The following is a 72,089-nucleotide window of genomic DNA, read 5'->3' on the forward strand; positions in this document are numbered from 1 at the left end:
TTAAAGTAGTTTGGAAAATTAGTCCAGTTATGAATAATATGTCAGTAAAACATCTATCTGGCTTTTGCTACATTCCTACATATGCCGATTGAAAGAAGATGCTAATTATACAGAATTTATATTACAAGATGAAAGTCTAGGGTTAAAAGCTACGGGTATATTTGAGATCTAGGCTTGTGTGTTAAAGTAAAAGACAACGTCCCAAAAAGGGAATTATAGTGTATTTTTAACATAGTTTGCATCATGATTGCAGCGTTCACTTTAACCACTTACAGACCGGACCAATTTGCTGGTTAAAGACCAGACCACTTTTTGCGATTCGGCACTGCGTCGCTTTAACTGACAATTGCACGGTCGTGCGACGTGGCTCGCAAACAAAATTGACGTCCTTTTTTTCCCAAAAATAGAGCTTTCTTTTGGTGGTATTTGATCACCCCTGCGGTTTTTATTTTTTGCGCTATAAACAAAAATTGAGTGACAATTTTGAAAAAAACGCATTATTTTTTACTTTTTGTTATAATAAATATCCCCCAAAAATATATAAAAAAACATTTTTTTCCCTCAGTTTAGGCTGATACGTATACATCTACATATTTTTGGTAAAAAAAATCGCAATAAGCGATTATTGATTGGTTTGCGCAAAAGTTATAGCGTTTACAAAATAGGGATAGTTTTATAGCATTTTTATTAATAATTTTTTATTATTTTTTTTTTACTAGTAATGGCGGCGATCAGCGATTTTTATTGTGACTGCGACATTGTGGGGGACCCATCGGACATTTTTGACACATTTTTGGGACCATTGTCATTTATACAGTAATCACTGCTATATAAATGCAGTGATTCCTGTGTAAATGACACTGGCAGTGAAGGGGTTAGCCAGTGGGTGGCAGTGTAGGGGTTAAGTGTTCCTAGGGGTGTGTTACTAACCGTGGGGGGGGGTTCGGCTTTCATTTAGTGAACACTGATCTCTGCTCCAATCACATGGAGCAGAGATCAGCGTCACTAGTTGCTAGGCAGAATGGAGAAATGCTGTTTACAACGGCATTTCTTCATTTGGCCGCTCCGTGAGACGATCACGGGCATGCCCGCGGCGATCGAGTCCGCGGGTCCGGCGCGCTCCCGATAGCAGGGCGGCAAATTTAAAGGGACGTACATATACGCCCATTTGCCTACCCGTGCCATTCTGTCGACGTACATCATCGTGCGCTGGTCGGCAAGTGGTTAAAGTAATGTGTTATATGCTTTTCAGATTTTAACAAGCTTACTCTTCTTTTTTTTCATTGTAAGTTTGTTATATAAAGAGATTTATATATTAACAACTAGAGGAATAGTTGAGAGCCTTCACTAAATTGTGGTTGTGTTGATGTTAAATACCCAATCACCAATATGCAGTTGAAAAAAAATAAACAGGAATTTGCTTCCAACAAAGTTGGGGAATGAAAATTAATGTTTTAAAATCCTTTAGTAAATCAGCTCATGGGGAGTCATTGTTCTATTAGATTGGCTGAGTCACAGGGCCTGATTTACAACAATAAAATAAAAAAGCAGGAATCAACGGTTGCAGATGTAGAAGAACAGTGTACATTCAGACTTTGCACGCCATTCCTGAACCTATCTACCTGACTGCATGCTAATGTGTATGGTGCTGTCCTAGTTGCCAGGTGCATCAGACACCAAAATAAAGTTACCTTTGTGTCATCTGCTCATATAGAGTGCACCACAGAATTTATATGTACATTTTCTTATAAAAAGCAATGGTTATGAAAAAAATATTGCCAGCTCATTAAGAAATGAAGCATGCGTGAGCCAAATTAAATGGTGTGTCCAAAAAGAAAAAAACATACAATATGCTGTCATATAAGTCAGCATTTGTAAAGGCATTTATCATTGCAACTCTATTTCAAGGACGAGCGTATGGAATATTGTCTGCTGATTGAACCATGCACATACAGTATATAACTACAAACCTTACAGGTTAAAACTAAAACCTTAGTACAAATCCATAACATTATTTATGCAGGGTTGTTCTGTTTTACCCACATATCAAAAAAAGTATTGACAAAACTATACAATCATGTTACAGTGTCAATAAATAGTATTGCTTTTATTTCATTATTATTAATTACACATTCAAATAATCAACTTTCAGCTGTTTTTTTTTCCAGGGTATGTAATTTGAACCCCTCTACTGATTATATATCTATCTCTTTAAAGCATGTTTTGGGAATTTAAAGACATTAAACAATTGCTTTAAATACAGTTATATAATGCAGTCATGTGAGGTTTTGTCTTTTGTGTACAAACATGCTTCAGAACAATGCCGTTCAGCTTTCTCCAGTTGTGCAGATTAAGTCCTTATACCAAGCATGGCCTTAACCGTGCATAAAGCAGAAATGGATCCCATTACATGTACATCAACCTCAGCATCATCTACTACGTGTCGGATACGAGTGCAGTCCCATTACCTGCATCTAATGAAATCCATTTGCTTACCTCTCTTTTTCTTTTATCCTAATTCAAGCACAATTGAGGGAATCATTTATCTGATCCACGGGATACCATTAGAAGGCAAAGCACAGCTAACAAATATATAAGATTGCCTTAAACTTCAAAATTACTTTAACTATTGTATGCTACATATTTATAAACAGTCTGAAAGCTAAGAGCATTATAACACATGATAAAAAAGTGCTAGTGGTATATGAAGAGCCTTAGGAAAGGTTCTTTAAAAAGAAATCTACAGGGCAGGGATTCATAAAGTCAACACAATGAATGGTCGTTCCGAACCATCAGATTCTCCAACAACGTTGTTCAACGCTGTGTATGCAACACAAGTTTTGGACAAAATCTGTCGTAAAAAATCAGACGGATTTTGCGGTCGGAATGTACGACCGTGTGTACAGGGCATTAATCCCTGCTGACAAAATTAATTCAATATGTTATAATAAAAGGGGTGTTTCTTGATTGCAGCACCATAAAATGGTCAAAGAAGCTCCACAATTTAGTTACAACAGAATTCATGTTTCAACTGAACAGAGACATCATCAGCACTAAAAACCCAACACATGCTCTAATCCATTGACACTCTATCCAACACAAATTAAATAGGTTTTACTGGATTTTAGCTTTAGGTAAAGTTTACATACAGTTATGTGATTGTAATATAATAGACTATTGTCTTAAAGTGCTTGCAGGGCAAAGCAAAGGGGTCACTTAATTCCCTTCTTCTCCAGCAGAATAAAAACATCTTTCTTTGCTTCAAAGCCTCTTATTATGTACTGCCAGGACTAGGGAAAAAGTTCTTATTATTGGGTATTGGTGAACATATAAATAACTCTACCTTTCCCACGTGACAACATTACATTCCTGTTGGACAAGCCAGAAAAAGAGTCAATAGTCCTGCATAAGCTCAAAATAGTCAGTTTGGATTCCACACAGGACTTTCTTTTTCTGGTCCTGTAAGCAACATGGGTATTAGCAGTAAGAAAGGTAAAACATGCTACTAGACCCAGACAGAGGTAAGTGAGTTATTTCCTTTACAACGTATTGCAAGTATTCATCAGAGAAGCAAAAGAGATTTCAATAGAACCATCTGGTCTTATGCTCTTCGGTTTTGTCACGAAGGGCAGAGATAAGGTCTTCCATTTACTCAATATCATTCACCCCTGCGAGCCATTGTGTGACTGTCGGGGCAGATTGTTGTTTCCACATACCAGGGATGCAAGCTCGAGCTGTGTTTAACAGGTGATTAAGTAAAAAATTGTGGTACCTCTTCTTTGATAGTGGTGTGAGATTAAAGAGTATTGCAGCTGGGTCATCCTGTAGGGAATGTTAGGTATCTTCTCTTGTGATCAGTCAAAACTCCAGATGTATTGAGAAGCAGACAATTTATTTCTGATGTGGCCCACAACAGAGAGACATGCTTACAGGACAAAAGCTGAAGAAAGATGTCTCCCGAAAAGAACGTGTCCCGCCTCCTCATACCCCACAAGAAAAACACCTCTATGCTTCTATTGGCTGAGGAAACATAAATAACGTTGTCATGGTACGAACTGGTACCTTTATTTTTTGGCTATTTATGTTCCTGTACATTCTTAGGCTATCATATTTAGTTAAATCTAATGATTCTACAACTTACTATGGAGTTAATTAAGACAAAACAATACAATGAGTTAATACAATAATGTGCTCAGAAGTAAGCTCTTTAAAAAATCAGTCTCAGGACTATTGTTTTTCTAATAGTCACACAATAAACATTTAAAACTTTTCTAACAGGAAATGTCAGCAAATTTGTGGATGTTGTAGCACAGGTTATAGAAAGTGCAAGGCTCAGGACACTCCCAGAAAATGTGTAAAAGAGTGCATCGGACGAGCCACATTGCCATTGATTGCTCTGTTGAGGAAACAACTTGGCAAGGGCCGATGGAGTTCTATACCAATGTGTCATTATCTTGTACAGTATCTCACAAAAGTGAGTATACCCCTCACATTTTTGTAAATATTTTATTATATCTTTTCATGTGACAACACTGAAGACATGACACTATTCTACAATGTAAAATAGTGAGTGTACAGCTTGTTTAACAGTGTACATTTGCTGTCCCCTCAAAATAACTCAACACACAGCTATTAATGTCTAAACCGCTCACAACAAAAGAGAGTACACCCCTAAGTGAAAATGTCCAAATTGGGCCCAATTAGCCATTTTCCCTCCCAAGGTCTCAGGTGTGAATGGGGAGCAGGTGTGTTAAATTTGGTATTATTGCTCTCACTCTCTCATACTGGTCACCATGGCACCGCATGACAAAGAACCCTCAGAAGATCTGAAAAAAAGACATGTTGCTCTACATAAAGATGGCCTAGGCTATAAGAGGATTGCCAAGACTCTGAAACTGAGCTGCAGCATGGTGGCCAAAACCATACAGCAATTTAACAGGACAGGTTCCACTCAGAACAGGCCTCACCATGGTCGACCAAAGAAGTTGAGTGCATGTGCTTAGTGTCATATCCAGAGGTTGTCTTTGGGAAATATGAGTGCTTCCAGCATTGCTGCAGAAGTTGAGGGGGTCAGTCTGTCAGTAGGGATGGCCGAACGGTTCGCCCGGCGGTCGTTTCGTGGTGAATTTCGGCTGTTCGCCATCCGCCCGATCGGCGGACTATTGCCGCCATTAGCCTGGCGGACTTCCGTGTTTACTGTGTAAAAGAACTTTGACCTATGATGACACATCCATCATGGGGTACAGGACAGCCAATTGAGACATTACAGCACATGGACACTTGGACATTCCCCCTAACTTATAAATAGACCCGATCCGGAGGCCATTTTACATTCTTTCTTCTGTCACTATAGGGAGAGGTTGCTGTGTGGAGCAGGGAGAGACTTCTGTGACCCAAATCGCTATTTATTAGGTCCACAAATGTTCTTTTAAGGACTGGTATCATGGTATAGGTGTTAGGTGTAGTTCAGGATATAGGTTTGAGGCAGTGCTGTGCTAGTGATTGTTGCAGCAGCCTGAGTGACTTTTGTCAGTGTAGAAAAAGGGACAGGACGCTGTGTGCTGCAGGGACAGTCAGTGTAATCATTAGCTGTTACTATTAGGTCCACAAAAGTGCAATTCAAGTTATTGTTCCAGCAGCCTCTGTTTTGTCAGTTTATATAGGGACAGGCAGGAAGCTGTGTGTGAGGCAGTGAGGGACAGTCAGTTTAATCAGTAGCTGTTACTATTAGGTCCACAAAGGTTCTTTTCAGGACACGTATGGTAATAGGTTTGTACATATTCCAAATATAGAAAGAATATTATACTTGACTGCTGCCCTTCTGCTGCAGTCTGCTAATCATTCACAACCTACTTGTTCCACAAAGGTCCTTATAAGGACTGGTAAGGTCTAGGGTGCTACAGTACATAGGGTTGAGTGAGGTACAGTCTGCTATTCCATAAGGACTGGTATAGGTCCACAATACATAGGGTTGAGGTGCACTACTGCTGACCGCTGCCCTATACTGAAGCAGCTATACTGAAGCAGTCCTTCATCAGTATAGGGACTGATGTACAGTCTGATAATCATTCACAACCTACTTGTTCCATAAAGGTCCTTATAAGGACTGGTAAGGTCTAGGGTGCTACAGTACATAGGGTTGAGTGAGGTACAGTCTGCTATTCCTTAAGGACTGGTATAGGTCCACAATACATAGGGTTGAGGTGCACTACTGCTGACCGCTGCCCTATACTGCAGCAGTCCTTAATCAGTATAGGGACTGACGTACAGTCTGCTAATCATTCACAACCTACTTGTTCCACAAAGGTCCTTATAAGGACTGGTAAGGTCTAGGGTGCTACAGTACATAGGGTTGAGTGAGGTACAGTCTGCTATTCCATAAGGACTGGTATAGGTCCACAACACATAGGGTTGAGGTGCACTACTGCTGACCGCTGCCCTATACTGCAGCAGTCCTTTATCAGTATAGGGACTGAGAGTTTTGTCACAGGGTCATTTAAAAAATGACAGGCAGAGGAAGAGGCAGGCCCTTCCGCAGGGGTGGTAGGGATAGGGCAGGAGCAACAGGCTTGAGCCAAAGTGGGAAGTTGCAGAAGGTGCGCTCAATTAATTTAAAGCACGCACCAGACTTGGTTGAGTGGCTCACTCAGCCTTACTCTTCTGCACCCTCCGCATCCACTCGATCTGCACCCTCTTCTTCACTCTCTGCTATGTGCACCCCCAAAGACACTACCACCAACAACACCACCACCACCACATACCTTCCGCTTGAGTCACAGGAATTATTTTCCGATCCATATCAAGACATTTCTGATGCGCAGGCACTCTTGGCATTGGATCAGGAAGAGGAGGTAGCAACAACCGCCACTCAGCAGTCTGACGACAGTACCCAGATCAGCCCAAGGAGGAGGTTGGTCCCCGGTGTTGCTGCCTACTCCGAGATCTCTACTTATAGCGGTGGGGAAGGTGACATCGATAAAGACATGTCTAGTGATGTCACGCGGGTGCCCACAAGAGAAGAAGAGGAGGGGAGTTCAGAGAGAGATATGGACCAGCAGATAGGGAGGAGAAGCAGGAATAACTTACATTGCACAGGAGGGACAAAGCAGACTGCAAATGTATCAGGAGCGAGTCATCGACCATGTACGGTCACATCTGGCCCTCCCAGGACACCGGCACATGGATCCGCAGTGTGGGCTTTTCTTAACGTGTCCGCTGCTGACAATAGCATTGCCATCTGCAATCTTTGCAGTCAACGCATTAGTCACTGTAAGCCCAACACTCACCTAGGGACGACCGCCTTAAAGCCGCGTACACACGGGCGGACTGTCTGGGCAACTTAGTCCGTCAGACAATCCGACGGACAGTCCGTCATACTTTCGAATGAACGTACTTGACCACACACTGATAGCCAAACAGTCCGCCGAAAGCTTGCGCGATGACGTACAGCATGTACGACGGGACTAGAAATAGGAAGTCCAAGACACAGCAAAGCACCCTTTGGGCTCCTTCTGCTGACTTTGCGTTAGTAGAAGTTTGGTTAGAGACGATTCGCGCTTTTCAGACTTCAGCTTAATTTGTCCGTTTACTGCGGCGCAGTCTACCTGTGAGGTTTGTATCTGTCTTTCGGTACGCGTGGATCAGTCGGTACCTGTTGTTAGGCGCTTCTGGTCCGCTCGTTTCTGGGTTTCAGGTCGTTCTTCATAGGTCTGGCTGTTCTTCAGTGCGTTCAGTTGAGCTTGTTTGTCCAGCCGACCGTTTCAAAGCCATGGAGAGTGGACGTACTCGGGAACAAGTTCGTGCTATATTGGGGCTTGGTGTTGGGGTTAATACTTTGACCCGAGCCCAGTCTGTGAACAGGGTGAGGAGGAGTTCATGGACAAAGAATTGGTTGCGCCAGCGTGACCAATTCTCGCATATGCCTTTACTCCGTGAGATCCGTGAGAATAATCCTGATGATTTCAGGAATTATCTCAGGATGACGGACCCCGTTTTTCACCGTCTGCTGGCTTTGCTGACCCCTTATATCAGCAGGCAGGATACCTGCATGCGGCAAGCCATCACTCCGGAGCAGAGGCTCGTCGCCACGTTGCGCTACTTGGCGACAGGGAGAAGCCTTCAGGACCTCAAGTTCTCGACAGGCATCTCCCCCCAGGCTCTGGGGATCATTATTCCAGAGACCTGTTCTGCCATTATTCGGGTCCTGCAGAAGGAATATATGAAGGTAAGTTTGTTCTTTTAATATTGCATTATATGCATTGTATGTTTGTATTGATTTCATTATGACTTTTAATATCCATGACAGGAATATGCTGTGAATGTCCCCTTTATATGAATGCATGCATTTTCTTTTTTTCTTTTTTTTTTTGATGTATTTTTTTTTTTTTTTTGTGTCATTTTTTTAGAGATTTTTACCTTTTTGTGTCCCATGTGCACATTTGCTTTCACTAACGTCCCCAGCATGCAATCCTGGGCCCCTATACACCCACAGCCGAGACTGTTTTTCTCTAATTCATATTGTCAGCTCCATTGTACTGTTTTACTGCCCCCCCACCCTTTGTATACTCTTTGTATACACCCTTTGTGTGTATGTGTGTGTGTGTATATATATATATATATATATATATATACATAGGGATTGTATACTCATTAATTAGGCCCCACCCCACTCAAATTGGTTGCAGGGATTGTATACTCATTAATTAGTCCCCCACCCCACTCAAATTGGTTGCAGGGATTGTATACTCATTAATTAGGCCCCCACCCCACTCAAATTGGTTGCAGGGATTGTATACTCATTAATTAGGCCCCCACCCCACTCAAATTGGTTGCAGGGATTGTATACTCATTAATTAGGCCCCCACCCCACTCACCCACCTAACTTATGTCCCCTGGTCCATCAGAGGGAGTAATCTGTGAATTGGGCCGTCTTTTTTTTTTGTTTGATGAAAAACTTTTTCAATATTTCTGTTTAACTGTTGTTCCAAAATGTTTTTGAGTTTTATTTGTTATGCATTGTTTGGATTTAATGACTATTTTTTTTTCCCGTGTTTGACTCCCCAGTTTCTTTCCACGCCACAGGAATGGCAGACTGTGGCTTCCCAATTCGCTGCCCGTTGGGACTTTCCCAACTGTGGAGGGGCGATCGACGGGAAACATGTGAGGATTGTGCCCCCACCCCATTCGGGGTCCTACTATTGGAATTATAAGGGGTTCCATAGTGTGGTGTTAATGGCGGTGGTGTCAGCACAATGTGACTTTCTGTACGTGGATGTGGGGAAGAACGGCCGGATGTCTGACGGAGGAGTCTTTAGGCAGACCGAGTTCTGCCACCGTCTCATCACTGGTGGCCTGGACTTGCCACCAGATGCCGAGAATGTGGAGGGTCTACCTTTTGTTTTTATTGCTGATGAAGCGTTCGGTCTGAGTGACCATCTGATGAAACCCTTCCCCCAAAGGACCCTCACCCCGGAGAGGAGTGTTTTTAATTAGAAAAAAAAAGGGGGAAACAAACTGCGCTAAGGTGAAAGATTGTGAAGTGTGTAAAATAATTGTGAATTTCTTAAATGATAAAAAATATCAAAGGTGTTCAGCTGCGGCTTCACTGTATCACATACAAGCAAAATAGATAAACGAAAAAACATAAGCCGCGCTTAAACAAAGAAAAATGTGATCAGCTACTTGTACAGTAGTATTAAGATATACACTATATAGGGTACAGTGATATTAGGATATACACCATATAGGGTACAGCAACCCTTTAAAAATATGTGCGTAATATAGAACACATATATATTATTGTTCTAGATTCAAAACTTCGCTGCTGTGATTCGCTATATATAATAAGAATGCATGACATAACTTATAAATACGAAAAATATATAAAACATCAACACCCAGTGTATAAACAATAAGTCCGTGTATAGAACGCCAAAATGATTGACGTAAGGCTGTAAATATAAGACCTCTAAAAATAAAACATAATGTTCATGTAATCCAAACTGAGAAAAATCGTGTTCAATCCACCACCAGCATGTGTTGAGATTTGCTGCTTACCAGACGAATATGACCCCCCACTACAGAGGGTCACACAGAGCTCTATGAAATTGTGCACCACTTCCAGCCACGGGGGAGGGGATTCCACGATGTCCTCCTGACCTTGCTGCTTCAGAAGCTCTTGGGAAGAAAAGCTCGCTCCCGTATACTTGGCTCAAGGTCCAAAAGAAGGACTCAAAGGCAGGGGCATCAAAATCATAAAGGGAGATAAAACTCAAAATAGTATAAAACCCTTTTATTTTGGGATAAAAAATATAAAAATACACTTACAGATGTGTAAAAGAAAATACGCCTTAAGTCCGTGGCGCCGGCCGGACGCACACGGACAGACCCGTTCTCCTGGAACCCGTCACAAACACGAGGTGATAGCGTACCGCTCAGCCCTACGCGTTTCGCAACAAAATTGCGTCATCCAGGGGCACGAGCGGCACGCTGTGTCACCTCCATTTATATGTCTCCAATCATTCAAGCCTCACTCTGGGCGCCTGGCTTTTCCCGCCAAAACCAAGCCTCAAAATGAAGTCAGCACCCGATTCGTCAGGCACTTGATGTCAAAGGTCAATCTCACCCAAATAACCGCCCCCATAGGTAGCCTATCATGTCAGATCAACTGAGTCATGCTAGACAAGTAATAATGGTGTCTTACTACAATACATAGACCAAGTTTATAGATATATACCTCTATTCCAGCAGGAAAATAAGGAAGGAGGAAGGGAAATGCACGTAAATTGCCAAAAGCAATCTCTGACCCCACTTCCGGTTCATGACCAAGCCTCATTATCATCCCTATATAACTTCCTGTCCTGCATGAACTGGCCTATCAACCGTTGTTATTCGACAGAAGGCTGCCCAAATATATCCCCCCTCAGTGCATATACATAACACCCACCTTTTTAAATGACAAAAAACAGATGAGCATCCAGTACAGACCTGGGACACCCTGTCCGGACCGCCTATGCCCCACTTCCGGTTCCTGGTACTCGGACGTATGCCCCACTTCCTGTCCTCACTACCTCCGCCTATGCCCCACTTCCGGTGTGTGGCATCCAAGAGTGTGCCCCACTTCCTGTCATGGTAAGCTTCCGGTCTCAGGTACCCAATGAGACCATGCGTCCGAAGTGACCAATCCTCACTCGCATCTAGTGAGGTCACTTCCGGTGCGCGGCCATGGCGATCCCGCCCCCACAGCCTCGCATCACATCCGACATATAGCCAGACGGGGCAAGATCCTCCGTATACCGGTACCGTCGGCCCATACTTTTGCAGTGCGCAGCCTCCAGTGATCTCCCGCCTGCCGCGCACGTGCAGCACCGCCGCCGACAGTGGCAATACGTGCCTTCAATCCCAATATTGGCAGCTATGACTGCGCCCCCCAGTGTCCAAATGTTACAATTACATCACAAACAACATACATATATTTTCAATCCATGTAGGTGACATCCAGAACATCCTACTGCAAACCAGTACACCAGGTCCAATGCTCTTAGAGGGTACATTCAAAAATAAAAGATAAGTCCCTACAGCCCAGCATCATACATCTCTCACATTGCAACCATGAACTCGGGGTACATTAAAAATCACCCACACTCCCAACCCCAGGTGCACCATCAAAAATGTCCCCAGAGTTATTTTGGAGCCGCCGGCCCAGAGCGGGGGTCTGATGAAAGGAGCTCACAGTGTCATGTGAGGAATAAAAACAATAAGACGGAATACCTATTCTTTAGCCATACTAAACCAATGATGGAAATTCCGTCCATCATTTTTGAAATCATATCCATCAGAAAATAATATAACAGAATTACTAATAGACACATTGTAGTAGATGACCAAGATGAATCTAATATAGACTCCGATATTAACCCCACACTATGTGGCACCCAACCCCCCAAGGGGGCCCATGGGGTGACCAAAAGCCGGAAGAATGTAGCAAGGATGGGAGCGCCCTCACGAATTATTAGTGAAGGCGTTCACATCCGTGTCAACATTCAAACCAAAGGGAACGTAGGTTTTAAGTCTATAAATCCAGGCCATTTCCTGTCTGGAAATCTCCCTGACCAATAACCCACCCCTCCAATGGGGTCTGTACTTGTCAATACCCACAAATAGTGAGTTAGAGGGGTCTCTGTTGTGTACTTGGTCAAAATGACGTGATACCGGATGTTTGTCGAAACCTCTCCTAATATTGCCAATATGTTCATTGAGCCTCGTCTTTAGTGCCCTTTTGGTCCTCCCTACATATTGGAGGCCGCAAGGGCACTGTATCAGGTACACAACCCCCTCAGATGAGCAGGTGATGAATGATTCAATATCGTAGGATCTTGATGTACTTGTAGATGAAAACTTATAAATCCTCCTATCTTTGCAACCATTCAAAGTACAAATTTGGCAATTCCTGCACTTATAATAGCCTTTCATATCCTGAAAGAAGGATCTAATCGCCCTTGGTGGGTCATGTACGCTTGGTGCCACACGGCTCCCCAAGGACGATGCTCCCTTAAAAATCACCTGTGGTTTGGGTGGTAAAATAGTGCCCAGAACTGAATCACTTGTTAGTAGGTGCCAGTGTTTTTGTATCAATTGTTTGATGTTACGGTGCTGCACTGAAAAAGTGGTGATGAATGGAACCCCATTTGTTGCCACCGTGTTGGCAGATCTGCTCTCCCCTAACAATGCTGCCCTATCTTTGGCTCGAACCGTTTGGAGGGCTTTTGACAGGTCCTCACTGCTATATCCCTTTTCCAAAAATCTATTCGAAAGAAGAGCTGCCTGGTCCTCAAAAACGTTTATTTCAGTACAATTGCGTCTCAGGCGAGTAAACTGTCCCTTGGGTACAGCCCTCAACCAGGGTTCATGATGACAGCTGTCTAAGGGGATGTAGGAATTCCGATCAGTTGTTTTAAAAAAAGTTGATGTTATAAAGCGGTCATCCTCTATCTTAATTCTGAGATCCAAAAAACAGATCTCAGTTTGACTGGCCTCAAAATTGAACCTAATGCCCCTATCGTTAACATTAAGGTTGGCCATGAAGGATTTCAGTTCAATCTCTGTTCCGTCCCACAGGAGGAGGACGTCATCAATATACCGTGCCCATAGGGCCACTTCCGGTCTCCTAGGGGCATCGATGACGTCCTCCTCCCACTTGGCCATGAACAGATTGGCCAGGCTGGGGGCATATTTGGCCCCCATGGCCACTCCCCTATCTTGCCGATAGAATTGGTTATCGAACCAAAAATAGTTGTGACTTGCTGCATATTCCAAAAGTTCCATAATTAATTTGATCTGTGTGGGTACAAGGCCCGATCCCCTCTCTAAGTACAGTTTAACCGCTTCCAGGCCCAATTGGTGAGGGATAATGGTGTAAAGTGACGTTACATCAGCTGTTACCAGCCATAAACCCCTCTTGGGGGTTAGGTCGGCCAAGATATTAATGACTTGTTTCGTGTCCTTAATATAGGACGGCATGGTGTGAACCAATGGCTGTAAAAAATGATCAATGTACTTGCCCACCCGGGACGTGACGGAATCGATACCGCTCACTATCGGGCGTCCCGGGGGGCAAGTAACACTCTTGTGTATCTTGGGAAGATAGTAGATAATGGGCGTACGAGGGGCCCGTGGTACCAAAAACAGCCTCTCCTTATCATTAAGAATGCCCTTACGGAAACCCTGGGCCACAATGTTTTCAAGAGTCTTTTTATACTGCAGAACAGGGTTTCTGTTCAAAATGGTATATGTATCTCTATCCTCCAAGATACGGTACATCTCCTTTAGATAATCCTCACGGTCCAACACAACAATCCCCCCCCCCCCTTATCTGCCGGCCGAATGACCAAAGCCTTGTTAGTACACAGTGAATCCAGCCCAGCCTCAAGGTCCCTCTGCATCCTGACCTTCCTCACTTTAAGGGACTCCAGGTCGCGCAGCAACACATCCCTAAAGACCTTGATATTAGGTGGTATAGGGCCGGGGGGGTTGAAAAGAGATGCGTTGGAAAGGTTAGAGTGTTGAAACTCAGACCTGGTTCTCCCTCCATCAGAGATTGGATTATTGAGCATATATCTTTTGATATTAAGTTTACGGACATATTTGTGAATATCCATATAAGTCTGAAACTTACTTATGTTCCTAGGTGGGGCAAATTTTAAACCTTTGTCCAATAATTTTTTCTCAGAGTCTGACAGAATCTGTTTGCTCAAATTAAAAATCCCTGACCCTATGGTCTCCTTCTTTTTAGCTGACTGTACAAGTAGCTGATCACATTTTTCTTTGTTTAAGCGCGGCTTATGTTTTTTCGTTTATCTATTTTGCTTGTATGTGATACAGTGAAGCCGCAGCTGAACACCTTTGATATTTTTTATCATTTAAGAAATTCACAATTATTTTACACACTTCACAATCTTTCACCTTAGCGCAGTTTGTTTCCCCCTTTTTTTTCTATACGTATTTTCACATCTACTAATTGCAGCTTTGGTTGTGGGCAATTTTGCCCCGTTTTTGTCACTATGGATATTTTTGAGTTCCGTGCCAAGAGGGTGGTTAACACCTCCGAGGTTTTCAGTACCACTCCTATTATTTCAGAAACGGATGTGGGGGGTTTGTTTGTCAGACTAAAAAACCTCACCACGTCTGAAATACATGCACAATGGGACATCGCATTCCTGGAGACATACATAAGGGAAGCCATGGTACCCAGGAGTTTAAGATGGGAGGTCAGTCCCCCCAGGGGTGACCCCGATGTAGAAAGCTGGTTTAAGTTTTTCAACGATGCCGGGATCGATCTTTTGCGATTCCTGGTTCGTAGAAAAACTGAGAAACTAACTAGGCTTGATGAGGACATTAAAATTATTAAAGAAAAACTAACACCTTTTACAAGTGGAGAGGAATACAAAGAGTGTTCCAAAAATCTACAGAAAGTCTTGGAGAAGGAGGAAAGGGATCAAAAACTCAAAAAGAAAAAGAAGTATGGTAGAGATAGGGAGGATTACCAGGCAGGTTACATTTTCATGTGGCAGAAAAAACTTGCCCTAGAAAACGAGGAGAACATGATAATGGATACCTTGCCACAAGGAACAGCTCCCAATGGCTTAATAAATAACCCCACATTGGCTCGAACGCAACAAGGCCCCCAACAGTCACCTAGAAGGGGTAACACATACAATAGACCAAATTTAGCATCAAGGCCACCTAATAGAGGGATGGGACAACGCCATTCCGGTGTTCCACCCCATGGTTGGAGAAGGGATACGACCTATGGTCCCGACGTATACCAACATCCAAACATGAGGTGGACACAAAGTGGCCCTCAAAATAGACGTCCCCCACGTAATCCGGTACAGGGACCGGATTGGACTCAGGTGCCATCTCAAAATAGGGTGAGAGACAATTACGATGTTGGGATTAATACCCAAAATCGTTTTTTCCCCCTGTCCGATTTAGAAACATCTGACTATGTCAGACAGACCGATGATCCTAACAGAGGGGGGTACAGCGATAACCCTAGAATTCACCATCTTTCGGGTCACACACAGGATGTAGGAGGCAGGAGACCTCCTCACTATCCAGATTTTTCGGGAAGGGGAGGATCTCGTTGGAGACAGGATGACAGTAGGCCCCCGCAATTTCCAGATTCTCCCAGGATGAGAGGTGGTCACAGTCTGGATTTTCCCAGGGACAACAGGGGCATAAAAAGGCCCGTAGAATGAAGAGAGGAAGCAGAGGGGGGAGGAGAATCCAGTCAGCTAAAAAGAAGGAGACCATAGGGTCAGGGATTTTTAATTTGAGCAAACAGATTCTGTCAGACTCTGAGAAAAAATTATTGGACAAAGGTTTAAAATTTGCCCCACCTAGGAACATAAGTAAGTTTCAGACTTATATGGATATTCACAAATATGTCCGTAAACTTAATATCAAAAGATATATGCTCAATAATCCAATCTCTGATGGAGGGAGAACCAGGTCTGAGTTTCAACACTCTAACCTTTCCAACGCATCTCTTTTCAACCCCCCCGGCCCTATACCACCTAATATCAAGGTCTTTAGGGATGTGTTGCTGCGCGACCTGGAGTCCCTTAAAGTGAGGAAGGTCAGGATGCAGAGGGACCTTGAGGCTGGGCTGGATTCACTGTGTACTAACAAGGCTTTGGTCATTCGGCCGGCAGATAAGGGGGGGGGGGGATTGTTGTGTTGGACCGTGAGGATTATCTAAAGGAGATGTACCGTATCTTGGAGGATAGAGATACATATACCATTTTGAACAGAAACCCTGTTCTGCAGTATAAAAAGACTCTTGAAAACATTGTGGCCCAGGGTTTCCGTAAGGGCATTCTTAATGATAAGGAGAGGCTGTTTTTGGTACCACGGGCCCCTCGTACGCCCATTATCTACTATCTTCCCAAGATACACAAGAGTGTTACTTGCCCCCCGGGACGCCCGATAGTGAGCGGTATCGATTCCGTCACGTCCCGGGTGGGCAAGTACATTGATCATTTTTTACAGCCATTGGTTCACACCATGCCGTCCTATATTAAGGACACGAAACAAGTCATTAATATCTTGGCCGACCTAACCCCCAAGAGGGGTTTATGGCTGGTAACAGCTGATGTAACGTCACTTTACACCATTATCCCTCACCAATTGGGCCTGGAAGCGGTTAAACTGTACTTAGAGAGGGGATCGGGCCTTGTACCCACACAGATCAAATTAATTATGGAACTTTTGGAATATGCAGCAAGTCACAACTATTTTTGGTTCGATAACCAATTCTATCGGCAAGATAGGGGAGTGGCCATGGGGGCCAAATATGCCCCCAGCCTGGCCAATCTGTTCATGGCCAAGTGGGAGGAGGACGTCATCGATGCCCCTAGGAGACCGGAAGTGGCCCTATGGGCACGGTATATTGATGACGTCCTCCTCCTGTGGGACGGAACAGAGATTGAACTGAAATCCTTCATGGCCAACCTTAATGTTAACGATAGGGGCATTAGGTTCAATTTTGAGGCCAGTCAAACTGAGATCTGTTTTTTGGATCTCAGAATTAAGATAGAGGATGACCGCTTTATAACATCAACTTTTTTTAAAACAACTGATCGGAATTCCTACATCCCCTTAGACAGCTGTCATCATGAACCCTGGTTGAGGGCTGTACCCAAGGGACAGTTTACTCGCCTGAGACGCAATTGTACTGAAATAAACGTTTTTGAGGACCAGGCAGCTCTTCTTTCGAATAGATTTTTGGAAAAGGGATATAGCAGTGAGGACCTGTCAAAAGCCCTCCAAACGGTTCGAGCCAAAGATAGGGCAGCATTGTTAGGGGAGAGCAGATCTGCCAACACGGTGGCAACAAATGGGGTTCCATTCATCACCACTTTTTCAGTGCAGCACCGTAACATCAAACAATTGATACAAAAACACTGGCACCTACTAACAAGTGATTCAGTTCTGGGCACTATTTTACCACCCAAACCACAGGTGATTTTTAAGGGAGCATCGTCCTTGGGGAGCCGTGTGGCACCAAGCGTACATGACCCACCAAGGGCGATTAGATCCTTCTTTCAGGATATGAAAGGCTATTATAAGTGCAGGAATTGCCAAATTTGTACTTTGAATGGTTGCAAAGATAGGAGGATTTATAAGTTTTCATCTACAAGTACATCAAGATCCTACGATATTGAATCATTCATCACCTGCTCATCTGAGGGGGTTGTGTACCTGATACAGTGCCCTTGCGGCCTCCAATATGTAGGGAGGACCAAAAGGGCACTAAAGACGAGGCTCAATGAACATATTGGCAATATTAGGAGAGGTTTCGACAAACATCCGGTATCACGTCATTTTGACCAAGTACACAACAGAGACCCCTCTAACTCACTATTTGTGGGTATTGACAAGTACAGACCCCATTGGAGGGGTGGGTTATTGGTCAGGGAGATTTCCAGACAGGAAATGGCCTGGATTTATAGACTTAAAACCTACGTTCCCTTTGGTTTGAATGTTGACACGGATGTGAACGCCTTCACTAATAATTCGTGAGGGCGCTCCCATCCTTGCTACATTCTTCCGGCTTTTGGTCACCCCATGGGCCCCCTTGGGGGGTTGGGTGCCACATAGTGTGGGGTTAATATCGGAGTCTATATTAGATTCATCTTGGTCATCTACTACAATGTGTCTATTAGTAATTCTGTTATATTATTTTCTGATGGATATGATTTCAAAAATGATGGACGGAATTTCCATCATTGGTTTAGTATGGCTAAAGAATAGGTATTCCGTCTTATTGTTTTTATTCCTCACATGACACTGTGAGCTCCTTTCATCAGACCCCCGCTCTGGGCCGGCGGCTCCAAAATAACTCTGGGGACATTTTTGATGGTGCACCTGGGGTTGGGAGTGTGGGTGATTTTTAATGTACCCCGAGTTCATGGTTGCAATGTGAGAGATGTATGATGCTGGGCTGTAGGGACTTATCTTTTATTTTTGAATGTACCCTCTAAGAGCATTGGACCTGGTGTACTGGTTTGCAGTAGGATGTTCTGGATGTCACCTACATGGATTGAAAATATATGTATGTTGTTTGTGATGTAATTGTAACATTTGGACACTGGGGGGCGCAGTCATAGCTGCCAATATTGGGATTGAAGGCACGTATTGCCACTGTCGGCGGCGGTGCTGCACGTGCGCGGCAGGCGGGAGATCACTGGAGGCTGCGCACTGCAAAAGTATGGGCCGACGGTACCGGTATACGGAGGATCTTGCCCCGTCTGGCTATATGTCGGATGTGATGCGAGGCTGTGGGGGCGGGATCGCCATGGCCGCGCACCGGAAGTGACCTCACTAGATGCGAGTGAGGATTGGTCACTTCGGACGCATGGTCTCATTGGGTACCTGAGACCGGAAGCTTACCATGACAGGAAGTGGGGCACACTCTTGGATGCCACACACCGGAAGTGGGGCATAGGCGGAGGTAGTGAGGACAGGAAGTGGGGCATACGTCCGAGTACCAGGAACCGGAAGTGGGGCATAGGCGGTCCGGACAGGGTGTCCCAGGTCTGTACTGGATGCTCATCTGTTTTTTGTCATTTAAAAAGGTGGGTGTTATGTATATGCACTGAGGGGGGATATATTTGGGCAGCCTTCTGTCGAATAACAACGGTTGATAGGCCAGTTCATGCAGGACAGGAAGTTATATAGGGATGATAATGAGGCTTGGTCATGAACCGGAAGTGGGGTCAGAGATTGCTTTTGGCAATTTACGTGCATTTCCCTTCCTCCTTCCTTATTTTCCTGCTGGAATAGAGGTATATATCTATAAACTTGGTCTATGTATTGTAGTAAGACACCATTATTACTTGTCTAGCATGACTCAGTTGATCTGACATGATAGGCTACCTATGGGGGCGGTTATTTGGGTGAGATTGACCTTTGACATCAAGTGCCTGACGAATCGGGTGCTGACTTCATTTTGAGGCTTGGTTTTGGCGGGAAAAGCCAGGCGCCCAGAGTGAGGCTTGAATGATTGGAGACATATAAATGGAGGTGACACAGCGTGCCGCTCGTGCCCCTGGATGACGCAATTTTGTTGCGAAACGCGTAGGGCTGAGCGGTACGCTATCACCTCGTGTTTGTGACGGGTTCCAGGAGAACGGGTCTGTCCGTGTGCGTCCGGCCGGCGCCACGGACTTAAGGCGTATTTTCTTTTACACATCTGTAAGTGTATTTTTATATTTTTTATCCCAAAATAAAAGGGTTTTATACTATTTTGAGTTTTATCTCCCTTTATGATTTTGATGCCCCTGCCTTTGAGTCCTTCTTTTGGACCTTGAGCCAAGTATACGGGAGCGAGCTTTTCTTCCCAAGAGCTTCTGAAGCAGCAAGGTCAGGAGGACATCGTGGAATCCCCTCCCCCGTGGCTGGAAGTGGTGCACAATTTCATAGAGCTCTGTGTGACCCTCTGTAGTGGGGGGTCATATTCGTCTGGTAAGCAGCAAATCTCAACACATGCTGGTGGTGGATTGAACACGATTTTTCTCAGTTTGGATTACATGAACATTATGTTTTATTTTTAGAGGTCTTATATTTACAGCCTTACGTCAATCATTTTGGCGTTCTATACACGGACTTATTGTTTATACACTGGGTGTTGATGTTTTATATATTTTTCGTATTTATAAGTTATGTCATGCATTCTTATTATATATAGCGAATCACAGCAGCGAAGTTTTGAATCTAGAACAATAATATATATGTGTTCTATATTACGCACATATTTTTAAAGGGTTGCTGTACCCTATATGGTGTATATCCTAATATCACTGTACCCTATATAGTGTATATCTTAATACTACTGTACAAGTAGCTGATCACATTTTTCTTTGTTTAAGCGCGGCTTATGTTTTTTCGTTTATCTATTTTGAGTGTTTTTAATTACCGGCTGGCCAGAGCAAGAAGGGTTGTGGAGAATGCCTTTGGTATTATGGCCAGCCGGTTCCATCTGTTTATGACAGCAATCAACTTAGCAGAGTATAAACTGAACTATGTAATTCTTTGCTGCTGCATTTTGCACAATTTTTTACGCAAACTTTCGGGAAACCAGTACCTGCAACCAATTGGGCCTGAGGCCGGACTAATATTACCTGAACTCACAGGGCTGGATCATGCCCATCCTGGCTTAGCCCCCCAAACAGCACGTGAGGTGCGTGACCGGTATGTCAGCTATTTTAATGGTAGGGGGGCTATTCCAATGCCAGCTGACCAATAAAAATGTATTTTTCTTGAAATATGTATTGTCTGTTCAAATTTTTAAGTTTGGTTCTTGTTTGCTTTTCACGGTGCTTGTTTCCTACATTCTCCTAATTCAGGGATATGCAATTGGCCAACCTCTAGCTGGTGCAAAACTACAAGTCAATCATGCCTCTGGGTCTCATGCTTGTGGCTGTCAGTCTTGCTATGCTTCATGGGACTTGTAGTTCTGCAACAGCTGGATTTCCACTAATTGCATATTCCTGTCCTAGTGCATTTGTATTGCAAAGTGGTTTTTGCCAATAGTAAATAAGGCCCTTTGTGACAGAAAACACAAAATTACTTCCCAAACTGGTATTGAGTATTGAAAGAAGTAGACACACACACATCTTTTTTTTTTATTTTTAATAGTGCACATTCCAACCAGTGCCTCTTTTTTATTAGATATTTTTCTTTTTGTTTTTTTTGTTTTGTAAAAATTTTTGTTTTTGTAGACATATATATATATATATATATATATATATATCTATATATATATATCTATATATATAAAATAAAATTATAAAAAAAATACATAAAATCTAATTTTTAACTATTTACAGAAAACAAGGGGTAAAGCCAAATTTTGAAGATGCACACCAAAAATTGGTAATGTCAACATGTGCTATCTACCATCATGAGTGATCAATGGACGTGTTTGGTGGGTGCAATCCCTTCCTCTCACAGGAAGGGTTTGCAAACACCAAATGCTTACATTGCGATCCTCTGATGGCACATAGCACATGTTGACACACCGTGTGCATCTTCAAAATTTGGCTTCTAAAAACATTAAAAACTTTTTGACAAGGAAATGAAGAACATGATCTTTCGTTTTAGGGAAAAGGGGCTTAGATTCTCCCTAAAACATCGATCATGTTCTTCATTTCCTGCCTCATAGTGTCCAGTTCTCGTTGCATGGTAATCATGTTGTTCTGCATCTGATCGATCTTGCCATTCCAGGCCATGATCTGACCAATCAGTCTCTGGGCACTGTCAGAGGTAAATGGCTCCGCGGCTTGTCCCTCCACAACCAGATCATCACCTAAAAACATGTGTAGATAAAAAATTGGTTAAAATATACAGCCATTAATTGTTTACCTTAAGCTGGGTTGTCAGACACTCACTTTGTGGGGTGCATATCTCCACCACCTCTTCCTCCTCCACATCTAGCCCTGGGCTGGGCTGATCCAGCTCTGACACTGGGCTGGGCTGCTCCATCTCGGACACTGGGCTGGGCAGCTCCATCTCGGACACTGGGCTTGGGCTAACTGCCCAATCAGGCTGGTGAGGTCAGGGGGTCCTGGGCTGCTCCACCTCTTGTCTGAGTCTTTGTTCCCCTATGAGAACGAAAAAAAACAAAAAAAAAGGTATACTTTTAAGCATAGTGATATTTGAGTTCAGAAATTGGAATATGAAACATTGGTTTGAAGTGGTGTACAATTATTAGCTGGTTATTACAAGATCCTAGTTTAATACATCATTAAAATTACATTTTTTTAGTTAGGCTGTGTTCAGACTGCTGCGATGTGCGAAAGCTGCAAATCTACTGTGGTTTCACGCATCGCATGCCTCCCGGAGGCAGTTCACACTGCCCTATGTGACCTGCTGGGAGTGTCAGTGTAAAGTTTTATTGACACCTCCAAATTATTTCTCATATCACAGTGCAATCTTTAAACTTGGACAGGAATCGGACCACATGGTGTGAACACCCATGTGATCCGATTCTGCTGTGGACTAAAAAAAGGGCCATGTACAAGTTTGGGCCCGATTGCGATGCGAATTCAGCCATACTATATGTATGGCTGAAATCGCATCAAACAGAGATCACATGTGATTTGCACTGCAGTGCGGTGCAAATCACATTCGATCTCGTACATTGCAGCAATGTGAACCTAGCCTTTAACCAAACTGCGATACTTTATATCTTTTGTCCAAGTTTCACAGACGGACACACTCGAATCATCCCCTGGAGTACCTGTGTGTGATTATGTCAAAAAATGTTCTATGATGTCCCAAACTACACTAAATGATTCCCAGTCCAGATGTTGAACCAGCATTTTATCTACCTATCTATCTATCTATCTATCTATCTATCTATCTATCTATCTATCTATCTATCTATCTATCTATCTATCTATCTATCTCTTTTTTTTTATTTAGACTACATTGCACTGAATAAATTTATGAAACAGCTGCAGCTATAAAGACATGTACACAAAGATATCCTAAACTGAGTGTGACAATTCAGTTTATCATGAACAATACAAAAAAATTAATAACTAATTAAAATCTAATCTAACACCAGATAAATTTACACCATATACAAATTCATGCTATTTACGTCCACATATATGAACGAGCATATTGGCTCATTACATGGACTACTAACCACACGAACGATCAAATTCGCCAGATTTACAAATATATCGTATACCTATACGAACGATTATGTCCGACCGTCACGATAAGCGCAGAGTACTCACTTTTTTTCAGGGCCTTTTTGATTCTATGGTATTGGTCCGGCTCCCTGGATTTGATGTCGGACCATCGTTTCCGGAGCTGATCTTTGGCTCTTCGGACCCCAAATTTGCTTTGCAAAGCTTCGACAACTATATTCATGATGCCGTTTTTGCGGATATTGGGTTTGGGATACGGGCCATTTTCCCCATCGTAATCCTCCCTTCGGAGTATATCCACCATCTCCACCATCCCTTCAAAGGCCATGTTTGTGGCCTTATACCTCTTCCTTGCTCCGGAAGCATGGGGTTCAGGGCTTTCCTCCGCGCTGCTCACTGAAATTCTGTCCGCCATTTTCATCTATCAATCTCCCACAGCGGAACGAGGGTAAAAGGGGCGGGGAAATACGGTCACACGGAACGTCAGGGGTGGGCAACGTGGGCGACGCAGGCGGAGCTTGAACGCATGCGCTGTATATAAAGCGTTACCGCGAGGCCGTACGTTTGTCCGAACGGAAGCAGCGAGTGCTACACGCGACGGTAAGATGGCTATCTTTTTATTTTATTTTAATTTTAAGCCTGCGTTAGGAATGTATATAGTGAGATTTCACCTTGTGGATGGTTAATTGATTTTTATGTGGGTTGGTGGTTGAGTGGGGTTGGTGTTTTGTGTGGTAGTGTGGGGGTGGGGGTGGGTGTATGGGGGGGGTAGTGTGTGTGTGTGTGTGGGGGTGGGGGTGGGTGTATGGGGGGGGGTAGTGTGTGTGTGTGTGGGGGGGTAGTGTGTGTGGGGGTGGGTGTATGGGGGGGTAGTGTGTGGGGGGGTAGTGTGTGTGGTAGTGTGTGTGGGGGGGTAGTGTGTGTGTGGGGGGGTAGTGTGTGTGGTAGTGTGTGTGTGGGGGTAGTGTGGGTGTAGTGTGTGTCTCGCCTACATTGTCACAATATAAATAGTGTGCATTTGGTCTGACATTAGTATTTATGTTTTTTTTTTGTTTTTATTTTTTTTTTCAGAAATCAAAATGCAAAAGTACACTCCAGACCCCTTTAAGGAGGAGGCCTTCCTCTCCACATTTATCGATATGTTGGAGATGCACAGGAGCCTGTGGGATTCCAAGCACCCACAATATTCAAACCGTCCTGGCCGGAGGAAGACACTGGGGACAATTTTGCAGTTTGTGAAAACCCGACTCCCCCAGGCAGACCTTAACTTTGTGAGCTCCAAAATTCAGAACCTGCGTAACGTGTATAGGCGGGAGCGCAAAAAGGTCCTAGACTCCCAAACATCAGGAGCAGCAGCAGATCAGATCTATGTACCTAAGCTGTGGTATTACGACAGGCTGCGTTTTCTGGATGACACGTCAGAAGCCAGGCAGTCACTTTCCACTCTTCCGTCTACCCTTCCCTCCACCCTTCCCTCCACCTCAGGTGAGCCATCCCAGGAAGATCCAGACCCTTCCTTGCTGGACGAAGTTGATGCGCCCAGCTGGAGCCAGGTATATTTTAGTTTCTAAAGTTAGGATTGCTCAAATATTAATGATGTAAAGTTCAATGTTTGAATTGCTTCCAAATCTAGGATTTCATCACAAATTAAATTAGATATAAGGATACAGTAGTTTCCACAAATGTGGCTCAAATCTTGGTGAACTGATGGAAAAATGATGGTGTCAAAATGATAGCCTTTTGTATTTCAAGACAAATGTATTTGCAAGTGAGAACTGTAAAATTGTTAGTGATTGATGATTTAAAAATATAGACATATTTTATTTATTGATTTCTTTGTTTTTTACACAGGATGAGCTCACCCAGGAGGAGGCCGGGACCAGTGGTATGGAGGAGGAGGCCGGGACCAGCCACACGCAGGAGCTAGCTGGGCCCAGCAGGAGTCGGACCGAAAGTCAGGTCCCTCCCCTCCGCCTAGCCAGCAAAAGGCCCAGGAGGATGACGCAGACAGAGGAGGGGTCATTGGCGCTTATACGCCAAGCCACCCAAGTGCTGAGTAAACCCCCCAATCCCGAGGAGGCCTACGGTACATATTTGGCAAGCAAGTTGCTAGAAATGGAGAAGGCACAGCGCAACTTGTGCGAAGCCATTTTTTTTGACACGATTCAACGGGGTCTGAAGGGTGAGCTAACACCAACCACCAGACTGTACAACACAGACCCTACTGCTCCTCCTCCTCCTCCTCCTCCTCCTACCACAAGTCCACCACCAGAGGCACAGCCTCCAGCGAAGCGTGGAGGGAAGGCTAGACGGAAGAGTCGGAAGTGTCTGCCTGGCTTAGTCTGCTCTGACAGAAGACGCAGGCTGTTGTAGTACCACAGTCTGGGGACATAGATCTCATCTGCTGCTGTTCCTGGTCTGTGGGATTCTAGGACCATGTTGTGCTCCCTATTTTCATGTTACACAGGTTCTGAATTTTGGTGGCCACTCACTTGATGTGTGCCTGGGGGACAAAAGGCTTCACAAACTTCAAAATTGTCTCCAGTGTTGCCTCCCTCTTGATTTTGTTTTGTACAGACGAAAAATATATATTTATTATTTACAAAAATATTGTATGTTTTTTTTTGTTATTTTGGCTTAAAAAAACAGAGTTTATTTGTGAGTAGGCAGGTACATGTGAAAAGACTCTGGGGGTTATTTACAAAACACACGTTCATGTTAATATAAATATGCTAACTTCAAGTGCAATTTTTAAAGCACTGCAAGTGCACTTGGAAGTGCAGTCGCTGTAAATTTGAGGATTAACATTTGAAATGAGGGGAAGCTCTGCTGATTTTGAACATTCAATCATGTGTAAGCTAAAATGCTGGTTTGGGTATCTATCTATCTATCTATCTATCTATCTCTACTTACATAGTCCTGCTTGGCCAAAAAAAACGCAAGTCCATCTTGTTTAAACCCCCCCCCCCCACAAAAAAAAAAAAAAAAAAAAAAATAGATAATTTTAAACTGACAATAGTAGTTCCAAAAATATATAGTAATAGATAAATTATAAAAAAAAAAAAATATATATATATATATATATATATATATATATATATATTTTTTTTTTTTTTTTTTTTTACTATTTTTCTCAAATTGGAATATTAATCATAGGATGAGGATGAATAAAAACATTTGGGATAACTCTGTGTGAATATAAGCAGCAAAGCTACTTCACTTTTCTTGCATTATGAAGAAGAAAAGAATGGGCTATATTAAAAAAACACAAAATTAGCAGCATGACGAATATGCTAGCTTCAATACGAACACTAGTTTTACAAGACCGAGCGCTTCCGCCCTGTAAATCCTTTCTGGGCATGCGTCATACTTAGTCCGTCCGACTAGCCTACTCACGAGCGGACTGTCCGCTGAAACCAAAGTTGGACGGACAATATTACGGAAATTCTGAAATACTTAGTCCGCCAGACTGCACGCTGAAAAAGTCCGCTGAAGCCCACACACGAGCGGACTGTCCGCTGAAATGTGTTTCGACGGACTAAGTTGGCCAGACAGTCCGCCCGTGTGTACGCGGCTTAAGAAGGCACATGAGCAGCCATCACCGAGCCCAGTGGGAGCAACGGAACACACAAAGCCACACTCCAGGCTCTCACCGTCCAGCCTCTTCTTCTACTTCTCCTTCTCCTCTCTCCTCACAATTGTCCTCCACTCCACCTTCCATCACGCCAAGCTCACGTTTTTCTGCAAAAAGGCAGGCTTCCGTGGGCCTAATGTTCGAGCGTAAAAAATGATGACGCCGGATAACCCTCTTGCCCAACGGTTGACGGATGGCTTGTCAGAACTCATAGCCCGCCAACTACTGCCATATAAACTGGTGGACTCGGAGGCCTTTCGCAAATTTGTGGCCATTGGAACACCACAATGGAAGGTCCCAGGAAGGAAGTATTTCTCAGAGAAGGCATTCCAGGGCTATGTGACCATGTTCAGCGGCAAGTGAATGTATCTCTGGCACACAGTGTCGGTGCCAAGATACATTTGACCATAGACACGTGGTCTAGCAAACACGGGCAGGGAAGGTATATCACTTTTACTGTCCACTGGGTGAACCTTCTGACGGCCGTCAAGCATGTAACCCGTGGCACCTGTGTAGATTTGGTTTTACCGCCACGGATTGCATGTAGGCCTGGCTCTTCTTCTCCTCCTCCTCCTACTCCATCCTCCTCCCTCTCCTCCTCGGCTGACTCCTCCTTTTTCGCTGCTAGCATCCCTTCCGCTGCACCGCCCAAGCTCCCCAGAACCTATTCGACATGCCAGGTGAGACGTTGCCATGCCGTGCTGCGTCTGTTGTGCCTGGAAGCCAAGAGCCACACTGGCCCGGCACTCCTTTCAGCTTTGCGTTCACAGGCAGATCAGTGGCTAACACCGCTCAATTTGACAGTTGGTAAAGTGGTGTGTGACAATGGTGCCAATCTGCTTAGCGCATTGAAACAGGGCAAAATCACGCACGTGCCATGCATGGCACATGTCTTAAACTTGGCCGTGCAGCGATTCGTTGTCAAATACCCTGGGGTCCAGGACATCTTGCGGCAGGCAAGGAAAATCTCGGCCAATTTCAGAAGATCTTACACGGCCATGGCTCGCCTTGCTGACATTCAGCGGCGACACAATCTGCCGGTCAGACGTCTTATTTGCGATTGCCCTACGCGATGGAACTCAACCTTCTATATGCTTGATAGGCTGCTCCAGCAGAAACGTGCAGTTAACGTCTACCTGTATGAACTGTGCAGCAGAACAGGTTCTGGGGAGCTGGGTTTTTTTTCACCGTGCCAGTGGCTGCTCATGCGCGACGCATGCAGACTTCTGCGGCCATTTGAGGAGATCACCAAACTGGTCAGTCGCAGCCATGGCGCCATCAGTGACATGGTACCTTATGCCTTCTTTATGGAGCATGCATTGCGTCGTGTCACTGATCAAGCTGTGGAGGAGCAGGAGTGGGAAGATGAGGAAGTCGCAATGCTGGATGAATTCCCAGGGGGGGCTACTCTATCTGAGACAAGTCTACAACAAGAGTCTGAAGAGGAGTCAGAGGAGGATGGTGCCGGGGCGGATGAGGAGGAGCAAGAAGAGCATGCTTTAAACCTTTCTGGGATCCCTGTTGTTGTGCGTGGATGGGGAGAGGAGAATGAAGAGGACGACATTATCCTGGATGATGAGCAGAAGCCAGGCCACCACACCGCTTCCAGTTTAGTGCAAATGGGGGCCTTCATGCTCCAGTGTTTTAATAGGGACCCCCGTATAAAAAGCATAAGGGTCAAGGACCAGTACTGGGTGGCAACGTACTTAGACCCCCGGTACAAACACAAAATGGCGGAAATGTTACCGCCGTCACAGAGGGCTGTCAGAATGGAGCACTTCCAGGCCTTGCTTCGAGAAATGCTGCATTCTGCTTTTGCGTGCGCTGGCAGAGGAGCAATTCCCACTCCCAGAGAAGGAGTTGCGGGTACCAATTCAACAGCGCCTGCAAGAAGAGGCCGAATTCAACACATGTGACCAGTAGACCATGTATATGTCTAGAAACATTTTTTTTAATCAAGCACACAGACCTTCTTTCTTCATTTGGCTCACTTCCTTGTCCAAAAAAAGCACACCGTACTATATGCCCGTACCCTCCTGTTTGAAGAGGTTGAGTGATGTCATATTTCTACTGGGGCTGCTTATTATGAGGGGCTCCCACCATCCCTGTGCTGTGCTTACATCCTCCTGGGGCTGCTTATTATGAGGGGCTCCCACCATCCCTGTGCTGTGCTGACTTCCTCCTGGGGCTGTACCTCTGCTGTGCATATTATGAGGGTCTCCCACCATCCCTGTGCTATGCTCATTATGAGGGGCTCCCACCATCCCTGTGTTATGCTCATTATGAGGGGCTCCCACCATCCCTGTGCTATGCTGACATCCTCCTGGGGCTGCTTATTATGAGGGGCTCCCACCATCCCTGTGCTGTGCTGACTTCCTCCTGGGGCTGTACCTCTGCTGTGCATATTATGAGGGGCTCCCACCATCCCTGTGCTATGCTCATTATGAGGAGCTCCCACCATCCCTGTGCTATGCTGACTTCCTCCTGGGGCTGCTTACGGTGCAGGCGTCAGTGCTATATATCACGGTGCTGGTGTCAGATAGCTCTATCACGGTGCAGGTGTCATTGCTGTATGTCACGCTGCTGATGTCAGTGCTGTATATCACGGTGCTGGTGTCAGTGCTGTATATCACGATGCTGGTGTCAGATCACTCTATCACGGTGCAGGTGTCATTGCTGTATGTCACGCTGCTGATGTCAGTGCTGTATATCACGGTGCTGGTGTCAGTGCTGTATATCACGGTGCTGGTGTCAGTGCTTTATGTCACGCTGCTGATTTCAGTGCTCTATATCACGGTGCTGGTGTCAGATCTATGAGTAAGCGCTGTTTGTAGCGTGAATAGCGTTAGCTATTTTATTCAAAAATCCTTTTTTGTTCCCTTTTTGCTGTGACGTTTTGTTCAATGGAGTTTTGCACTTGCATTTTGAAGAAATAAAGGCATCTAATTTTTACACAATCCGGAGTGCGGCTATCCAGAGTTTCGTTCTGTTTCTACACAGCTGGTGTCAGATCACTCTATCACGGTGCAGGTGTCATTGCTGTATGTCACGCTGCTGATGTCAGTGCTCTCTATTACGGTGCTGGTGTCAGATGACTCTATCACGGTGCAGGTGTCATTGCTGTATGTCACGCTGCTGGTGATCATCTCCTGCACCCTCTTCTTTGCCTACCCTTACCTTCCCTCTCCTCCATTGCCTTCATGCGCTCCACAGTCCTGAATTGTCACAACAATTTCACATATAAAAAAGAATGCTTGTAGTTGTCGATCCCAGATTCACCTCATACATGTGTTATGTCATTGGCCATGTGGTGGGACTATGTTTGCACAGCTAGGAATTATTTTGTGGCTGCAAATTTGACCGGTTTGTAGGTTTGCAAAGTTCGCCTCCCATTGAAGTCAATGGGGCCCGCCGCGAACGTTACGGTTCGCAAACTATCGGCCACGTTCGCGGTCCGCGTTCGCGGAACATCCCGTCGGAAATTCGTCCATCACTAATCACCCTCACTCCTACCCTATCCCTACTACTGCACCCATCATCTCCTACATTTGCTGCACCCACAAGCTGGCATAAACACTAGGGCCACTAGACATGTGCGCTCATGCACATCCCACTCCCATCTTGCCTTTCCTTGCCCCCCTCCTTTTCCTAGTCTCAGGTGACATTTTTCCTAATCCTGGTCCTGCATTTTCCAACTACAAGCCACATATCCAATACCCCTCCTCCTCTGGCAACCACCGCAATATACTCAGTTTAATTTCCTCAAAGAAGCCCACCTATCTCATGTGCCCTTTGGAATGTCTGCTCCATTTGTAACAAGATAACATCTGTACATGATCTCTTCATATCTCATGGCTTTAACATATTCGCCATAACCGAAACCTGGCTTCAAAATTTGGACTCAGCTTCTCCTGCTGCCTTCTCCCATGGTGGCCTCCATTGGAATCACTCCCCTAGACCCAACAGACAGAAAGGAGGTGGAGTTGGATTCCTTTTATCCCCACAAAGCACCTACCAAGTCCTTTCTATCCCTCCCCCTCCATCCCTCTCTTCTTTCAAGATGCACTGTATTTGTCTGTTTTCTCCTATTTCTCTGAGGATTGCAGGAACCTCCTGGACCGGTATCGTGCTTTCTTGATGACTTTGCTGCCTGGCTACCCTACTTTCTCTCCTCTAAAATACCCATGATTATTCTTGGTGACTTCAACATTTCTGTCAATGTTAACATCCCAACCACAGCTAAACTTCTCAACTTAACCTCATATTTTGACCTAACACAATGAACACATCCACTCCCTGGTAACCTCACAAACACTCCCTTTCCTCTCTCTGATCACAACCTCATTTGTTTCACTGGATCCTTGCCTTCAAACACCCATCCCTCCAAGCAGCAAACAATTACTTGTAGGAACCTTTGCCACCTTAAAGTGGAAGTAAGCCCATCGATTTAAACCGTTAAGAAAAAAAGGCATGCCGGGAATGCTAACTGCACATTGTCTGTGCTCACAGCCAAACTATCAAACCATCCAATGGCTGGTGTCATAACGCATCACATGTGCAGCACCATAGCAGTTGAAGATTAAACAGAGGCAAAGATGGCATCTTCCTTGGCTGAAAATGATAGGGGAGTTTACTTCCACTTTAACCCCTCTCTTCTCTATTCTGCTACTGACCACCTATATGACATAATCTTTCCCCTATCCTGTCCTGACCTGGCCACCTCTGTCTACAACAGTTCGCTCTCATCATCACTTGATGCAATTGCTCCTCTAACCACACACAGAATCAGTCCCCGACTGTTATAGCCCTCACAAACTGACAACACTAGAAATCTCAAGAGACATTGTCGTGCTCTTGAAAGACTGTGGCGTAAAACCAAATGCCTGCAAGACTTCACCCTATCTAAATCTGCCCTTCTAAAATACAATTCCTGCCTCCATGCTGCCAAACCCTACTTTGTTTCTCTTATTAATACTTTGTCATCCAGTCCCCGTCGGCTCTTCTCAACCTTTACCTCTCTGCTTCGTCCCCCACCCCCTCTACCCACTAACTCACTCCCTGCCCAGGAGATTTCCAATCACTTCAAAGACAAGATTGATGCAATTCATGAGGACACCTCCACTGTGCGTACTTCTTCCCCACCCAACATACCTTGCCTAACAGCACATTCAACACTCTCCTCTTTTGAATTGGCTACTACTGAAGAGGTTACAAAACTTTTCTCAGATGCCCACCTAACCAATTGTCCCTTGGATCCTGTTGCCTCACAACTGACACGGTCACCCTCTTCTTCTATACTATGCTCCTTCACTCACATCTTCAATCTCTCGCTCTCTAGTGACACCTTTCCCTCCCCTCTAAAACATGCGCAGATCACTCCCATACTTAAAAAGACCTCACTGGACCCCACCAATCTAAACAACTTAAAACCAACAGCCAATACTCCTACTACATAGTTAGTAAGGTTGAATAAAGACACCAGTCCATCCAGTACAACCTGAGTGAGTGTCTACAATTGTCCCTATCCCTGTACATTGCACACATTGTACATTGGTTCCTACCCTCAAGGAGCCCACAATCCTAGGTCCCCATCCATACACTAGGGCCAATTTTGGACAGAAGCCAATTAACCTAACTGCATGTCTTTGGAGTGTGGGAGGAAACTGGAGTACCTGGAGGAGACCCACACAGGCACAGGGAGAACATGCAAACTCCAGGCAGGTGGTGTTGTGGTTGGGATTCGAACCAGCAACCATTTTTACTGCTAGGTGAGAGTGCTAACCACTATACCACTGTGCCACCCTACTACTTGACCTCTCTGTGGCCTTTAATACTGTTGACCATCCACTTCTTCTTAATAAACTACATTCCCTTGACCTCCGAGATTCTGCTATATCCTGGCACTCTTTCAGTGTCACCTACAACTCTGTCTACTACTCTCCATTGCCTCTTTCTGTGAGGGTCCCCCAAGGCTCTGTTCTTGGACCCCTTCTCTTCTCTATCTACACCTCCTCCCTTGGTCACTTGATAACCGCCTACGGCTTCCAATACCACTTATACGCAGATGACACCCAAATCTATCACCTCATTCGTTCAGTCTCCTCTCACATTACTAACTTACTAACTGGCATAGTAGACTTGTAATTTCAGCCCCAAGTCCAATCTTTGTCAAAAGTTTGTTGAATTCACCTCCGTAACATCTCTAAAATTCACCCCTTTTTAACATATGAAACCACCAAGCTCCTCATTCACTTTCTTGTTATCTCTTGCCTTGACTATTGCAATTGCCTCTCATTGGCCTGCCTCTCCATAGTCTATCCACTCTTCAGTCTATCATGAATGCTGCTGCCAGACTTATCCACCTTACCAACCGCTCAGTGTATGCAAACCCTCTCCTCTAATCCCTACACGGGCTCCCATTCAACCAGCAAATTAAATTCAAAATACTAACCACAATATACAAAGCCATTCACAACTTTGCCCTGAGCTACATCACCAATCTTGTCTCCAAATATCAAATATCTGCTCTTCTCAAGACCTCCTACTTTCAAGCTTTCTCGTCTCCTCCCATGCTCATCTCCAGGATTTCTCCAGAGCCTCTCCTATCCTCTGGAACTCACTACCTCCACTGGTCTGGCTATCCCCTACTCTTGATACCTTCAGGCTATCCCTGAAAACTCTTAAGGAAAGCCTATCGCATCTCAGAATAGTCTCCTACCACTTCCATCAGCTCATTCCCCACAGTTACAACCTTTTGTACCACCTACCCCACCCTATTAGATTGTAAGCTCTTCTGAGCAGGGCCCTCTTAATCCTCTTGTATCTTATTTTATTGTAACTGTATTGTCTCCTTTTATATTGTAAAGTGCTGCATAAACTGTTGGTGCTATATAAATCCAGTATAATAATATTAATATCAATAATAATACCTCGAAAAAATAGCTTTGTATAAAGAGTTGATGTACTTGATGGGCCACGCTCATCGTGATAGAATTCAGGGATTCATGGAATGGGGTCCTCGTCAGTGTCTTAAAACTCAATATCCAGTGGGAGCAATCCTGCTCAATGGGCTAAGATAATAGCTTTTTATGCAGGTTTGCTCCTGGGTATTGAGTTTTGTAAAAAAAATCCTTCATAAGAAGGATGCAGCAGGCCAAAAACATGTTGCCAACTTTTTCAGGGCTATAGCACAGAAAACCACCAGATAGTGAGATACAGCAGAACCTGCTTTAAGAACCTCAAAGGTCTGCTCAATGACACATCTTGTCCTAGTAATTGCTGCATTTAGCAAAATTCTGCAGATGCTCAGCACCTCAAGAGTGGCGTTAGCAGCCAGAACAGACAAGGATAGCCAGAAGCACCTAGATTACAGTTTGAAAATGTCATTTTTAAAACATCAATCATGACTGTATATCATGATGAGTGGGTAATAACATTTCTTCCCTACATTTTGATTTTCATTGCTGAATGTGATTGTAATGTGAAGGCCTTAGGCCATATGTAAAGTGGCTTAAGTTGGAAATGGTTAAACTAGGTTGAGGATCTGGTTTAGCCATTTCTTTAGCAGCTAGGGATAAAAATCTGCTGCATATATTCTGCGTGCAATGTGTAAAGAGTGAACACAGGAGTGTAACATATGAATATATACAGCCATGTATGATGTGTGTGGCATGCATTGAGACATTATTTGTTATGGTAGATGTGTTCTTTCCCTGGAGGGGGGGGGGCAAAAAGGGAAATAGGTAAAGTCTATGACACCCATGACATTGGAAATCCCAGCTACTGTATGGAAATTATTCTTAATCTGATCCCACTCCTGATGTGTGTTAGCCAGGTAGATATATTTGGGGGCAATTTGCCTGAAATCCTACAGGGCCTTAGCAAGAAATCTGCAGAAAGATGGCTGTGATACCACCTCCATCTCTCCCTCTACCATCAGATAAGAGGCCTTACCCAGAAAGTGCAGGATAGCCAGCAAACTTGGTCAGGGTGGTAAGGCATGACTACACAGTGTGGTGGACTGCAGAAAAGGTCTCAATTCCCCAGAGGGAAGCCAAAATTTACAGAGCATGTCTGCTTCAGGGAAATTATCTAGCAAGGTGTGCTGCTTTAAGGAACGTGGACGCATGACAACCACCCTTCATCTTTTCCTCGCCCTCCTTAGATTGGCCTGCAACTGCAAAAAATTGACCTCAAATAGCTCAGCTAGGGATGTAAATGAAAGACATAAGAAATGAACCATAAGATTCTGCAACATCACAGTAGACAAATAATGACACTGGTACAATAATGTATACAGAGGTTGACCTACAAGACCACTGCACTCACACAAGGTGGTGCACCTGACAGTAAAGCAAAAAACACTGCCGTGTAGTAGATCATAAGAGACAAGGCAATATATGAGACAACATATAGGGGGTTATTTACGAAAAGGCAAATACATTTTGTACTGTAAGTGCACTTGGAAGTAAAGTTGCTCTAAATCTAAGGGGTAGATCTGAAATGAGGGGAAGCTCTGCTGATTTTATCCTCCAATCGTGTGCAAGCTGAAATGCTGTTTTTTATTTTCCTTGCATGTCCCCCTCGGATCTACAGCGACTTTACTTCCAAGTGCACTTGCAGTGCAAAGTGGATTTTCCTTTAGTAAATAACCCCCATAGACAGAGCATGTCAGCTGACCTATGGCACATCTATATTAGGGTTGGGAATTTTGAGGCTCATCCACATGTGTCAGAAGATTGCAGCCACTTATCCCAAGTTTTATTCTACTTGGATCAGCAGCCCCTGTGGACATAAACTTTTCTTTTAGGGTGGAGTAGAATTCATTTCTTGGATCCAAGCATTAACTGTAAGGAGTATGGCCTGCATCAAACCATATGCAATCAGTTTCTGTACAGTAAACAGAGTTTCATGAAGAAACTGCTCAGTGAATTTATCTATCTCAGGGTTAAAGTAGTGGTCTAATAGGCTTGACCTGGATTGCAGTGTAATAAGGAAACCCATAGTAATATGGAGGAATCGCACCATCTGGGTTCAAAAACCCTGAATAAAAAGGCAAGCCCATAGCAGATGAAAGGCACATGGGGCATGATCAGTTGCATTCAGGCCAAAATTTGGCTAAATTGATGGGGGTCAGGTAGGCCCTGTGTAATATATAAAATTGTGTTAGGTAATCAAACACACAGTTACAGTTATGAAGAACCTTTTCCCAATCATCATCATTTAAATCAGCAATATCTGCATCCCAGCTCATCTTATCCTAGGAAGCCGTCTTAGGAGCAGGAGAGAGGAGTAACATATTGTAAAATGTGGAAATTCCTTTTCGAGGTTCATCACCCAGGATTACTTCTGAAAAGGGAATGGACACAAAGGGAGGGTATGTATTAGAGAACTGGTTCCATAAGGCATGTCATAGTTGTAAATAGCGTAAAACATGCTATTGGGTAGGGAGAATTCCTCCTTTAGCTGGTCAGAAGATTTAAGGCTGCCAGCAGATAGTAAATGGTGTAAGTAGTAAACCCCCCTAGAGGCTCATAACTTGGTGCTGGGGCTAGAGAGAAGTCCAAGTGGATACTTATTTTGTCATAGGGGTTGAGGTCATGAAGCATAGGGAGGTTGAGTTTGGTCAAGGCCAAGTCCCAGTCAGTTCTTTTGAGAGAGATTGCTAAAGGCCCTGCTGCTGACTGAGGTTTTGGTTGAAATATTCCATCCTCTGCTACCCCCCCTAACCTCGCAGCCATCATTTTCTGGTGTCAGTTAATATGAGCTGAGGTACCTGTCATATGCAGTTATCAAATATGTCAACTACGTTCGCCCTTTCTGCCTTCTTCCTACATTCAAAGAAACCGTGCTATAGCTTTCATAAGTGAAACACAAGCTATGAATGGAATACATTCAATACAGTTACTATGAAAGGAGGAGGGAGCGCAAAAGGACAGGAATAGATGGCACTCTTGATGAGTGCATATGACAGGTACCTCGATTTATGTTAACCTCCATGTCACCAGAACGTATTGGCTGCAGGGGTTGGGGATGAAATTGGAGAACTAAACTAACTTTCAACAAAAACCTGAGCCAGCAACACAAGGGAAACTTCACAATGACTGTAAGCAAAGTCCCATGTGCTGTTTTTTTTTGTTTGTTTTTTGTTTTTTAACTTAGGCTTTACCTACAAAGAGACTTTGGCCCCTCTCAACAACTCCAACCCCAGTTCTGCTGTGAAAGTTACCCTCAAGTGTACAGGAGAATCCAGGCAAGTCAATAAATAAAAATGAAAAATATACTTATGTGACGCCTTATTATATCTTTTATTTTGCTACCTGTGGTCCCCTATTGTGATTAATGGTCTTTTAGCCAAACATTGCCCTATTCACTATTTTATACCATGTAATAAAAAAATGTTAATTTTAAGAGTTGCTGGAGATAATTTTTATGGAAAAGTAACCGAAAAACAAAGGTGAACTATCTAAAGATGCAATTAGATTAAAATAAGGGTTATTTATATGTTGATGAGAATTCCCCTTTAAGGCAAAGGCCTATAACTCAATTCCAGAAGATAATGAAGTACTCTGCCCCCTACCTCTTCAGATGCAATATAATTAAGCCTCATACACCTGGAGGTACAGATTGGAATTCACTGAGAATGCACACCAGCTCTGCAGCAAATAAACAGCTCCCATTACCATTAACCCTGTCATGCCAAAACAATCTAAAATACATTGCTGAACTAAACACTGCAAACATGTTAAGGAAAGCTGGTTTATCTGTTTAAATTTGCAGGGTTAACAATAGATTGTGACGAATAAACCAAAAATAATACAATGAAAATAATATTGTTTATAGTTCCTACTAAAACTCTCTATTAGTCTTTTATTAGTCTTGTTCATTCAGCCTGGATTTCTCTTTAATAGAAGTAAACTGGATTGACTTCACCAGAGCAAATGAAAATGTTTAAAAGAATAAATTAAGCATTTTTCCAAATTAAGCATTTTTCAAAGTAATGCATTTTAATACAAGCCTTTTCAAACTAAAACAGCGTAAGTTAAGGATTTTTAATGCAGGTGCACGCCTTGAAAAGCTGCAAGTTGTCCATTCAGAATCTTTTCCATGTTTCATTTCACAGCAGACATCTCCTCATTACTGTTTTATGACTAAAGGACTCTAACATCAGGCATTTAAGATAGCAGTCAGGCAGGCAGGACGTCAGGCAGTTGAGAAAGCCAATGACAAAAACCACAAGTTGGCAATTTGTCATTTTCCTTGCTAAAACTACTATCATATAATTGTTTATGCCTGTGTCCAGAGAAGACAAATGTGTTGGTTTGAAAATCAAATGCAAAAAAAAGTTGCAACTAGACAATCTGGAAGAAATACACTATACTACATTTTTTTAATAGGGGCAAAACAATAGAACCGCTGTTTTGGAAATTACTGCACAATATTAATCTGACTAGGTCGGTGGTTTGTTATTCTGCTTTACAGTCAGCTGTTGGTTTATTGGTGAATTGGGTGTTGACTGGCCTGCTTCAGCTAAAAAGAAAACATAAATTACATAAAAAGCTTTGTTTCCACATGACTATTAGCCTAAGATAGATTCAGAGAAAGGCAGAAACCCCTAATACAATGGTCCAGATTATTCTAAAACAGTGGTTCTCAACTCCTGTTCTCAGGACCCACTAACAGGCCAGGTTTGCAAGATAACTGAAATACTGTACATCACAAGTGATATCATTTGCTGCTCAGTGATTGCAGTAGTGATTGCAAAAAAAAGATTCATGATCCAATTGGCAATCGGATATCTCTGCTCATTCTGTTCACAGTTTACATATTGGTTATTTTTTTTTAGACCCTTCTGCTTTCTGCCTCCCTTCCAACACCCTTGATTTCTTTGTGTATACACATGGGTTCAGCAGTAGGCATCCTTTAGAAATGGAGATGAGATAGATGAGAACACCTAGGTATCGGAAGGCATTGACTCATTACCTAACTAGCTAAAAGTGTATGCAAACTCTAATCAAGGTCTAAAAAATAAAAATTTAAAGACTGTTTTATATCTGTTCTATAAGTGCAAAAAAAAAAAACCTGTTTATTCTGTGAAAAATCCAGTAACCTCCTATTCACTCTGCCTGTGCACACTAAACTCTATACCAAACCCAGTGTACTTAATCTGACTCTGTCATCCTCCAAGACGGGTCAAATATTGGCTCTATATGCCTCCCTGATACAACACTCATCTAACACTATGTCACTAAAGTGTAGATGGGAATACAAGGTGGGTTCCATTACTGACGAGGAATGGTTTACCATGCTTACTAATATCCTACAAGTGTCCCTCTCTGAGATCCAGAAGTAGGGATGAGCCCGATGTTCGAGTCGAATGTAAGTTCGGCTCGAACATCGGATGTTCGCTTGTTCGCCGAATAGCAAACAATTTGGGGTGTTTGCGGCAAATTCGAAAGCCGCGGAACACCCTTTAAAAGTCTATGGGAGAAATCAGAAGTGTTAGTTTTTAAGGCTTATATGCATGGTATTGTCATAAAAAGTGTCCTGCCCCAGGGGACATGTATCAATGCAAAACAAAGTTTTAAAAATGGCTGTTTTTTCAGGAGCAGTGATTTTATTAATGCTTAAAGTGAAACAATAAAAGTGAAATATTCCTTTAAATTTTGTACCTGGGGGGTGTCTATAGTATGTCTGTAAAGTGGCGCACGTTTCCCATGTTTAGAACAGTCCCTGCACAAAATTACATTTCTAAAGCAAAAAAGTCATTTAAAACTACTCGAGGCTATAATGAATTGTCGGTCCCAACAATACAGATGAAAGAAGTCATTGAAAAAAATGGCATGGGATCCCCCCAGCCCTTCAGGTCTGGTATGGATATAAAGGGGAACCCTGCACCAAAATAAAGAAAAATGATGTGGTCCCCCCAAAAATCCATACCAGACCCTTATCTGAGCATGCAACCTGACAGGCCGCAGGAAAAGAGGTGGGGACGAGAGAGCCTCCCCATCCTGAACCATACCAGGCCACATGCCCTCAACATGGGGAGGGTGCTTTGGGGTAGCCCCCCAAAGCACCATGTCCCCATGTTGATGGGGACATGGGCCTCATCCCCGCAACCCTTGCCCGGTGGTTGTGGGGGTAGGCAGGCAGGGGGCTTATCGGAATCTGGAAGCCCCCATTAACCCCCAGATCCCGGCCTTCCCCCTTTGTGAAATGGTAATGGGGTAGCCCTATCATTTCACAAAAAAAGTGTGAAAATGGTAAAAATGACATGACACGCCTTGGGACAAGTCCTTTATTTAAAAAAAAAGTCCCACAAAGTCTTCTTCTTTTCTTGCACCGCCGATGGACCAAAAAAAAAACGTTACCGACCCACCTCCATGAGAGGCTCCCAATGTATGGCGCTTCTTCGCTTTGCCAGTTCTTTTATATCTGAGGGCAGGGCCACACCGTGACGTTGCCAGGTGACCCCGTCCCTTTGAAGCACAGGGACTTCCCTATGGCTTTCCCAGGGCATCAGAGGGGGCGGGGTCACACTACGACCATAGGGAAGCCATACGGCCATACGGTGGTGTCACCCGGGAACATAACGGTGTGCTTCCACTCTCAGTTAAGGGGGTCTACCCCAAAACACCCTCCCCATGTTGAGGGCATGTGGCCTGATACGGTCCAGGAGGGGGGGGGCGCTCTCTCATCTTATCTTTTCCTGCGGCCTGCTAGGTTGTGTGCTCGGATAAGAGTCTGGTATGGATTTTTGGGGAGACCCTCGCACCATTTAAAAAAAAAAAATTGGCATGTGGTTTCCCTTAATATCCATACCAGACCTGAAGTGCTTGGTATGGAATTTGGGGGGACCCCCACACAATTTATTTATTTTTTGGTTCGGGGTTCCCCTTAATATTCATAGCAGACCCAAAGGGCCTGGTAATGGACTGCGGGGGAATCCCATGCCATTTTTTTCAATGACTTTTATGTGTATTGCCGGGACCGACAATTCATTATAGCTACAAGTACTTTTAAATGACTTTTTTTCCTTTAGAAGTGTCATTTTGTGCAGGGACTGTTGTAAACACGGGAAACATGCGCCACTTTACAGGGATACTATAGACATCCCCCAGGTGCGAAATATAAAGGAATATTTCACTTTTATTGTTTCACTTTAAGCATTATTAAAATCACTGCTACTGAAAAAAAACTGCCATTTTTAAAACTTTTTTTGCATTGATACATGTCCCCTGGGGCAAGACCCAGGACTCCAAACACTTTTTATGACAATAACTTGCATATAAGCCTTTAAAATTAGCACTTTTGATTATTCGTGTTCATGTCCCATAGACTTTAACTGTGTTCGCGTGTTCGAACAAATTTTTTGCCTGTTCGCATGTCCTGCATCGAACCGAACCGAACCGAGGGGTGTTCGGCTCATCCCTACCCAGAAGCTTACGCAGTTTTTTATTACTCACTGTTCATAACATATCGCCCAGAAATTCTATGCATGGCATGGGAGAGACACCCCATTATGTCTAAGATGTAATATGGCACTCTCATACGCATGCTAAAGAAACATCCTAAACTTGTCAGGAATTGAACATTAGTCCTAGAAACTATTAATAAAGTCTATGATGTTAGTGTTACATTAGACCCTAAAACGTGTCTCCTGGGGTGGTTAGATGGGGAACTTTACACTCTTCACAATTATGTTGCCATTAATCGTCTCTTGTTTATCGCTAGGAAGCTTATTGCACAGAGGTGGATCTCCCCATCCTCTCCTTCATACACCTTCTGGATGAAAGCTGTCAATTATACTCTACTGTGAGAAAAAATGTTTTACAAACATTTAGGACAATTGGCAAAGCACTTTAGGCTTGCCCCCTTTTAACTGGTCAGAGATAGGCTGTTGAGTGGTGGTGTCTCCTCTTGATTGGTATGAGGTTACCCCCTTTTTTTTTAACTGTGACTCTCCTCTCTGGGTACAAATAGCTGCGCAGACAAGAGATTGTTTATTAGTTTTTTTTATTTCTTGCTGATACATGGATCTTGATGCGCATAGGTTCAATATGCTGATGCCATGTACAGTTTCAGCTGAGGTATACCTATTAATTGATTATCATATGACCAGATTTTACTCAACATCATCAAATGACCCACACTTTGGAATACCTATCTCCTAATTTAGCTCTGACTAGACTTGTCTGTCTGTGCTGTACACTTTATATAAACTAGAGGTAATGTGTTTGATGTTTGCTTTCTCTTTTCTTTTTTGTACATCATGCAACTTCTTTTTTTTGTACACCTGTTCTAAGTTTTTGTATTTGAACCATGCCCATTCTTGGTGCTTGTTCTTGCTTTTTTGTGCAAAATGTATGGACATTTTTCTAATAAAAAGTATAGGATTAAAAGAAAGAAATCATGTAAAGGCAACTTGAGGTTTGATGCCACTTGATTTGATGTTTTCCAGTTGGTCTTAACAACTCCAACTTTTAGACTATGCTTTTGCTCCATGCTAAACCATCATAAACAGAAACTCAAAGCATGAGTACAAAATGCTTGTTCGTAGAATCAAATGTATTAGGCAATTACACCATATATTTTGTAATTAAGTCTGCTTCCAACTGCCAGGTGGCGAATTTATTTTTTGCAGTTGTGAATCTTTCATTAAAAATGGCTCATTCAAATTAAACTTTCCAACCCTTGTACAATTCAGACTAGATTTTCTGTATTTTTAGTCCTACTGACAAGCACCAGTATTGTCATTGCCAGCATGGGCCTGTTTCTGAGTAGCTTTGTGGAAGATGCCAATCACATTTCCATCTGCTATGCTATAGCAAAGGAAGTCAGACATAATTTTTGTTGCTAAGTAAAACCAACCGCATTGTTCATTTAGAGCTGTAGGATGACTAGATGATTCCATCTAATATGCAACATTTATGCAAACAGCTTGCTAAAGGGCTGAGCTAGCTATAGAGGAACCCTAGAAAATATAATTTTTATTAGCATCTGCATTATCAGTGAAGGCCAACCAGGTCAACTAAGTATCCAAACCTGACATATATATTCATGAGACTTTACCGCTTAAGGCAAATTTTGCTTTTCTATCCAATCTCATGTGGTGCACAAACAAGAGGGTATCCAGTTGCACAAATACTTCATGAAAAACATCTATGCCAAGATTATTTCACTTTTAAGTGACAGTATACTTAAAAAAAAGCTAAAATGAAACACATGCTATAGAAACACACTGCATTTAGAGTTGAATCAATACCCTTTTTTTTATCTGTGAGTGCAAGTACCAATACTTTTGGTCAAATACTCACTGAAACTGAGTACCGATCAATTTAAATGCAACTAGGCATGTACCGATACAGGCATCAGTGCCAAACCAAGCATTTGAGCAAGTATCGCTACTCTTCCAAATGCTCCCGATACCGAAACCAATACTTCGCGATTTGTGTCAATACAAAAGAATTGTCCCAAATCACACTTCAAAGAATTGCATGTGATTTGTACAGGAATGCAGTGTGATTCCTGTCTGAATCGCATTTGATTTCTCCCACTGCTCCTGTATGTGTGTATGTAAAGGGATTAAAGCACCATCTAGTCAGGTTAAACAAAGTTAGAACTCACAGTACATATCTAATAGCAAATCAGGGCTGAGGGAAGTGCTCACACACACACACACACACACACAGGAGCGGTGGCGGAAAACACATGTGATGCAGACAGGAAACGCACAGCATTCCTATTAAAATTGCATGTGATTCTTTGCAGTGCAATTTGTGTGCATTTGTGTTGTATTGACGCAAATTGCACCGCAAGTATTATTTCAGTATCAGAAGCATTTGGGTGAGTAGAGATACTGGCTTAAATGCTTGATATCAGCACTGGTACAGGAATCAATATTGATATTAAAAAGTAAGGGTCCCAGCACTGAACCTTGGGGTATACCACTGACCTAACCATAGACCATTCAGAGTAAGAGTCATTAACCACTACTTTCTGAATCTGGTCTTTTAGCCAGTTATCTATCCATTTACAAATTGATCTTTCAAAGCCTGTAGACTTTACCTTACCCATTTCTCTTTATTTTTTGATCTCTTTTATTCATATTACAAGGATTGTAAACACCCCTTGTAATAGGAATAGGGCACGACAGGTCCTCTTTACAGAGAGATCTGGGGTCTATAAGTCCCCACATCTCTCCTCTATGCTGGAAAGCCTGAGAAAATAATAATAATAATAAATAATCAATCTCTGGCTTTCCAGCAAAAAAAAAGGTCAGTGTTTACATCTGCTGGCATCCAAGGGTCACAGAGATGGTCCATCTATGACCAGCTCTATGGTAAACCGGCACCAGCAGATTCATTCTCCAGCTCCCCGACTGCACTGGAGAGAACAGAGAAGCACCAGAGGGCAGCAGGGGGGGGGGGGGTGAAATGTCCCCTTCTGCCCCCTGTAAAAAGTAAGTGGCTAAACACCGGCTATGAGGGCTTTTACATGAGAGGGAATCGCCGGCTCCAAAAAAAGATATCTGGATGATGCCTGTAGCTACACCCATCATTTAGATATCTCCACTCAAAATCCAGGATGTCATATGACATCCACCTAAGGATAAGTGTTTAAACAACATCTCACATATTATCAATTACATACATGTGTAACATAAAAAAAAAATATACAAGTGTGACCTTAAAATAAAGATGTGAATACTTGACCTTTAAATGTATAATACACACCACATGCCTATTTCAAACACAAATGACTTAAATAAAAAAGTAAAATCAAAGTCCCAAAAACTGTCCATATAAAAGTGCAAAGTAACAAAAAAGTGCCAAAACTGTGAGCCATTTCAGTTACCACCACCAAACAAGACAGTGAATATGCTACCCTATGTAATGTTAGTGGAAGTCAAAAAGGCATTTATTATAATACAACCACACCATGACCAATGGATCCCAAAAATCACATGGACAACCCGAGTTGGGAGACTTCCACGATGGTACACAGAAAACTCCTGGACGCCTACTGGAACCCACAGGAAAACACTCTGGTCTGGCCTCTCTAACTAACACACCACATCCAATATGGATCATATAATCGAAAAGGAAGCACACTTCACAATCTCATTTAAAATGTTCCAAATTTATTAATAAGTATGCTAATAAAACAAAGTTCATGTGCATAAATGGCATTTATACTTCCAATTGACAAAATGATGTAATCAGGATCAGTAACTTTCGCTCATGTGCGAAGACGTGATGATGTCAGAAAACGTGTCCTCGTCTGACACATTTCATTACAATTAATGTCTTTGGCGGGTCACACATGTATTTTATTGATATGTGAAATGTTTTTTATGTCACGTGAAATATTTTTTACACCCGAGTTAAGCGTTTATGAACACTAAGGATTAGCGCCATACATGTACAGTTTATTTGTTGTTTTGAGATATCTGTATGTGTGAATTTGTGTTGGCAGCTGTTCCTTTTTCTAAACACTATTCATTTGTATTGCTGTGTGCGACACTGATACCTTTGTAAAGTTTGACTTTTTTTTTCATTAGGGTAGAATTTTTTTGCTTACAAGTTACAACCTCATATATTCTGATCCTTCTTTTAATGTTTAAGCCACTATTTAACCCAGTTTGGCCATGTTTGGAATAGCATTTATTTTGGAGAACAGAGACATATAGTATACAAGACATAATTATCTTAAAATTACAATATACAGCATATATACACTATATTGCCAAAAGTCTTTACACGCACATTAATGGCATCCCAGTATTAGTCCATAGGGTTCAATATTGAGTTGGCCCACCCTTTGCAGCTATAACAGCTTTAACTCTTTAGGTTTATGGATGAGAGAGTTTTGAGTGGAGGAACTTGACTGGCCTGCACAGAGTCCTGACCTCAACCCAATAGAACACCTTTTGGATGAATTAGAATAGAGACTGCGAGCCTCTCATCCACATTAGTGCCTGACCTAACAAATGTGCTTCTGGAAGAATGGTCAAACATTCCCATAGACACACTACTAAACCTTGTGGACAGCCTTCCCAGAGGGTTTGAAGCTGTTAGAGCTGCAAAGAGTGGGCCAACTCAATATTGAACCCTACAGACTAAGACTGGGATGCCATTAAAGTTCATGTGCGTATAAGCACCTCAATACAGTGCACTTACACCCCCTTCCTGCCCAGACCAATTTTCAGCTTTCAGTGCTCACAGTTTGAATGACAATTACTCAGTCATGCAACACTGTACCCATATGAAACTTGCATCCTTTTTGTCATACAAATAGAGCTTTCTTTTGGTGGTATTTAATCACTAGTTTATTTTTTATTTTTTGTGCTATAAATAAAAAAAGACAGTCAATTTTGTGAAAAAATATATTTTTTTCTTTGTTTCTGTCATAAAATTTTGCTAATTAGTCATGTTTCTTCATAAATTTTGGCCAAAATTTATACTGCTACATATCTTTGGTAAAAATAACCCAGATTAGAGTATGTTATTTGGTCTTTGTTAAAGTTATAGAGTCTATGAACTATGGTGCCAATCGCTGAAAACTGATCACATCTGATCAGGCCTTCAGTACATCAGGTGTATATCATTTCTTGAGACACTAACAAGTCAGGAAAGTGCAAAAGAATCCCTTTTTAGAAAGTAGACATTCCAAGGTATTAAGTAAGTAGCATGGTGAGTTTTTTTAAGTTATAATTTTTTCCCACAATCCTTTGCAATATGAAGATTTTTTTATTAATTTCTTATTTTTTTTTACAAAATTGTCATATTATAAGGTTATTTCTCACACACTGCATATGCATACAACAAATTACACCCCAAACTACATTCTGCTACTCTTCCCGAGTATGACAATACCACATGTGTGAGACTTTTACACATCCTGGCCGCATACAAAGGCCCAACATTGACGTGGCACTTTCAGATGTTCTAGAAGCATAAATGACACATCTCATTTCACTGCCACCTATTACACTTTTGAAGGCCCTGGAGCACCAGGACAATGGAATTGCCCACAAAATGACCCAATTTTGGAAAGCAAACGCTACAACGTATAATCTATGAGGCAGAATGAGTCTTTTAAACGGTTAATTTTTTTCCAGAAGTTTTTGGAAAACATGGAAAAAAAATGAAAACACATTTTTTTTTTTTTTTTTTACACAAAGTTGTCAATTTATAATATATCTCCAACACATAGCATGCATATAGCAAAAATGACACCCCAAAACACATTCTGCTACTCTTCCTGAGTATGGCGATACCACATGTGTGAGGCTTTTACACAGCCTGGCCACATACAGAGGACCAATACTGAAGTAGTACTTTCAGGCATTCTAGGAGCATAAATTACACATCTCATTTCATTCCTACCTATCACACTTTTGAAGGTCCTTGAGCACCAGCCCAATGGAATTACCCAAAAAATTACCCCATTTTGTAAAGCAAACACCCCAACGTATATTCTATGAGGCATGGGCTGCAGATAGATACTCGGGTACTCTGATGGGCAGGAGACAGGTACTCGGGTAACTTGATGAGCTGCAGACAGGTACTCGGGTACTCTGATGGGCTGGTGACAGGTATTCGGGTACTCTGATGGCCTGGTGACAGGTACTCAGGTACTCTGATGGGCTACAGATAGGTACTCTGATGGGCTGGTACTCGGGTACTCTGATGGGCTACAGACAGGTACTCGGGTACTCTGATGGGCTACAGATAGGTACTTGGGTACTCTGATGGACTATGACAGGTACTCGGATACTCAGATAGACTGACAGGTACTCGGGTGCTCAGATGGACTGTGACAGGTACTCGGATACTCAGATGGACTGTGACAGGTACTGGGGTACTCTGATGGATTGTGACAGGTACTTGGGTACTTAGATGGACTATGACAAGTACTTTGATGGGTGGGGACAGGTCCTCTTTATTGGGAGGGCAATCAGTGTGTGTTGGTGTGCACTGTAGACGGTAACAAGATGTTACCACATCTCGTTACCATGGTTTGTTTACATTTAGTGATCGGCTGTGAAAGGATTACAGCTGATCACGTGGTAAACAGCCGCCAGCCAATGGCTGTTTACCACCATCGGTGATGAGCAGTGTCCCCAGGAACACGCGCAGCTTGCTTCCGATTGCGCACATGCGCCGTGCAAAGTGGGGTGGTACCACCTGTGATTGGCCGTGACTTCATCACGGTTGATCACGTGGTAAACAGTCATGCCCAAAGGCTGTTCACCCCCTTCGATGGCGAGCGGGGTCTCCGTGACATGCGGCCACCGAAGGAACAGAGATGCACACGCACGATCGCGTGCAATCCCTGTTTAAATGGGAGGTCATCATATGACACCCTCCCAGAATGAGAGCCGCGCTGCCTGGCTATCATATGACAGCCAGCGGGCGGCAAGCGGTTAAAGACACCCATCCCAATACTTATGGTAATATAATGTATATACAGTATATCCTTCATGCCATAGCTTCAGAGAGGCATGTGAATGGCCCCAAATTTATTCTGCAGCACAAAAACAACCCCAAACATATAACCAATGTCAATAAGGACTATCTTCAGCTTAAAAAAGAACAAGGAGTCCTGGAAGAGATGGTTTGCCCCCACGGAGCCCTGGATGTGATGGAGCCCTGATCACAACATCATGGAGTCTGTTTGGGATTACATGAAGCAATAGAAGGATTTGAGGCAGCCTACATCCACAGAAAATCTGTGGTTAGTTCTCCAAGATATTTGAAAAAACCTACCTGGCAAGTTGCTTCAAAAAACAAGCAAGCGTACCTAGAATTGCCTTAAAAAATGTGCAAGCGTACCTAGAAGAATTGAAGAATTTCTGTTTTGAAGGCAAAGGGTGGTCTCACCAAATATTGATTGAATTTGGATTTTTTTCTGTTTGTTTACTTTGCATTTTGTAAATCGATAAAAAAACTATTAAAATATACCTGTGTATTTGTCAGGGTATTTATAATGCAATATTAAACAGTTTGACATTTATGAAAATAAGCAAAAATCTATGATTTAGGAGACTTCCACATATTTCTACGAATCACCCAAATGACTCAAACTTGTTAATCTGTGCTAAATTGAGGATGGAGGAATACAATACTGTGCAAAATATATATATTTTATTACTAAAATCAGTGAAAAATAATATCAAAATATAACACAGAATATAATTTCAAATATCAACATGGGTAGTACAAGTAATGAAACAAATAACCACCAGCTCTAGCTTTAAAATGCCAATGTCTTAAAACTGCTTGATAACTGCTTCGTAAATGGTTAACATTTTCACAATGACACCACAACTTAAGAAAACAAACAAGTGTTGAAATCTACACATGATCTCTCTCAAACAAACAGATCTTGTAAGCTCAACTTTAAAAATACATGGACAGAATGTTATACTGTATATCAACTTGGTACTTAACCAAGACTATATTTAAGGTAAAAACAATTCACTGATGAATTATACGTTTAAAACATACATCACAACTAAACCATTGATAAGACTTTGAACTCAGCTTTATTGAGATACACAAAATATATATTTATCTTTATTTGGAACCAAAGAATCTCATACTGCAGTTAGAAAAAAACAATTGCAATAACTATGCTACCAAGATTCTATGGTTTAGCTATGTATATGCTCAAATAATTCAATTACCAATAGGCAGAAGAAAATTATACTTTACCAGAAATATACGTTCGACTCGAACATCGGCTGTTCGCCCGTTCGGTGCATTCCGAACATTATGGGCAGTTCGCGCCAAATTCGTGTGGCGCTCACGGCCCGCAATGCACTGCGTCATCGCAGTGCATTGCTGGCTCATGATTGGCCAAGCATGCACTGTGACCCCGCATGCTTGGCCAATCACAGCGCCAGCAGCGAGGAGAGCCATGATTGGCCACAGGCAGGATGCCTGTGGCCAATCATAGCTCAGGCTGTGTAGTACACGCCCCACACTATATAAGGCCGCCAGCGCGGCGGCCTTGTGTAGTGTGTTGGCGTCTGAAGCAGTTAGTGGGTGTTCTGTGTACCTTCAACACAGTATACACCGATCGTTATCGGCCAATTTTCGATCTTGCTCTTCTGTAGTGGTTGTTGTCTGCGTGCCCTGACCGCAGTATACACCGCTATATTCACCTCACCTATATAGCTAGTGATCTATCTTTTATAATAGAGCTTGCAGTCAGTAGTGTTAGGAGCTTGTGCGTGCTGTCTGCGTGCTCTGTACCCAGTACACGCCGCTATATCCACCTACATAGCTCTTCTCTATTTTAGCCCACTTGCCATCTGCAGGAGTTATTGGAAGTTGTGTGTGCCTCCAGCACAGCACAGTATACATCTGTATATACCCCTTTATCTCTGGTGTTCTATAATAAAGGCATCTGCAGGAGTTAGTGGGTGTTTTGTGCCTCCAGCACAATATACACCTGTATCTACCCTTTATTGCTGTTCTCTAATAGAGCCATCTGCAGGGCTTAGTGGGTGTTGTGTGACTCCATTACAGTATACCCCTTTATCTCTGGTGTTCTATAATAAAGGCATCTGCAGGAGTTAGTGGGTGTTGTGTGCCTCCAGCACAATATACACCTGTATCTACCCTTTATTGCTGTTCTCTAATAGAGCCATCTGCAGGGCTTAGTGGGTGTTGTGTGACTCCATTACAGTATACCCCTTTATCTCTGGTGTTCTATAATAAAGGCATCTGCAGGAGTTAGTGGGTGTTGTGTGCCTCCAGCACAATATACACTACCCAACTGCTGTTTTACCCAACTCCCTTCAGGCCATTACCATGTCTGGAAGGCCAGCAAGGAGAGGTAGACAGGTGCGAGCCAATAAAAGAGGGCAAGCAGGCTCTGTGTCTAGAGACAACAGTGCTGGTCGTGGACGCGGTGCATTGTCATCAGCACGTGGCCATGGGACACGCTTGTCCTTCTTTTCGGCAGCTGGACATGTTGAACCGCAACATGCCAACGACTTGGTAGAGTGGATGACCAAGCCCTCTTCATCCTCCTCATCATCTCTCACCCAGTCTCAGGGTACTAGCAAAGCAGCTGCCAACGCATCGTCTTCCCTCGTCTCAATGTCATCATCAGTGACTCCTTCCCAAAACCCACCACGTCCTCCTGAGGAGTCTCCTGAACTCTTTGAGCACAGTGTTGGGTACATGCTCCAGGAGGATGCCCAGTGTTTTGTAGGCTCTGATGATGACACTCAGCTAGAGGAAGGCAGTAGCATGAATGCAGAGAGAGGGGATGCTCAAGAAGGACAGCAATCTGGCAGTCATGTTCCACAAGCTGCAGCATATTGCCAGGTTTGCTACAGCGATGAAGAGGGAGGGGATGATGAGGGCACTGACTCCACGTGGGTGCCTGGTAGGAGAGAGGAGGAGGAGGAGGAGGAGGAGGAGGAGGCACATGTCCAACGAGGCAGGATGCCCTCCGGGGGCCAGCTTAGGGGCAACACACCGACTGAATCACACCGCAGAGCTCCGCCTGTGCAGGGCGCTGCCTCTGCGCGTTATTCTAAAAGTTCTTTGGTGTGGGTCTTTTTTGAGATGAGTGCATCAGATCGCACCGCTGCTATTTGCAACATATGTCTCAAGCGTATCTCGCGTGGCCAAATCAGCCGCTTGGGCACCACATGCTTGACCAGACATATGTTGACCTGCCATGCAGCTCGTTGGCCAGCGTACCTCAAAGACCCACACCAAAGAACAAAGCGGACCTCTCCTTGCTCCTCATCAGCTGGCATCTCCAACCCCACTAGACCTTCAGTCCTCTCTGAAACCTGCTCTGAGAGGAATGAAGGTGTAGAATTAGGTGCGTCACAGCCAAGTGCTTCCGGGCACTCTGCTAGCAGTACACCCACGTCCGATTATAGCAGGCAAATGTCCCTGCCCCAGCTGCTGGACTGGCGAAAGAAGTTCACTCCCAGCCATCCACATGCCCAGCGGTTGAATGCTAGCTTGGCTAAATTGCTAGCACTTCAACTGCTGCCTTTTCAGTTGGTAGACTCGGCCCCCTACCGTGAGTTTTACAATGTGCGGTTCCTCAGTGGCAGGTCCCCAAACGCCACTTTTTCTCACGGAAGGCGATTCCGGCTCTCTACCGGCATGTGGAAGGCAATGTCCTTGCCTCGCTGGACAGGGCGGTCAGGAGTAAGGTGCATATTTCCGCTGACTCATGGTCCAGCAGGCATTGACAGGGACGTTACCTGTCTTTCACGGCCCATTGGGTCACTCTTCTGGCAGCTGGGAAGGATGCAGGACAAGGTGCAGTAGTGTTGGAGGTTGTTCCGCCACCACGCCTCCAAAATGCTACTATTGGTTGTGACACACCTCTCTCCTCCACCCCCTCCTCTTCTTCTTCCTCCATGGCCTCTTCCAGTGCTCTGTCCTCAGAACCAGCGGTGCTCCGTAGGCGTTCCAGGGGCTACGCAAGTACGCAGGCAAAACTATGCCATGCCGTGCTTGCGCTGGTTTGTTTGGGGGACAGGAGCCACACTGGGGCGGATGTTTTGTCAGCTCTGCAGGGGCAGGCTGAGAGGTGGTTGATGCCACGCCAGCTTAAGCCACGAATGGTGGTTTGCGACAATGGCACCAACCTCCTCTCCGCCCTCCGACTATGGCACCAGGACAGGGTCAGGGGAGCTCGGTTTTTTCTCACCACGCTAGTGGGGCATGATCAGGGATGCATGCACTGTCCTGTCACCGTTTGAGGAGGCCACAAGGATGGTGAGCAGTGACAGTGCATGCATCAGTGACACTGTACCTCTTGTCCACCTCTTGGAGCATACGCTGCGTGGAATAATGGACAGGGCACTTGAGGCAGAACAGAGGCAGGAAGAGGAGGACTTCCTTGCCTCTCAAGGCCCCCTTTATCCAGACAGTGTTCCTGCTGTGCCACCCATCACACAGGAAGAGGATGAGGAGGAGGAAGAGGAGGAGGAGGATGATTGTGTCAGCATGGAGGTGGAGGCTGGCACTCAGCATCAGCAGCAGCAGTCTTGTAGGGATGATTTACAGTCCCAAGAAACACGTGGACTTGTACGTGGCTGGGAGGAGGTAGCTGCGGATCATGTTGTCCTTAGTGACCCAGAGGACTCCGGACCGAATGCCTCAGCTAACCTACGCTGCATGGCCTCCCTGATCCTGCAAAGCCTGCGGAAGGATCCTCGTATTCTTCGGATCAAGGAGAGGGACCATTACTGGCTGGCCACTCTCCTTGATCCACGGTACAAGGGTAAGGTTGCTGACCTTATCTTGCCATCGCAGAGGGAGCAGAGGATGAGACATCTCCGGGAGGCCTTGCAGAAAGGTCTGTGCAACGCGTTCCCAGAGATGGGGAGATTACAAACTCCTGGTCCTGGACAATGTGTTGCTGAGGCATCGGTCAGAAGGAGCGGTGGAGAAGGTGGCCATCTGACTGATGCTTTCAGACAATTTTTTAGTCCGCAGCCCCAAGGTATGATCGGTTCCAGCAACCATCGCCAGCGTCTGATTTACATGGTGCAGGAATACCTAGGGGCAAGGTCAGACTTGGACACCTTTCCCACCGAAATTCCTCTGGCTTACTGGGTCTTGAGGATGGATCACTGGCCAGAGCTTGCACAGTATGCAATTGAGCTACTGGCCTGTCCTGCATCCAGCGTTCTTTCGGAACGCACCTTCAGTGCTGCTGGTGGCTTTGTTACCGATCACAGGGTGCGCCTGTCCACCGAATCAGTTGATCGACTGACCTTCATCAAGATGAATCAGTCTTGGATCACCCACAGCTACCAAGCACCTGAAGCTGATGTAACCGAATATTTTTTTTTTTAAATATCACATCCCTTCAAGACTGCTTATGCTGTTGCTGAGTGACTGTCCTGTTATGTTGATTGTCTATCCTCTTCCTCCTCCGCTGATATGTTGGAAGAGCATTTCTGGTTCTGGGTGATGCCATCAGCCCAATTTTTCTGCCCCTGTTTAACAGGGGCGTTTAATTACAATTTTTGAGGCAATGCTTTGCAGCAGGGCTAATTCCTGCAATAAAAATTGAGTATATGGGAGAGGTTGCAGTGTGGTGGCACCAGCACCAGTGCCTAAGGCCCAATTTTTCTGCCCCTGTTTAACAGGGGCGTTTAAGTACAATTTTTGATGCAATGCTTTGCAGCAGGGCTAATTCCTGCAATAAAACAAGAGTATATGGGAGAGGTTGCAGTGTCGTGGCACCAGCACCAGTGCCTAAGGCCCAATTTTTCTGCCCCTGTTTAACAGGGACATGTAATTACAATTCTTGATATAATATTTCACAGGAGGGCCCGTTCCTGTGCCCACCCAGAATAACTGTGAGGACTTATAGTGTTGTGGCACCAGCACCACAACCACCAAAGGTCAATTTTTCTACCACTGTTCAACAATGACATGTAATTACAATTCTTGATATAATCGTTCACAGCAGGGCGCTCCAGCGCCCACCAAGAGTCACTTTCAGGGCTTACAATGTTGTGGCAAAACCAACACCTTGTTCCGCCATTTCTGCAGAGCATATAGGGCAGGCCCCTACTTTCAAACATCCAATTTACAAACATCTCCTACTTGCAAACGGAAGGAGACAACAGCAAGTGAGATGAAAAAAGATGTACGACAAAACAAATTATACAGGGGTGATAACCCTTCCCTATGTTTTCCAAAAAGCTTAAAAATCGTTTTTTTGACTGGAGCTACACTTTAAAAATGTACCAGTTGAAAATTACAAACAGATTCAACTTAACACAACAAACCTACACAGTCCCTGTCTTGTTTGCACCGCCTGTATACTGCTGTTCTGAGTATATAGGGCCTGGGGGCCACAGGCATTTCCTTTTTTTAATATGGGTACTGGGTTCCCCTTAATATGCGTACAAGACCCAAAGGGGCTGGTAATGGGCAGGGAGGGCTACCCATGCCATTGTTCTCAATGATTTTTAACCATATTGCAGGAACCAGATATAACATTAAAACCGCAAGCAGTTTTAAATGATTTTATTTCCGTTTAATGTCATTTTGTGCAGGGACTGTTCTAAACACGGGAAACACGTGGTACTTCACAGGCATACTACAGACATCCCCCAGGCACCATATTTAAAGGAATATTTCACTTTTTTTTTTCACTTTAATCATCATTAAAATCAGTGCTCCCTCCAAAACGGCCATTTTTAAAAACATTTTAGGCATTGACCCATGTCCCCTGGGGCAGGAGCCAGCTCCCCAAACCCTTTTTAGGACAGTATCTTGCATATTAGCCGTTAAAATTAGCACTTTTAATTTCGAACTTTCGAGTCCCATAGACTTCAATGGGGTTCTAAAGTTCGTACGAATTTGGGGTCCGTTCGAAAGTTCTGGTGCGAACCGAACCGGTGGGTGTTCGGCTCATCCCTACACGTAACTAATTACGTCAATTGACGTGTTATTTACCATGTAACCATGACAACACTATCTAGGAGGCCATTTTAGACTTTTCACATCATTATCAACAGGGGACAGTGTTGTATTAAAACAAATTTGGAATGTTATTTGAAATGTCAAAATATTCCTATGAATAACCTTTTGACTTTAGCTTTAACCACTTCAATACAGGGCACTTTCACCCCCTTCCTTCCCAGCCCAATTTTCAGCTTTCAGCGCTCTAGCGCTTTCAGTGACAATTGCGCGGTCATGCTACACTGTACCCAAATGAAATTGTTATCATTTTGTTCGCACAAATAGAGCTTTATTTTGGTGTTATTTATTCACGACTCCGTTTTTTTTTTTTTGCGATATAAGCGCAAAAAAAGCGGAAATTTGGGAAAAAAACTATATTTTCTTTTTTCTATTTGAAAAGAAATCCAATAAAATCAAATTTTGTCATAAATTTAAGCCAAAATGTATTCTGCTACATGTTTTTGGTAAAAAAAATTCCGTTAAGTGTATAATAATTGGTTTGTGTGATCACGGACATATGTACGCAAATGATCATGTACATATGTGTGCAGGTGATCACGTACATATGTGTGCAGATAATCATTGGGACATGTGATTTTAGTGGGACATATGTGGGGGACATGTTTTTATTATTAGGGACATGTGTTTTTATTATTTGGGGACATGTATGTTTTGGGGACATGTGTGTTTTGGGGACATATGTGGGGACTGTGTTTTCACTGTGTGGTGTGTTGTGTGTTTACACTACACTGATGATCAGTGAGTAAAAAGCTGTGAAAAGCAGCCCATACTCACTGATCATCAGCCGGCTGCAGCGTTCTGCTCTCCTCTTCTCAGCGGTGACTTCCGTGTGAGGAGAGGAGAGCCGATTGCCTAGCAACCGGCTGTTTGTTTACATCACATGACGGCCGTGATTGGACACGGCCGTCATGTGATCAGGAGGGCCAATCACAGAGCCCTCCTGCCGATCTGAGATGTGCCGTGTCCGGGTGACACGAGCACATCGGGATCGCGCCGCTGCGCGGGCGCGCGCGCGCGCGATCCCGCTGCTCCTGAATGACGTTCCCGAACGTCCTATCAGGAGCAGGCGGCTCCCACCCGGCCGTATATATACATTGGCCGGGTGGGAAGTGGTTAAGGAACACAATAAACTATGATAAGATGTAATTTATATGTCATATATGTCAGACTTCTCCAGACTTGTGTCTCTTCATGGGACATATGGCCTTTGAGAAAATTTGGATAAGGCCATTAACTTCTCACATACCTTGAAAGTTATGTTAGTTCACTCTTATTCATAGTGTTTTAAACCTATTATGATAATTTTTCAATAATATATTTACTAATATGTATCATTTAGTAATATAAACCACTCTATCCTGAATATATGTATGAATTTTGTAAAAATACATAAACAATATATGCGTAAAATTATTCAATTAAGTGGCTATATAATTGCTCCAATATAATGTAATAATAATGTAATAGGAATTATTGCTAATATAATTATTTGCAGTGAATAATACAAGGCGTTTTAAGCTTGTGAATACGTCCCTATTTTCATTCCTCATTCAAAGAGAAATCCTCTTTTCATTGTTACTGAGATTTGAGTCAACATTATAACTAAACATTGGTCTCCTGGCCTTATCTCTTCTGGCTGTCTAAGTGTCAAAGACTCTTTATTTACGATCTGGCATAATGTGCAAGGGGCCCTTAAAGTGGTTGTAAAGTATTTTTTTTTTTTAAATAACAAAAATGTTATACTTACCTCTACTGTGCAGCCCGTTTTGCACAGAGTGGCCCCAAACCTGGTCTTCTGGGGTCACTCGGCGGCTGTCTTGCCCCCCCGCAAGGACTTCTCACATTCATGGGAGCTCCCTTGCATGGTGAGGAGTGCTTGCGGGTGAACTCCCGTGATACAGCCGGCTACCATAGCCACTCACTGTATCACTCGGCCCCGCACCGTGTCACTGGATGTGATTGACAGTAGTGTAAGCCAATGGCTGCGCTGCTTTCAATCCATCCGCTGTAACCAATCAACGGCCAGGCTGAGTGGCAAAAAGGATGTCGGGGGCAAGCGCGGGACATTCGAGGGGTCAGGTAAGTAAAACGGGGGGGGCTGGGGTGCCAGCATTGTTGGATGTTTTTTCACCTTAATGCATAGAATGCATTAAGGTGAACATTTTTTTACCTTTACAACCCATTTAACTACTCTTTTACTTCTTTTAACTTCAATAGTTCTGACATATTTTTGAAGCATTCTTACTTTACAGAAAATGTGCCTAACAATCCTTGCTTCTAGTCTTAGCTTTTTCCTCCTCTCAGTCATTGCTTTATGCAGGTTGAGCAACTACAGGTGTTTGCTTAAACCAGTGATCTTTGCCACTGGAATCCTCTAGGGATGGGCTATCAAGTCGAACATGATTTTAAAGGTTAACACGCAAGTTATTGTCATAAAAAGTGTTAGGGGACCTGGGCCCTGGCCCAGGGGACATGCGACTCCTGTTGCATTAGATTCCCATGGTATCAGAGGGGGGCGGGGTCACCTGCACACGTCACTGGGAAACCCTGGTGTTTCCCCTTGTCAGAGGGGGTCGGGATCACGTGACGGTGGCCCGCTGTCATCTACATAAGAAGTGTCAAGCTGGCGCCACGTCATTGGCTGGGTGCATCCGGTACAGGCAGGACCTCTGCGAGTTCCTCGATGGAGTCGCTGAAGATCATCCATTGGTGGAGATCGAAAATTGGATTACATTGCTGGAGTAGGAGCATGGATTTATTGGATTACATTCCTGGAATGTCTTTATTTTTTTATTTTTAATAAAGGACTTCTCAAACGGTGTGTGTTGTTTTTTTTGTGAAATGGTAGGGGTACAATGTAACCGTTACCATTTCAAACAGGGGTGGGGCTGGGATCTGGGGGTCCCCTTGTTAAAGGGGGCTTCAAGATTCCGATAAGCCCCCTGCTTGCAGATCCCCACAACCACCGGGCAAGGGTTGTGGGGATGAGGCCCTTGTCCCCATCAACATGGGGACATCCTCCCCATGTTGAGGTCATGTGGCCTGATACGGTTCAGGAGAGGGGGCGGTCTCTCGTCTTTTCCCGCAGCCTGCCAGGTTGCGTGCTTGGATAAGGGTCTGGTGTGGATTTTTGGGGGAACCTCACACCATTTTTTTTTACATTTTGGCACGGAGTTCCCCTTAAAATCCATACCAGACCTGAAGGGCCTGACAATGGAATTTTGGGGGACCCCAATGCATTTTTATTTTTCATTTTTCAATTACTTTCAATGACTTTTATCGGGACCAACAATTCATTAATAGCCAGCACTAGCGCTAGTACTATAAATTACTTTTTTTCCTTTAGAAATGTAATTTTGCGCTTGGACTGTTATAAACATGGGAAACATGCGCCACTTTACAGGCATACTATAGACACCCCCCAGGTACGAAATTTTAAGGAATATTTAACTTTTATTGTTTCACTTTAATCATTATTAAAATCACGTTTTTAAAATATTGTTTTGCATTGATACATGTCCCCTGGGGCAGGACCCCAAACACTTTTTATGAAAATAACTTGCATAATAACCTTTAAAATTATCACTTTAGATTTTTAATGTTCGTGTCCCATAGACTTTAACTGTGTTTGCGTGTTCGAACAAATTTTTTGCATGTTCTGGATGCGAACCGAACAGGGGGGTGTTTGGCTCATCCCTAGAATCCTCTGTACACATGTAATTATGTGAATGTGGCTCAATAATAATGAATAGTACCAGGGACGGCCCATCCATTAAAGGAACATGGGCACCGCCCTCGCCTATCCACCACCCCCTCCCCTACCCAATGCATCTGGCACCTTGCAGAATGCCGGATGCATGCATTACAATGGTGGGGATGTTTTTATTAAGCACCTGATTAGAGCCAGAGGCTTCAAAATATGGGGGGGGGGGGGAGACTAAGGGCGAAGGGAATGTGAACAGAGCCCATCCAGGTGTGTTACAACAGCGAATGAATATTTGCTATTGTAACATTGATCCTCCTCCCAGCAAATCAGAAAGCAGGTTTTGTGCCAGACCAACCAGCAGACAGCAGGGGGGAGGTCGGGGAAGTGCAGCCAGCTGCTCGAGGGGTGGCTACCACTGAATTGTGCCATCCTTAGTAATAACTAAAATGTGTAAGGATGCCGGGTCTAACTCACCTGCTCTGCTTTATTAAGATATTAAGATCACAAGTCTGACTGCATTAACCATAATAAAGTGATAGCTGAACTCTGGGTAAAAACAAAACAAAAAAAACCTTATCCTTATATCTTATCCTTTGCTTCCACAGACTCCTCCTTTTTTGTGACTGGTCTCCTGCAGCCTTTTATCTTTGGTGCTCTGAATGGCAGTCACCACTGTGAAGTCATCAAATACAATGCAGGACCATAAATCCTGAATTGTAAGTGAGGATAACAAGGGTCCCCTTACAAGGCAGAGCATAAGCAGAGGCTGCCAGGATGGATAAGGTAACAAAAAAGCGTTTTTTTTCCTAGGATTCTTGGCAAAAACAAAAACAAGCCCTTGAAGTGTGGCAGTAGCCCCATTGTGAGAGGAGTCTGTCCATATTCCCAGAGTTCAGCTGTAACATAACATCTGCGGGATCTGCTTTAAAATTATTATTTTCTGAGTCTAAAATTACAGCTGAATCTATATTTAAAACTAACAGCTGTTCCATATTTCCACATAAAACCAAATTATCCTTCTGCACTAGGTTTTTCTTTTTTGAAGGACAAGTGTTAAATCTTGCAAATTTTACAATGTTTTCCTGGATGCTAATGAGATTTTATACATTTTGCACAAGAATGCTTAAACAGAAGTCAAACGCTTTTTTCTTTTCCATATCAATTTTTATTGTATACAAAAGATGGGATACATAAAGAGAACAGGTCATATGATGTATAAACTCCAATACAATGTATTAGTAGAAGATATTAGAATTAATACCAGCAAGTGTACAATATATCTGAACAGGGTATAACAAAAACATTTGAACTTTATGGACGACTATGCCCAGATGAACTGGGTTAGTAACATGGACTGCTTGGGTACTGTATTTAAACAGCGGGCTGTAGTGACCCAATGGATGTACCACAGGCAGCCTACTAGTTAGAGCAACTTTGACCCTCTAGGCCTTGTGTAGAACATCTGTGCTATTGGTTTAGGTGGAGGGTATAGGTCATGTAGGATGCTGCAAATAGGAGTAGTCTTGTGTGGGCTCTCTATGTGGGGGTGTTGTTATGGGCTGATTGTCTGATGTCATTTATTGGTCACACAGTGTTTTGTTCAGTGGTTCGCAGCCTAGTATCTCCAGATGTGTTATTTCCATGTAGGGTTGCGGTCACCGGACGACTAGCAACCCCCGCGGAAAAAGGCGATTCTAGCAGGCTCAGTCAGTAGTCAACTCGCATAAGTAAGATGGTGGAGAGATTTTGTTATGTGAATCGGGAAATAGGGGAGGTAACAGAAGGAGAAACTCCTTGTGGGGGAGGCATAAGATAATGGAAGTAATTAGCGGGGAAAGGTAGTACACGTAGAGAGGGGGAGTTGGGCAAACTATCTATTGCTTGTGAAGGTCGATGTTAAGGTCTGTAATATAGTAAGATAAGGGGGAAGAAATGGAAGAAGGGGTAAATATGAGAGGGGAAAAGAGTGTGCCATTCCTTCTCCTCTGACCTGTCCACATACAACCTCTGATATCACTGAGAAAGCAATTGGGAATATTCAGCAGTCGTCTGGAAGTGATGCCAGCAAGACCAAGTTTTCCAGAATTTGGTGGGTGTGTCTTTGGCTTGATGCACAAGGTCTTACATTTGTTTTATGCTTCTGATCCAATTCCCAGTGGTTGGGGGGTTGGCCAATTTCATTGGACTGGAATGCACATTTATTCAAGAGGTGTAAAGCTAGGAAGCGGTTATAAGTGGTTCTTGGGGGATGTAGGAATAGTGTAAAAGCATTTGGGCAGTGGAGAAGTCTATTGGATAGGTGGTAATTTGAGTAGTGGGGCAATGGACGTCTTTCCAAAAGCTTGGAGCACCCCCCGGTTAAGTTCACCCCCCAAACACCCCCCGGTTAAACTTTTGAATGGATGGAAAATTTGTGTGAACTTTAGAACCCCATTGAAGTCTATGGGACTCGAACGTTCAAAATAAAAAGTGCTAATTTTAATGGCTAATAAGCAAGATATTGTCCAAAAAAGGGTTTGGGGACCCGGCTCCTGCCCCAGGGACATGGGTCAATGCCAATTTTTTTTTTAAAAACTGATGTTTTTTCAGGAGCACTGATTTTAATGACGATTAAAGTGAAAAAAAGAAAGTGAAATATTCCTTTAAATATCGTGCCTGGGGGCGTCTATAGTATGCCTGTGAAGTGGCATGTGTTTCCGTGTTTAGAACAGTCCCTGCACAAAATGACATTTAACTGAAAAAAAAGTCATTTAAAACTGCTTGCAGTTTTAATGTCATATCTGGTTCCGGCAATACGGATGAAAATCATTGATAAAAAATTGCATGGGTAGCCCCCCTGCCCATTACCAGCCCCTTTGGGTCTTGTGCGGATATTAAGGGTTACCCCATACCTAAAAAAAAAAAAAAAAAAAAAGGCGTGGGACCCCCAGGCCCTATATACAAGACAGGGATTGTGTAGGTTTGTTGTGTTAAGTAAAATCTGTTTGTAATTTTGAACTGGTACATTTTTAAAGTGTAGCTCCAGTCAAAAAAATTATATTTAAGCTTTTTGGAAAACATAGGGAAGGGTTATCACCCCTGTATATTTTTTTGGGCCGTCCGTCTTTTTTCATCTCACTTCCTGTTGTCTCCTTCCATTTGCAAGTAGGAGACGTTTGTAAGTTGGATGTTTGAAAGTAGGGGCCTGCCCTATATGCTCTGCAGAAACGTGGGCCTAAGGTGTTGGCGTTGCCACAACACTGTAAGCCCTCAAAGTGACTCTTGGTGGGTGCTGGAGCGCCCTGCTGTGAAGGATTATATCAAGAATTGTAATTACATGCATTGTTGAACAGTGGTAGAAAAAGAAGTTCTCACAGTTACTCTCGGTGGGCGCAGGAATGGGCCCTGCTGTGAAATATTATATTAAGAATTACATACCCCTGTTAAACAGGAGCTGAAAAATTGGGCCTTAGGCATGGCTTGTTGGTGCCATGACACTGCAACCTCTCCCAGATACTCTAGTTGGAGTGCAGGAATGAGCCCTGCTGCAAAGCATTGCATCACAAATTGTATTACATGCCCCTGTTAAACAGGGGCTGAAAAATTGGGCCTTAGGCACTGGTGCTGGTGCCACGACATTGCAACCTCTCCCATATACTCTAGTTGGAGTGCAGGAATGAGCCCTGCTGCAAAGCATTGCATCCAAAATTTTAATTACACGCCCCTGTTAAACAGGGGCTGAAAAATTGGGCTGGTGGTGTCACCCAGAACCAAAAATGTTCTTCCAAGCTATCAACAGGATCATTGAGGAGGAAGAGGATAGTCAGTCAACATAACAGGACAGTCACTCAGCATCAGCATAGGCAGTCTTGAAGGGATGTGACATTTCAAAAAAAAATATTCGGTTACATAAGCTTCAGGTGCTTGGTAGCTGGTGATGATCCAAGACTGATTCATCTTTATGAAGGTCAGTCGATCAGCCGAATCGGTGGACAGGTGCACCCTGTGATCGGTTACAAAGCCTCCAGCAGCACTAAAGGTGCATTCCAAAAGAGCGCTGGATGCAGGACAGGCCAGTAGCTCAATTGCATACTGTGCAAGCTCTGGCCAGTGATCCATCCTCAAGACCCAGTAACGCTGGCGATGGTTGCCGGAACTGATCATACCTTGGGGCTGCGGACTAAAAAATTCTCTGAACGCATCGGCCACCTTCTCCACCGCAGGATCAGGGCGGTCATGCAGCATAGGTTAGCTGAGGTATTCGGTCCGGAGTCCTCTGGGTCACTAAGGACAACATGATCCGCAGCCACCTCCTCCCAGCCACGTAGAAGTCCATGGGTTTCTTGGGACTGTAAATCATCCCTAAAAGACTGTTGCTGCTGATGCTGAGTGCCAGGCTCCACCTCCATGCTGACACAAGCCTCCTCCTCCTCCTCATCCCTGATCATGCCCCACTGGCGTGGTGAAAAAAAACAAACTCCTCTGACCCTGTCCTGGTGCCGTAGTCGCACACTTACTCATTTATTGCCCTCTGCTGTGTGTGAAGCCACTGCAGCATGGCCAACGTTGAGTTCCATCTAGTGGGCATGTCAGATATAAGGCGGTTTTTGGGCAGGTTCAACTCCTTTTGGAGCTCAGCCAGCCGAGCACTGGCATGAAATGATTGGCCTAAATGCACACAGACTTTCCTGGCCTGCCTCAGGACATCCTGTAAGCCTGAGTACCTACCCAAGAACGGCTGCACCACGAGGTTAAGGCATATGGGTCAGTTGTCCCTGTTGGAGGGCAGAGAGGAAGTTGGTGCCATTGTCGCAAACCACCATTCCTGACTTATGTTGACGTGGCGTCAACCACCTCTCAGCCTGCCCCTGAAGAGCTGACAAAATATCTGCCCCAGTGTGGCTCCTGTCCCCCAAACAAACCAGCGCAAGCACGGCATGGCATATTTTTGCCTGCGTACCTGCGTAGCCTTTTGAACGCCTACGGAGCAGGAATCGCCTTCCATGAGAAACAGTGGCATTGGGAGACCTGCCACTGAGGAACTGCACATTGCACAAACTCACGGAAGGGGGCCGAGTCTACCAACTGAAAAGGCAGCAGTTGAAGTGCTAGCAATTTAGTCAAGCTAGCATACAACCGCTGGGCATGTGGATGGCTGGGAGTGAACTTCTTTTGACAGTCCAGCAGCTGGGGCAGGGAAATTTGCCTGCTACAATCGGACGTGGGTGTACTGCTAGCAGAATGCCTGCAAGTACTTGGCTGTGACACACCTAATTCTACACCTTCATTCCTCTCAGTGCAGGTTTCAGAGAGGACTGAATGTCTAGTGGGGTTGGAAATCCCAGCTGATGAGGAGCAAGGAGAGTTCCGCTTTGTTCTTTGGTGTGGGTCTTTCAGGTACACTTGCCAACTAGCTGCATGGCAGGTCAACATATGTCTGGTCAAGCATGTGGTGCCCAAGCGGCTGATGTTTTGGCCACGCGAGATACATATGTTGCAAATAGCAGCAGTGCGATCTAATGCACTCATCTCAAAAAAGGCCCACACCAAAGAACTTTTGGAATAACGTGCAGAAGCAGCGCCCTGCACAGGCGGATCTCTGCGATGTGATTCAATTGGTGTGCTGCCCCTAAGCTGGCCCCCGGAGGGCATCCTGCCTCTTTGGAGATGTGCCTCCTCCTCCTCCTCTCTCCTATCAGGCACCCACGTGGAGTCAGTGACCTCATCATCTCCTCCCTCTTCCTCATTGGAGCAAACCTGGCAGTATGCTGCAGCTGGTGGAACATCACTGCCAGATTGCTGTCCTTCTTGAGCATCCCCTCTCTCTGCGCTCACGCTACTGCCTTCCTCTAGCTGGGTATCATCATCAGAGCATTTAAAACGCTGGGTGTCCTCCTGGAGCATTTACCCAACACCGTGCTCAAACAGTTCGGGGGACTCCTCAGGAGGACATGGTGGGTCTAGGGAAGGAGTGACTGGTGATGACATTGAGACAAGGGAAGAGGACGCGTTGGCAGCTGCTTTGCTAGTATTCCCGAGCATGGGTGAGAAAGGATGAGGAGGATGAGGAGGGCTTGGTCCTCCACTCTACTAAGTCTTCGGCATGATGTGGATCAACGCGTCCAGCTGCCGAAAATGAGGACAAACATGTCCCATCGCCACGTGCTGATGACGATGCACCGCATCCATGACCAGCACTGTTGTCTCAAGACACAGAGCCTGCTTGCCCTCTTTTATTGGCATCCTGCCTGTGGCCAATTATGGCTCTCCTCGCTGCCGGCGCTGTGATTGGCCAAGCATGCGGGGTCACAGTGCATTCTTGGCCAATCATAAGCCAGCAATGCACTGCGATGGTGCAGTGCATTGTGAGCCGCGAGCGCCACACACATTTTGCGCGAATGCCCCATAACGTTCGGTATTTGCCAAACAGCGAACAGCCGGTGTTCAAGTCAAACATGCGTTCGACTCGAACACCAAGCTCATCCCTAGACACAACCAGTATAAATGGAGGTGTGATCCATCTTCGTCAGAGCATCTCTAACAGTTGGGGGTATGGTGGGAAAATTTTGTTTAATTGAATGGGGGTCATGTACCATCTAGAAAAGATCTTAAAGCTATTTTCCTGTGCAGAAACATTGATCGATCCATTATGGATATGAGTATATATTTTCACACTCTTCATCTGAAAGGTTGATGGAGAGTTCCCTTTCCCAACTAAGGCTTGCCATGTTGGATTTTGGGCTGTGGTCAGAAAACAGTATGGAATACATGTCTGAGATCAGGTGTCTCTGCGGTTCTTTTCTTGTACAGAGAACTTCAAAAGGCATGTGTTGTCTAGGGTAATCGGAACGTATTTGGGGGTTATTCAGGAAGTGTCGTAGTTGAGCATATGCCCAAAAAGCAAAGGAATGTCCTGGAATCTGTGTGGATAATGCGGTTAGGGTTAGAAAAGAGTTCCTGGTGCAAAAGTGCTCAGCTCGCACATCAGTATGAGGCCAGATTTTGGATAAGAAGGAATCTACAAGACCTGGAGGGAATTCCAGGTTGTTTCAGATGGGTGTTAGTCGACCTGGTGAGGAGGAAATTTTGAATTTCTGGAATGCTATCCTAAAGATTAGTAGTGTGTCGCTAAATAAAGGGTGTAATTTGCAGTCTTGTGGAACGTACATTGAATCGGTCCATGGTAATGAACGTAATGGAATAGAAGAGAATGCATTTTCAATGTTTATCCATGCTTTAGTATGAGCATGAACGTTCCAGTCTATTATTCTTGCTAATTGGCAGGACCAGTGATATTTAGCAATATCTGGAAAGCCTATGCCACCTTTTGACTTGGGTAGAGTTAGCTCAGTCTAGGGTGTGTTTTTCCCCACACAAAACTTGTACTGGCTTTGCAGTATGAAGCATAAAAGGCCTGTGAGAGTTTGATGGAGATCGTTTACGTATAATACTCTAAGGCCGCGTACACACGGGCGGACTGTTCGCCCAACTTAGTTTGTCAAACAATCCGACAAACAGTCCGATCAAAATTTGCATGAGCGGACTTGACCACACGCGATGAACGAACAGTCCGCTGAAAGCGTGCGCGATGACGTGAACGGCACGTATGACGGGACTAGAAAAACGATGTCCTTTACACTGCAATGCAACCTTCGGCGTGTAAATCCTTTCTGAGCATGCGCGGAACTTAGTTTGAGGAACAAGCCTACACACGAGCGGACTGTCCGCTCAAACCAAGTTTCAGTGGACTGTCTTACGGGAATTCCGAAAAACTTTGTTCGTCAGACTGTCCGCTGAAACTTTCCGCTGAAGCCCACACACGAGCGGACTGTCCGCTGAAACACTGAAACAAAGTTGGGCGAACAGTCCGCCCGTGTGTACGCGGCCTAAGGAGGATGTTCATTTTAATTATCGATGCTCTACCGAACCACGAGAATAGACCTGCTGACCATGACTTCAAGTCATTTTGAATGGTCTGGAGGATTGGGAGGTAATTTTTGGTGTACAAATGGGATAATTTAGAGGGTAATTGGATGAGTGATCGAATCACAACTCCATCGAAATGGGAAGTTTGTTTGATTGCACAAGTGTCTCATTCTGTAGGGAAACATTCAATGCTTCTGATTTCAGTGTTACTCACTGATAGTCACTTAGAACCCATGTAGATTAAATGTGTCAATTACGCATAACAGGTCAACTTAATAACATAATAAACATTAAACATAATAGCATGCATACAAAAGAAATTAGCATTGTAAACAGATCCATAACCCAGTTGAGCTATCGTTTAGTGTAACTTGGCATTACTTGAGGCCTAACAGTGCAACTTTACATGCATGTGGGAGACACTGGTGTGTTTGTTAGGCTGGAACAGTGGGAGTGGGATGAGAGTAAATTCTTGGCTAACCAGGAAGCTGTGGCTTCTAGCAGCTGGGCAACATATTAGGTGTATGTTTATTAGTATGAGGGGTCAGTGACCTGAGGAGCCTGTGTAATCTCGCTTATTATTGTAGTGATTATGTTTCTGTCTTTTGATCATTGTCATAGCTTGAGTGTAGTTGTTTACTTTTCGGGTAGTAAGTGTAATAGTGGTCTAGATAGGGTCTACCTCAGGGTTCCTGCTGGGATGTGTCAGAGAGGTATTTTATTCCATGAACCTCAGGTGGTAAAAGTAGGTGATGTGTGGCTTGATAATCACTGCAGGGTTAATCATCAACATCTTAAATGGCCGTCCAATAGGGATTTGTAGTATGTACGGGGATTCCATCCCTGTGAAAGGTAAGGTAAGCGAACTAACAGGTTTTATTAGGTGAAAACAAGGGAGTAGTTCTTTGGGAAATTAGTTGGAAACAGGTTTGACAGACAAGGATTTCTGATAACGTTCATATTATCTGGCGGTTGTCTCCCTGTTGCAGCTCTGAGGATGACCAGCAAGGGAAACTTCCCCTCGTGTGAGGCGCATGCAGATTGTGGAAAGTTGGTGTTACGGGATTTAATGCACACGGTTAATAATATCACTGTAGAACGAGAAGTTTTGCTCTGAATGCTCATATGCTATGATATAATATAGGTAAATAGAGCAATGTGACCAGCAGGGGACAGCTGTTGACATTCTGTCAGTGGTGGAAAATTACCTGGGCAGGGTGTCATGGCCCCCCGAGTCATCCTCTGAGCAAGGGCAACCAAGAGGAGCTGGGTGATCCTAAGTCTGTCTTATAGCCTAACTTCAATTACATAAAAAAAAATCACACAAAAAAAAAGGGAAGGGGGGTTTGGGGACAGTTCTTGCGTGGGGGGTTCACGGGGTGATGTCACGATTTTTCCTGACGATTGGATCCAGAGAGATGTAGATCAGGGTATTCCAAGTCTGCAGAGTGGGATAGATACCTTGGCCGGGGGTGAGAGTGAGACAGGTGATACTATGTGAAGTGCCAGCTGCAGAGAAAGTCAAGAGTCAATCAGTCTGGTGGTATAGACTCCGATGCATGGCACTGATTATGTGTGGGCAATGGAGCTGGATGTGCAATGTCAAGTAGTAAAGGGCACTGCTGAGGTAATGGGTAGGACAGGTGGAACAGAGCAGCAAGAGAAAAAAGAAAAATGAGAAACATCAACTTAACTAAATGTGGAGGTCACCAATGTAGATGCTCAGCTGTCATGCTGATCCCTTTGGTTTTGTGGTGCCTTTGTAGAGTACACTATACCTGCACTTGAGAAAGGAGCGCGCATGCCCGAACGAGGCTTGCGCAAGCTCAGAAACGCGTTGTGCTTTTGGGTACCCCCCCAGCTGATGTCACACGCTGTCCGCAAGCCAGTCTGATTCTCTGTGCACCACAGAACACAGCAGAGCTTCCCCTAGTGCGCTGTGGAGGAGGATTCATCCAGTAACAGCACCAGCGAAAGGGAACAGTGATTTGACTATCAAACGGAGGACAATAATAATTATGGATGTAAGTGAGACTTTTATTAATTGTATAAAATAAATGCACTTTTTACTGATTTGGCGCTCTTCTATATATTCCTTTGTAGAGTTGGAGCCTTGGTATGGACCTGAAGTGGGGTGATGGGAGTGGGTTTTGGAAGGTGATTATTGCCTGTGGTAGTGATGTTCCTGTGTTTCCATTGGTTTGGTTCTGGATGGAGCATGCCTTGCAGTGGGCAGGCTGAATCCAGCATACCATTCAGGAACCTCTGTGAACAGGATATCTAAAGTGTCCCAAAAGTGACAAAGATCTTCTTGCACTTTGAGAAGTGCGTTGCAGCCTTGAGTGGATGCTAACAGGGAGAAGGGTATTTTCCACCTATATGGGATCCCCTTTGGGTGGAGAACCTCCAGGAGGGGACGGAATTCGCTCCGGCGCTGAAGGGTGATGTTGGAGAGATCCTGTAAAAGGCATCCATCTGTGCCATTGTATGACAGTGAGGTTTTGGCGCGGGCTTTCCTTAGGATATCTTCTTTAAGTTGGTAGTCTATAATGCAACAGACTACATCTCTGGGTGGATCAAACTCTTTGCCTCGTGAACGGAGGGCACAATGTGTGTGCTCCATACCAATCGGTATTGGTGGGGGGTCTGTCCAATAGCTTGTTGAAGAGGCCTACCACCTCAGCTTGCAGGTGATCTGTTTCTATAGTTTCAGGGAGGCCCCACAATCTTAGGTTGTGGCATATGCCCCGATTGTCCAGATCTTCCATATGGCGAATCAGGCCACAGAGTTGTAGGTTGTGAGTATCCAGGACATGGTGTGCATGGCATATTGCCGTGGACTGATGCACCATCACCTTTTCCACCTCTTGGACCCTGCCTGCAATGGATTGTATGTCAATCTGGAGGTCGGTCATTGCTGCCATTAGGGCCTCCTTGATGTCTGCCTCAACAGAGCAGAGGTCGCTCAGACAGGGGTGCTGATGCGGTGTAAGCACAAGCTCTCCAGGAGAAGTGTGTGAGGCGGCTGTCCCTCCTGATGTTGGGACTGTAGGCGGATGTGTGCCTTGAGAGGATGCCATGCTGCCCATCTGTGTCTGGAACATTTCCGTAATATTCTGGCTCAATCTACCCATCAGGTTTTGTGGAGAGCTGGATCGTGAGGAGGAGGAGTCACGGAATGAAGTGCCCATGGTTTGCAGGTGTATTGAAGGGAGTAATACCTCCATTGAAGTCAGCACGATTCCTCTGGCATCAGGAGCCCACGAGCTAAGCCATCTTCCACTGAGGTCAAGTCACGCCCCTATCAAATGTTTCTTATTTGTCAGCTACCCTAAGGTGTAATATGCTGTACTTTTTTAAACCCCAATCAACTTATTGAGGAAAAAATTCTGAAACTGCATGTTATTTCAGCTTTTGGTCTTATTCATAATCAATTAAATAAACATCCCCACTGGTCATATGTGTTCGTCTTAAAAAAAAAATTGTGTATCAAAGTCTACTGCCATTAATTAAAGTTACCTAGAATTAAAACAATGGGATTTTTATATACAGCTTACCTGTAAAATCCTTTTCTTGAGAGTACATCACGGGACACAGGAGCTTCATTACATAGTGGGTTATATAGGCACCTCTGGTGATTGGACACTGGTTGACCCCAATTAAGGAGAATTCCTCCCCTATATAACCCCTCCCATCTGGGAGGCACCTCAGTTTTGTAGCAACGCAATAAGAAACCACGTAAAACCCAAGAGGGGCGGGAGCTCTGTGTCCCGTGATGTACTCTCAAGAAAAGGATTTTACAGGTAAGCTGTATATAAAAATCCCATTTTCTTGATCATACATCACGGGACACAGGAGCTTCATTACATAGTGGGATGTCCCATAGCAATGCTCAGATTGAGGGGAGGGAGACACAGATCATAAATATAGACCGCCAGGGACCGGAGGACCTAAACTGCAGCCTGCAGTACACTGCGCCCGAAGGCGATATCCTCTTGCCCTCTGACATCCACCTGATAGAATCTGGTGAATGTGTGGACTGATGACCAAGTCGCAGCCTTACAGATCTGAGCCAGGGAGGCCTGGTGATGCACTGCCCAAGAAGCACTAACAGCCCTAGTAGAGTGCGCTTTCACCCGAAAAGGAGGAATCTTCCCCTTTAAACCATAGGCCTGAGAGATAACTTGCCTGATCCATCTTGAGAGAGTGGATTTTGACGCCGCCTGGCCCTTTCTAGGGCCTTCCGGCAGAATAAATAAACAATCAGTTTTTCTTATCTGAGTAGTTGCTTGAAGATAAATACTGATTGCTCTAACCACATCTAAAGTGTGTAAAGATTCTTCTTCTGTGGATTGAGGGTCCGGAAAAAAGGACGGTAGGATTACATCCTGATTCAAATGGAAACCCGAAACCACCTTAGGCAGAAAGGACCTGTTGGGACGCATGACCACCCGGTCCTTATGGATAATTAAATACGGCTCCTTACTGGAAAGAGCTGCCAACTCTGATACTCTTCTAGCCATAGATATGGCTACTAAGAAGACCAGCTTTTTAGTCAGGAGAGCTAAAGAAGCCAGGTGTAAAGGTTCAAATGGTTGCCCCTGTAAGGCCGAGAGAACCAAATTCAGATCCCATGGGCATACCGGAGGTTTAACTGGCGGTTTTGTCCGCATAGCCCCCTGGATAAAAGCCCGTACTAGGGAATGTGATGCAAGCGGTTTTTGAAAAAATACCGACAGGGCCGAAATCTGCACTTTGATAGTGCTTATGGCCAAATTCATTTCCAGGCCTGACTGGAGAAAGGCCAAGATTCTGTTAATGACATACTTTCTAGGATGCCATTTCCTGAGTTCACACCAGGAAACATATGTCCTCCAGATCTTGTAATAAACAAGTCTGGAGGCCGGCTTTCTGGCATTGACCAGAGTAGAAAGGACTGGCCCCGAAAGGCCACGGTCTCTCAGAATGTGGGTCTCAGCAGCCAGACCGTCAAATTCAGACTGCGTAAAGCAGGATGGTAGATTGGACCCTGTGAGAGCAGATCTGGCCGGAGAGGGAGGGTCCATGGCCTGCCTACTGCAAACTTCATGATTTCTGCGTACCATGGTCGCCTGGGCCAA

Source organism: Lithobates pipiens, unplaced genomic scaffold (genome assembly GCF_037356315.1).
Source record: "Lithobates pipiens isolate NorthernLeopardFrog02 unplaced genomic scaffold, aLitPip1_a1.2 Scaffold_22, whole genome shotgun sequence".
Classification (NCBI taxonomy): Eukaryota; Metazoa; Chordata; class Amphibia; order Anura; family Ranidae; genus Lithobates; species Lithobates pipiens.